Here is a 72,089-nt window from a genome sequence, read left to right on the forward strand (position 1 = left end):
TGTCAAATGAAAGAAATAGAAGAAAATCCTAAGAGAAACGGAGAGATCAAGTGTATGACTAACAAGATGATAAATCTTCGTAAAACCCTAAGAATTCGAGTAAAGTTGGGTAAGAGTAACTCAGCAAGTCAAAAAAATGTCTTGCTCGAAGTCGGTAAATAGAATTTTTACACCAAGTTTGAGAAAAAATGCAGTCATACATATAAAGAAAATGTGGGTCCGATTTGCTAAGTTGAGAATAACAAATTCTCTCCTCAAGATCAAGGGCAACTGAAACATAATTTTCCTCATCTTCCCTATTCCTACATATAAGATGAGCAAGTTGGAATCTTTCTAAAGTTTTCCTATCTATCACAGAAACAACTCCTAACACAGTACTATCTACCCAATCTAAATCCTTAGAGATTTTATAAGGCATTATATTTACTACAGAACGAGACATAGAAATCGGTATGCCTACAAAAGAAAAATAACTACACGTGCGAAGTAAAAGAAGTTGGCCACAACATAAAACAAATCGGTATCGTCTCCATCAAAAGAATCAAACAATCTTTACTATTTTTTACGATATCAAAGGCCAAGAAAGTAGCCAGAAACACAAAATTACTAGTGGCACTTTCATTAGAAGTAATAACACCACTACTCAGGGATAAGAAATATCCAAGGCACATAATAACAAAGATCAAGCAAAAATATCATTCCTTAAAAATCAGATTCCCAACAATAAATTTTCTTAGAAAATAACCCTCTCAAGAGCATCTCTCAGATATCAAAAGCAAACCATAAAACAATCTTTCAAAGTAACAATTGGCAACTATTATTAGCTTGTAAGAAAATCATAAAACCAAGAACAAATGAATGTTCAAAAAAATAAAAGAAAGAAGAAAAAACCAACCTTAAAACAGAAATAGCAAAGAAACAGCGAGTATTACTGGAAAACTTCAGAAGCACCAATGAAGGTGACGAAAGAAGATAATTTTGAGACGAAAACGACATGGTACGATTGGAACAATATGATAAAGAATAAGGGCTTTTTTTTTACTAGGAAGAGGAGAATTTTTTCGTAACAAAAAAAATGAAAAGTTGGAAAGAGAAGAGAAAAATTCAAATATATATGTAAGCAAGGGAAAAAAAGGGTAATTTTATCATGTTTTACTTGCAATAAACAGTTATAAAAAAAACTGAAAAGACGTGCGAATAGTTATAGAAAGACAAAGCGATGGTTTAAAAATCACATCGAGTTGACTGACTACATTTTCTTGAATGACATCGACAGTACCGGTCTCCTCAACATAAAGGAATTCTATTCTATGAATCTTCTCCAGAAAAGTGAAGGCTACAGGCTACAGCCCGACAAAATCCTTTGCTCAAGGCCCAAGTTCACTAAACTCGGCCATGAGCATGGTCATTGTTCATATAATAGCCCAATAAGGAGTGGATCCTCTCCAGTGAAAAAAAAACTGGATGATGTGCAGTGTTTAATCTAACTATTCATTACTCTCTCTCTCTTATTTATTTCTGATCCCACTTATAGAATCAAAGGTGAGAGATCACACTGGATTCTGTCAAGTGTTAAAAAAACTGGAGAGGATCCATTTCCTAGCCCAATAACCTAAGCCATAACCCAAGAAGGCTGGCCCACCCCTAGTGGGCCTCAAGGTGGTCTAAATCCAAATAGATCTGTCCCAAAATTATATGGGTTGAGTCACCCAATCTACTTGGGGCACAAGTACCACGACTTGTGTCTGACTCAATTTACATGGCAAGTATGGGCTTGCCATCCACTGCCTCAAATTTCATTAACATTTTGACCATTATCTTAACATAGGATAACTTCTTAAATACTAAGGAAGAAACCACCCATTATGGCTAGTGGAGAAACTTCAAAGTGATGGTCAAATCATCACCTCCCTCTATAAATACCCCATCAAATTCAAATATTTCTCAATTTCAGTTCACTTAAACTTGTCTCAAACTCTTGCTAACTTAAATATCAGAGTCCCTTGCAGGTACCTCCCACTATCATTCTAACCAAGACGTCGGATCGATTCGTCACACCAATGAACAAGTCAGAATTTACACCCAAAAGAGTCTGAAACTCACGTTTGTGCCTATATCACCTTGGTTTCAAGTATTGTCTCGGAATAAAACTCGAATCCGCAACAAACTAATCTTTTACCTACTATATTAGAAATACACGAAAGTATAAAAAAAAAAAAATTACGAACTTCAACTTCCATAGTCCAAATTCACATGATCTAAGTGATGATTTTAAATAAAAAAATTGATATTTGAATCACACTTTGATCTTCAATAAATTTTTATTAATTAAAGGTCTTTAAAAATTATTTTCGCTAGACATATTGATTATGTTATTGCTTTCAATCAAGTTTTTCGTATGCATGTTTGATAAACAAATTCCTAAAAATAATTATTATAAGACAATTAGGTGTTAAAATTTATTTTTATAAGATAAATTAGCTTTTTTTATAACGATAAAATGATTAATATGTCTGACAAGAGTATTCTTAAAACTTTATAGAAAAAAAATTATTAAAATCTAAAGTATTCAATTTAAAAATTTGAGAATTAATTTGATTATTATTTTTTTTTATATTAATTTGGTTACTAATTTTAATTATTACATATTTGCTTTAGAGAACTTTTAAGATAACCAAAAAAAAAAAAAAAAGGAGAAAAAGAAATGAGGTCTTTCATAATAAGAAACAATTTAATTATCTCCCCAAACCAACAGCCCGCCTCCCCTGAAAAAACCAAAAAAAGAAAACCATCTAGTCGTGATTGTGATTGGCTAAATTATTGAGTGACAGAGCAACATGCAGGGGCCACACCTGAATCACAAGCTTCAGAGAGCATCACATGGCACAACCAGCTACACTAATATAGTAATATAAATACAAATACTTAGCAATTAGCAATTAGCAATTAGCATAATAGCATGCTACTAACCAGTAACTACTAAACTGATAACCGAACACGTCGTGTTGCTTGCGCGTACGTCTTTCATGGTCTCTTTCACAATCACAACAATTTCTACTAACCACACTCCAATTATATTCCACCATCATCGCCAACACACAACCTCAAAAACTTCAACCTACCCCAAGACTGTTTCACGTTCTTCCTCATAAAGCCACGACACAATTATTATCTTAATCTTCCTTCGAAGATTCAGAATCAATCCCCACTTCTGTGTGTTTCACTTACTCTGTAAACCTGGCGAAATTACGCTCCATCAGGTTTGCTCTTTTTTACCAAAATGTCCCCCTCTTCATGCTTATAGTTTTGTTCTTTCTTGTCTTTCTCTTTTGACTCTTATAGGTTATATATAACCATTGTGCCTGACGTTCTTCTTTTTTATTTATTTATTTTCTTCCCTCATGACTATGCAAGATAATTTCAAAGCCTATTTGATCGATGCAGTGTATGTGAATTATGTGAAGCTTTTAGAAATATCTAGATGTATATAAAATATAAAATTCCAAAAGAGAATTTATTCCTTCACCGCAAATTTTGTTTCCTTTTGGTATTCGATGCTGGGTTGCGGAATTTTCTAAACCAATGTTTCGCATATATTTTATTTATCCAAGTGTTTGGTCTTTAACTGGGTAAGGTGTCTATTTTCAGGGACAAATATTCTTGGAGCTTTGGTTTTGAAGGGGCGAACCATATTCAACTCTGGCCAACTCTTCAGCTATATCATCGTCTCCAATCGTAGCAGGACTTGGCCCTTGGTTTTCTTGTTCTTGGTTTTGTTTCTGTTTCGACACACTTCTGTCTCTGCTCCTGCGTCTCCCCACTGATTATGGCTAATCACTGCTACAATCCTTCTTCTTCGATGTGATCTTACATAGAATTAAGCGTTCTCTATCATTGTTTAGCTTTTCAATAGGGCAGAGATGTGAGCTGCAATAGAATTTGTGTACGTGCAAAGGATTTCAAAGCGCAAAACAAGATCAAATAACAGGAATATTAATAACAAGCTTGAAGCTTCATCGTCTAAATAATTAACATGGCCATGTGTAGGTGTGTCGATGTTGTTGATGTTTTGGTTGGGAAGAAGAAGAAAGACAAGGTAAGAACTAGTTGCATAGTGTGTCTAGTTTTGTTTTTGCTAAGGTTCTTGTAAACCATGTGAATTTACCTTGCTTGTGTCTTTCTGTTTTGCTTGATTTTCAGGGTGCTGAACGGTCTTCAAAGAAAGGACACATTAAAACTCTACTTGTTAAAGTAGAAGAAGCTAAGACGTCCTCGGGTTCACCAGCTTGCGATGTGAAGCCACTCACCGGAGATGTTGTAGTTCCTTGTGATATCCCGAAGAATTCAAGGTGCAACATGAGGGTCATGAATCTTGAGAGTCCTCTAAAGACTGAGATTGAGGAAGCTTATGAAGGGGAAGACGAGCGTGAAGATTCGCATTCCCTCAAAAGGGATCTATCTGATATTGATCTCCAAGCTCATGAAGCTGCCGTGTCAAGGGAAGTAAGGTCGGATCGAAGTCCAGCAACGGATAAAGAGACAAAATACAGCGAAAAAAGCGGTGAACTAATGCAAAGTGGGCATGTCAGTGATCCTGGGATTATTGGGAGGGGAGACTTCTGGGATTCTCCCAAGCTCACTCGATCATGCTCAAACCTGGAAAGAAGGGATGTTCTTGGTAATACAATTCATCAATTCCCAGATTCAAAGTCACAATCTTTCGAGAATTTACAGGAACTTACAGCAGGTAAAGTGGCTGCTAATCTTGAAAGCCCCAGGTCTGTGATGACTCACTGCAGTGCTGATAGAGTTATGTTGAGAAGGCATTCCTCAAGCCAAGTTCTTCCTTCTGGAAGTAAGAGACTCTGGTGGAAGATGTTCCTCTGGAGCCATAGGAACATACATAGACCTATTCCAAGCAAATCAACACAGGTGAATCCTGGTGTGGCTGCAACGCACAATCCATACGGGTACTCTTCCGACACCCTTGAACCGAAGCACAAGCAGTCACCAAGAAATGTGGAATCACCCTCACCAAGGTCATCAAATGGTGAATACTTTCGCAAAAGCTATAGTGATAAAAACATTGATCACCAAAGGAGGAGCAGATTCCAGGAGGAGAGTTTCGGTTTTTGGCCACAGAATCAATGGGTAGCCTTCTCAGGAGGATCATCATCCTTCAATAGAGTGGAGGAGTGGGTGCATGATCTTGAAATTCAGCAGGTGCCTCCAGAGGTTGATTTTGATAATGACAATGTGGGAAACATTGAGTTCCCACCTTCTCCTAATGCTGGTAGATCAATGTCAAGAACCGTATCTCAGTTAAGTCACCATACAGATGCAAATCTTTCAAAGGAGATTCTGCATGCCAATAGTTTGGTCCAATCCCTAAATCCAGCCTCAACTGTGGCACATATATCAGGTGTTGGTATAAAAGCGATTCCTGGTATTTCACACTTCTCCAGTCTCCGCTCTGTCAATTTGTCCAACAATTTCATAGGTATACACTTAGATTGAAGAAAGTAACCTCTACTATGAAACCATTTACTGATAATTATATAACCGGCTCCACTGATTGTCTCTTCTCTTCAATTTATTTGCAGTTCAAATTGTGCCTGGACTTCTCCCAAAGGGTATTCATGCACTTAATTTGTCAAGAAACAAGATCAGCACCATTGAGGGGATTAGAGATTTAACCCGGTTACGAGTACTTGACTTGAGTTATAATCGCATCTCAAGAATTGGACAAGGTTAGTTTTTTTATTAAGTTGATGCTCAATGGTGATTTTTCACATCTCAGATTTCATAGTCTTCGTCAAGTATTGTCTAAAATAAAACTCTGCAATGTGTCTTTGTCAGGTTTATCAAATTGCACACTTATCAAAGAGCTATATCTTGCTGGGAATAAGATAAGTGATGTTCAGGGACTACACAGATTACTGAAGCTAACAGTTCTGGATTTGAGCTTCAACAAGATCACAACAACAAAGGCATTAGGGGAACTTGTAGCTAACTACAACTCACTTCAGGCCTTGAATCTGCTTGGAAATCCAGTTCAAAACAACATCAGTGACGAGCAGTTGCGGAAATCAGTTTGCAGTCTTCTTCCAAAGCTTGGATACCTGAACAAGCAAGCCATCAAGCCTCAGAGGGCACGAGAAGTACTCACTGACAGTGTTGCCAAAGCTGCACTTGGTGACAGCAGCCGGAACTACAACCGAAAATCACCGAAGAGAGGCAACCATGGAGGTCCCAGTTCCTCAAATGCCCATAGAAGCAGTACTAGTGTTGTCCAGAAAAGTAAGAGCATGCCAAAGCTCCGAACAAGAAAGCATTAGTTGCCTTTAGAAGGAGCAACTCACGAGTCTCACTGTCTCAGTTTTCAAGACTCAATAAAGTGGATATCAGTATTTCCAAATGCTTGTATTCTGTAATGGCCTGCTTCAACCTGTAATGGTTGTGTTTGCTTAAACATGTTATCATGAGTGTGTGATTCTCAATTTCTACCATAAATGAGACTGTACTTGGTATCAACAGCCTCTCCATTTAGAAGCCTTGATATAATGCATTCTTCATTGTGTTTCACGTGCAACTAAACATCATCACTAGGGTCAGGTTTCATCTGTTATATGAACATTGAATACCAAGGCAAGTGATTAGTAATTAAAAGGAGACATTATCTAGCTTGGTCCATGATTAGTACATAAAAATGGAATATAACACAATGTTTGTGGCATATATTTAAAGGTTAACATCAAACTCGATGCAAAAAGCAGCTATGCAAAGTCAGGAGCAGTTATAATTATTTTGTCGGATATTTAACTGTTAGCCTAAATTCACATAAAACTGTGTTGGAAAAGACAATTTAGATAAAGCATATGGTGATGGAAACTAGAAAGCATATTTGAAAATTAGTATTTACTCCCCAATCAGAGGAGAGCTTTGTAATGCCAATAATTATGAAAGTCTTGAAACAAATGAAACCATGATATTATATTACACGTTAGTAGACAGAATCTTATAGTGTGGTTAGATGAGAGGATGTGGTCGACAAACTAAAATGGTTGCCACCTATGCAATGTTCATGTGTGCAAGCCAAACCATCTAAGACAAGACATTATCAACTTTAATTTCTCCCCAACCTCTTCTTTCATCCTGGGAACTGGTGAATACATGTCAAGCCAATCACCAGAACAGAATGAATTATCCAAAGAGACGTCGTGTTCATCTATAGTATCAGAAAGCCATTTCATTCTAATCTTTGAGTTTTCATCTTAGAGCACCCATCATTCCAAGCAGGAAGATCCTTTCTCAAGCCTGAGTTGAACTTGACTACCATTTATTGAAGTTCCAATGCGATGCTGTTATACAAAATTACAATTTATAGTTAAATCACCTGCCAGTTGCAACTAGTTCCATAAACATTCACTCATAAATCCACAACCTCATTTTTCAGGTTCATTCCAATCCCGGTAAATACAATAACACAACACAACACGGCATCGCCATTCAGAAAACTCAAGTTAATCATTCCATTTCCATAGCCTCAGAACCAGTTCCCATTTCTTGCATCTGAGCGTACTTAAACAACTTCTCATTGAACACCACCTGTGGATCCTTATCAACCAAATTACCACTCTCATCATAAGCATCCTTCAGGAACACAACCCAGTTCATCTCAGTCCCCGCCAAATAAAATGCCCTTGGCTGCTTCAACAGCATATGGTAAGTATGCTTTGTCAAACAAAACTCTTCCTTGAACTCCACAAGGTGGTGAATTGATGCCTTCTTCTCCAATGTCAAGCTCAAAAATTCATGAACCACACCAACCCTAAACTTCTCCGCTTCAATGGTCCACACATCCAACTTCGACCCATCCGAATAAGGCGAAACCAAAGGCAAAGTGTTCAACAAGTTCAGCTTCCTAGTATCCTCCAATTCCAAACCCAAATCCCGACCATACTTCACAGGAAACCTAAACTTCCTCTTAGCACCATCCTCATTAACCACGAATCCCCTCTCAATTGCGGTCACCGCTAACAGAGGATCCCAATTAACCAACTCAAGGACCCTCTTCCCGCCACCACCATCCACAACCCGAAAGTAATTCGGGTATTTCTTCACCCGGTCCCTGAAATCGTCAGGTATGCCGAACAAGGTTCTACAGTGGTGAATTTTGCTTAAAGGAACACGCTTTTGTGACGTCATCATGAGCAATTTTCGTACCTTTGCAACGCGGTCTTGCTCCATGGAATCCATGATTGCTTGCTCCTCCAAGAGAAGGTCTTCCATGAGATCAGTGAACCCTAACCACATCTTGCCGTCGGTGTGGCGGTAGGTCTGGAGGAGGAGCGGGTGGCGGAGGATGAAGCGCGTGACATTGCGGCCGCGAGGGAACCCTAGCTCGCGATGGAGTTTCCCGGCGTCGTCGAGGCGTAGCACGTGCTCCGGTTGGGCGGAGAGGAATTGCTTGGTTTTGTTGATGAATCTGAAGAGCGCGTCGCGTTCGACAATGCGCTCAAGGTGAGGAATGAGGTTGGGTTGGGTCTGAACGAGCTTGGTTCTTGGACTGTCCTTTTTCTTGCGCTTCTTTCGGAGCTTCTTTGGGGTTTTGGTGACGAGGAAGGAGGTGGACAATTGCGAACTGAAAATGGAGAAAATAGGGTTTGGAAGGGTTGGGATTAGGGCTTTGGAGGATTTATTGATGGCGTTGGTACGGAGGAGGAAGAAAAAGCGCGAAGCCATTGAAGCTCTCACGGTTGATGATGAATGAACGGTTATCAGGCAATGTTCTAAAAAATCGAACCGGACCGTACGGTCAAACCGTTTTAACCGGAAACCGATGTCTAGTCCGGTTCGGTTTATAAACAAAACAGTGATGAAGAGAAGAGATAGAGCAAGTAAAAACAAAAGGCGAGGGAGTCACGTTGCTGCTGGAGCAGAAGATAGGCTAAGGCTTTGAGGGAGTGACTTGGCCTGCTTCGCCTGTTGTTCTATTTTTATGGGAAGAAAGAATCAAGAGATGCACTGCCTCTAGAGTTACAATAGTTATATATGGTATTTGGGCCAAAATTTCTTAAGCCCAACGTAATGCAGTAAGCTAGTAATGCTCTTTTCTTTACTTTTTTTTTTTTTTTTATAGTTATGAGAACCGAACCGATCATCAAATCGGTCAAGTTATTCGTTTATTAATTTATTAATTTAATCGATAAATTACTGGTTGAACCAGTGAAATCAGTTCCACATAAATAAAAAAATATAAAATACTAAATTCAGCAAAACAGCAACCTTAAATTCTCTATTTAGTAAGATAGCAACCTTAAATTCACAGAACGAACAGATTTATAATTTCATACTAAACAGATTACTTTAACATCACTTATTTCAACAAGCAGCTATTTCAACAATAGAAATTTCATCTATTCATCCTAAAAATTTCAACAAACATCTTCAAACATATTCAACAACCTTAAATGTTCTATTCAATATCACCTATTTCAACAAGATTCATACTAAAATTCATAATTTCAACAAGCATTAGAAGAACAGAACAGAACAACATATTCATAACAGCTTCATAATTTCAACAAGCATTAGAAGAACAGAGCAGAACAGAGAAAAACAACATATTCAACTAACTTGTTTGACAAAGCCGAGGACGAAGACGACGGCGACGGTGGCGACGCGACGACAACGACAACGAATATGAGAGCCAGGGACGAAGGTGAGACAAAGCAGAGCCACAATTCTGTTCCTTGAGAGTTCAGAATGGGTGTCGCGGTGAGGTCTTCTAAGGTAAGACGAAGAAGACGACGACAAATATGAGAGACAGGGACAAAGGTGAGACGAAGCGGAGCCGCAGTTCTGTTCCTTGAAAGTTTAGAATGGGTGTCGCGATGAGGTCTTCTAAGGTGAGACGAAGAAGACGACGGCGGGCGGCGGGCGGCGGTGGCACGGTGAGTGACAGAGTGAGCTAGTGAGGTGAGGTCGCGAGGTAATGAGGTGAGGGAGAGTGTTAGCCGTTATGGTTAGGGGATTAGGGTTGGGGAAACAGGGATTGGGGGTTGTTATTGGACGTCTGGTTCGTTCGAGTCTTTTTTTTTTAAACCCAAACGACGTCGTTTTGGCAAGCAAATAAAAAAAAAAGACTTCCGAACTGGCCGGTTGAATAAAAACCATCAATTCTCCAGTTTTTATCAGAATCGGTCGGTTCGACCCAATTTTCAACGATTCTATTTCTTATTCAATCATATTGATCAATCGGACCAACTAAAGATCCGATTTATCAGTTTTTTAGTCGAACTAATCGATTCGGTCTGATTCTTACGACTATGCTTTTTCTTTATTCATGAGTTTTTTTTTTCTTTTTCCTCTGTTAATATTTGTGTTGCTACTGAAGTTGAGACTTCTTTTCCTTTGTTAATATTTATTTGTTTTTTTTATTTTTATTATACATTAGATTCTTTTTTAAAATACTAATATAATAAATCCACTTTAAATTATAATATATATATATATATATATATAGTAAAAGGATATAAAATATACAATTTTGTAAATTATTAATTTGCAGCAAATTTTTGTCGATTTTAATAATTGATGATAAATTTTTATGTTGGTATTTTATATTTAGATTTTTTTAATTATTTGACTTCTAGTTTATATTTTGATAAAATTATAAGGCTTTAATTGATATAGTTTGATAGAGTATTTTAAATTTTAAATGATATTTTAAAGTTTATATTAGATTATAATTATATTTTAGTATATTTATTTATTATTTTATTTTAAAATAATTTTGTTAATTAAAGCCATAATTAAATTGATTGAATCAATAAACTAATAATTAAAATAGTTGAATGTGTTGTGACTAGGAAAGGATAAGAATGGATGTCCATTTAATGGGCAACCCATTTTCTACGTTGAAGAGAACAAGTTCTTAGGATGAAAGAAATAAATGTAGTTTGAAAAGTAAACTTCTCTTTGCCTATAAAAGCATGATCTGAGGCAAGAGAATATACACAACAATAATAAAATCAAATACTCTCTCTTTATGTTACAATCAAATACTCTTCTCTTTATATTTCTACTACAGTTCTTTCTCTTCTTTTATTTTATAAGTATTTTAAATTCTATTTTCTATTACTCTTTACATATAATATTAATAGCAATATTAATCATCTTTATTATATTGAGATTGTAACAATAAACAAATGCGATTCTCTCTTTCTTTATTTTTAATACTTCTTTCTATCTTTGTATATATATACACAATACAACATATAATATTATTATATATATATAAATTATTATTGAGCTAATTATTTTAATACTAGAGTCTTCTATTTATACATCTTTATTTTATATATCTCTTTTATTTTACAACACGTTATCAGCACGAGACTCTGATCAAATTTTTAGGAAGACTCAGGTAACAAATTTTCATTATGTCGAAGCTCTCTCATCTTGAATTCAATGCTCTTGATATATCTGGAAACAATTATTTATCATGGATATTAGATGCTGAAATCCATCTTGATTCAATGGATCTTGGAGATACCATTAAGGCTGAAAATAATGCATCCCAGAAGGATAAAGCTAAAGCCATGATTTTTCTCCGTCGTCATCTTGACGAAGGGTTGAAAAATGAATATCTTACATTAAAAGATCCTGCAGATCTTTGGAAAGACCTTGAAGAAAGGTATAATCATCAGAAAATGGTGATACTTCCTCAGGCCCGATATGAATGGACGCATTTGCGTTTACAAGATTTTAAATCTATAAATGAATATAATTCTGCAATGTTTCGGATCACCTCACGAATGAAATTGTGTGGGGAAAAAATAACTGATCATGATATGTTGGAGAAAACTTTCTCAACCTTCCATGCCTCGAATGTGCTCCTGCAGCAGCAGTATCGAGAGAAAGGGTTTAAAAAATATTCTGAGTTAATTTCTTGCCTTCTTGTTGCTGAACGCAACAATGAGTTGTTATTGAAAAATCATGAAGCGCGTCCAGCTGGCGCTGCCCCATTTCCTGAAGTAAATGTGGCAAATTACCCCAGAAGAGGTAAATGGCAAGGTTTTAATAATAAGAAAAATTATGGAAGGAAAAAGAATTATGTTCAAAAGAGAGGATCTCACCAGAAGTGGGACAAAGAAAGGAATATCGGGCAGAATAAATCAACCGAGGAGACGTGTTTCCGTTGTGGTGGAAAGGGCCATTGGTCACGTACCTGTCGTACCCCAAGGCACCTAGTCGATCTTTACCAGGTATCTTTGAAAAAGAACGACAAAGGAAAGGAAACAAATTTTGTTTCAAATGATGCTGAGAACTCCACCACTCATTATGATGTATCTGATTTCTTTGAGGACCCTGAAGGAAATATTGGTCATTTGATCAATGATGGAATAGTTTAACATGTGGGATTGTGAAGTATATATGTAAATAAATAATGTAAAAAACTTATTGTTAAGTTTTATTTTCTATGTATTTAAGTTTCAAATGTGATGTACATAAATAATGAAATATTAATAAATTTTGAAATTATTAAATGTGTCAAATTTTAAAATAAAATTTTGGTATATGACATTATTTTATGTACAGTGTTTCTTAGAAAATAATTCTGATCAAGTATTCAATTTAACTGTGCATACTACTCATTTTATTATTATTTGTTTTTGAAGAGAATGGCAAGGATATGTAATGAAGATGTATGCCTTGCGGATAGTGCAAGCTCGCACACTATTCTCAAAAGTGATATATATTTTACCCATCTTGTGCCAAAAGAGGAATATGTTAACACTATTATTGGCTCAGGCAATGTGATAGAAGGCTCCGGAAGAGCTATAATTTTGTTTCCTGGAGGAACAAAATTTATAATAAATAATGCACTATTATCTACCAAGTCTCTGAGAAACTTGTTGAGTTTCAAAGATATTCGCCGAAATGGATATCATGTTGAGACGATGAATGAGGGAAATCATGAGTATTTATGTATAACAACTCATGATTCAAATAAGAAAGTTATATTAGAAAAATTACCCTCACTTTCATCTGGGTTGTATTATACCAAGATTAGTGCAATTGAATCACATGCCATTGTAAACCAGAAGTTTACTAGCTCAAATGAGTTCATAACTTGGCACGACCGATTGGGTCATCCGGGAACAACCATGATGAGGAGAATCATTGAAAACTCTCATGGACATTCACTAAAGAACCAGAAGATTCTTAAAACTAGTGAATTTTGTTGTGCTGCATGTTCTCAAGGGAAGTTAATTTTAAGGCCATCACCAGTAAAGATTGGATTTGAGTCCCCTGAATTCCTAGAAAGGATTCAAGGTGATATATGTGGACCTATTCATCCACCATGTGGATCTTTTAGATATTTTATGGTCCTGATAGACGCATCTTCGAGATGGTCACATGTGTGCTTATTATCTTCTCGCAACCTGGCGTTTGCGAGATTACTGGCTCAAATTATTCGATTAAAAGCACAATTTCCAGAAAATCCAATTAAAGCAATTCGTCTTGATAATGCTGGTGAATTTACTTCCCAAGCTTTTGATGCTTATTGTATGGCTAATGGAATAAGTGTTGAACATCCAGTAGCTTATGTTCACACACAAAATGGGTTAGCAGAATCACTTATTAAGCGCCTCCAATTAATTGCTAGACCCTTGCTTATGAGAACAAATCTCCCAACCTCGGTTTGGGGGCATGCTATTTTACATGCCGCAGCACTTATTCGTTTGAGGCCAACGAGTTATCATCAATTCTCTCCTATACAATTAGCTTTTGGCCAGCAGCCAAATATTTCCCATTTAAGAATATTTGGCTGTGCAATATATGTTCCCATTGCACCACCTAATCGCACCAAAATGGGACCCCAAAGAAAATTGGGGATATATGTTGGATATGATTCTCCCTCTATAGTGAGGTATCTTGAGATACAAACTGGTGATGTGTTTAAAGCCCGGTTTGCGGATTGTCATTTTGATGAATCAAAATTTCCAACATTAGGGGGAGAGAATAAGCTTCCTGAAAAGGAACTTAATTGGAATGCATCATCGTTGATGCATTTAGATCCTCGATCAGCGCAATGTGAACTAGAAGTTCAAAAGATTATACATTTGCAAAGAATAGCAAATGAATTGCCTGATGCATTTTCCGATACAAAGAGGATAACCAAATCTTATATACCAGCGGAAAATGCCCCAATTCGAATTGATGTCCCAGTAGGACAAGTAGCTACTGAAGCGAATTCACGCCAGAAGCGTGGCAGGGCGGAAAATGTCCCAATTCGAATTGATGTCCCAGTAGGACAAATAGCCACTGAAGCAAATACACGCCAAAAGCGTGGCAGGCCTGTCGGTTCCAAAGACAAAAATCCTCGAAAGAGAAAAGAGGTAAATACGATTCCTGTTGAAAAAGACATAGTAAAGACACCGGCAGTTGTCCAAAATTCTGATATAACGCCAGAAGACGTTCAGGTACCTGAAAATTGTGAAAATGACGAGATCTCGATAAATTATGCCTTTACAGGAGAGAAATGGGACCGAAATAAGACAATTGTCAATGAAATATTTGCATATAATGTGGCATTAGATATCATGCATGAAAGTAAGGATCTTGAGCCAAGATCAGTTGAAGAATGTCGACAAAGAAATGATTGGCCAAAATGGGAAGCAGCCATGAAGGCTGAATTAGACTCACTTGCAAAACGTGAAGTCTTTGGACCTGTAGTCCGTACACCTGAAGATGTAAAACCTGTTGGATATAAGTGGATATTTGTGAGAAAACGAAATGAGAAAAATGAAGTTGTGCGCTATAAAGCCCGACTTGTGGCACAAGGTTTTTCACAAAGGCCTGGTATAGATTATGAAGAAACGTATTCCCCTGTAGTGGATGCGATAACATTGCGTTATTTGGTCAGTTTATCTGCATATCATAAACTGCATATGCATTTAATGGATGTGGTAACAGCCTATTTGTACGGCTCATTAGATCGGGATATCTATATGAAAGTCCCTGAAGGACTAAAAATATCTAAACCATCCAATGAATATTCGCAAGGGTTATACTCAGTCAAATTGCAAAGATCTTTATATGGTCTAAAGCAATCCGGACGAATGTGGTATAATCGTCTTACTGAGTATTTGGCCAAAAACGGATTCAAGAATGATGATATCTGCCCATGTGTTTTCATAAAGAAAACTACATCTGGGTTCATTATAATTGCTGTGTACGTTGATGATTTAAATATCATTGGGACTCCTGAAGAGATTCCAACAATTATAAAAACTCTAAAGGAAGAGTTTGAGATGAAAGATCTTGGAAGAACTAAATTTTGTCTCGGCCTGCAGATCGAGCATATAAAAAGTGGAATCTTTATTCATCAAACAACATACACAGAAAAGATCTTGAAGAGATTTTATATGGATAAGTCACATCCATTAAGTACCCCAATGATCGTAAGATCTTTGGATGTGGAAAAGGATCAATTCTGTCCTAAAGAAGAGAATGAAGATATCCTTGGTCCTGAAGTACCATATCTTAGTGCCATTGGAGCACTAATGTATCTTGCTAATAATACGCGACCTGACATATTATTCGCGGTGAATTTACTAGCAAGGTATAGTTCCTCTCCAACCAGAAGACATTGGAGTGGAATCAAACAAATCTTTCGATATCTTCATGGGACGGTTGATATGGGATTGTTTTATCCCTATGGATCCAAGTCACAACTAGTTGGCTATGCAGATGCCGGATACTTGTCTGATCCACATAAAGGGAGATCTCAAACAGGATACTTATTCACATATGGTGGAACAGCTATATCATGGAGGTCTACGAAACAGACGATTGCTGCAACATCCTCTAATCATGCCGAAATACTGGCGATTCATGAAGCTAGTCGCGAGTATTTTTGGCTGAGGAGTCTGATTCAATATATTCTGTCATCATGTGGACTGATTGATCATAAGATAGCTCCAACTGTCCTGTTTGAAGATAATACAGCATGCATTGCTCAACTTAAGGGTGGATACATCAAAGGTGATAGAACAAAGCATATTTCTCCCAAATTCTTCTTCACTCATGACCTTCAAAATCAAGGGACAATTGATGTCCAACAGATCCGTTCAAGTGACAATCTGGCAGATTTATTTACAAAGTCACTCCCAAAATCCTCCTTTGAAAGATTGGTACATAAGATTGGGATGCGCCGATTTCGAGACATTAAATGATGTCAGCAAGAGGGGGAGACTGTACTCTTTTTCCCTTGGTCAAGTTTTTTTCCCATTGGGTTTTTCTTGACAAGGTTTTTAATGAGGCAGTTCTCATCACAAAGGATTTTGTACTCTTTTTCCTTCACTAAAGTTTTTTTCCCATTGGGTTTTTCTTTAATAAGGTTTTAACGAGGCATAATCCTAAATGGACATCCAAGGGGGAGTGTTGTGACTAGGAAAGGATAAGAATGGATGTCCATTTAATGGGCAACCCATTTTCTACGTTGAAGAGAACAAGTTCTTAGGATGAAAGAAATAAATGTAGTTTGAAAAGTAAACTTCTCTTTGCCTATAAAAGCATGATATGAGGCAAGAGAATATACACAACAATAATAAAATCAAATACTCTCTCTTTATGTTACAATCAAATACTCTTCTCTTTATATTTCTACTACAGTTCTTTCTCTTCTTTTATCTTATAAGTATTTTAAATTCTATTTTCTATTACTCTTTACATATAATATTAATAGCAATATTAATCATCTTTATTATATTGAGATTGTAACAATAAACAAATGCAATTCTCTCTTTCTTTATTTTTAATACTTCTTTCTATCTTTGTATATATATACACAATACAACATATAATATTAATTTATATACTAGCGGCTCAACAGGCACTATCGTGCCTGTTCAGCCGCTTTTCTATTATTTTTTAAAAAAATTAAATTTATTTTTTGCTAATATATTATTTATTTTTTAAATTTATTAAATAAATATTTTTTATTATTTTAATATTGGCATGACTTTATTTATATAATATTTTGTTAAAATTAAAACTATTATAAAAAAATTTTAAAATGTTAAATTATAAAAATATACAGTAAAGAAGTATATATATATATATATATAGTTCAAAAAATAATTATAATAATATTATCCTGATTCAAAAAAATTATATATAAATCAAAATACATATTAATTATTTACAAAAGTTAATTTTTATTTAAATGTCACAGATATTTATATTTGTCTTCATATTTTTTAAGTGGTAGGCCAAAATATGAATCTGAAGAGGTCTTCATTTTCTTATAAGTAATGAAAAAAAAAATGAAGAAATGAGAATGTTTATTTTTTTATTTTTAAATATCAAACTATAAGAATAATTAATAAATAAAATAGGAGAATATAAAAATTGTGTACCTGAAAACAATCTTCGTAATTCATCATATATATCCTTATTAATAATTTTTTGAGTCTTGAAAAACTGTCAGATTTATTGATTATAAAAATAACTATATAAACGCTTCAAGATTATTCAATTAAATTGATTCCTTAATATAGTAGGGACAAATTCAATTAATTATAGATTTGATAAAATAATTTAAAAATAAAAAATTTATTTAAAAATAAATATAAAAATTTTATAAGTTATTTTATTTTTTAATTTTATATTCATAATTTTAATAGATAAAAAATATTTTATTTTTTAAATTTTATATTCAATTTATTAAATTATCTTTAATTTAAATTTTTTTTAAATTATTAATGTATACTTTTATTATATCTTCTTATTGTATCACACACTATTATTTTCTCTTACTATTATTTCTATCGTACACTATTATTGCCTTATTCTCTTTTCTCATTTTCTTCTTCTCCTCACACCTTCTCTTTACCCAATCGTAATTAATTATCACAAAGTACTATTATCGCAACTTTCAATCTTGTCTATCACTTTGATCTATAATCATTTATTATGTTAACTTTTATGAGTCGTTGAAGTGTTGTTAAAGAATTGGTTTTTGTGTCTTCTGAATATCTAAATGTATGAAAACAGTAATTTTTTCTTGATGTGAATTTTAAGTTGTCTTATTATTCTATTAAAAAAATGTACGAAATAAAACATTCAAAATTTTTGCTCAAATTATCAAAATTTGATGTCAGTAATCCTTAAAAATAATATTAAATACATTATTTTAACTAATATAACAAAAATAGTATATTATTGTAAGTTTTTAACTAATAATTATAAAATTAAGTTGCAATTTAATATAGACCCTTAGAATAAAAGACTGTCATTACTTCTTACATTTGACTACTATTATATAAGTTGTATGTTTGTTTTATTCTTAATCATCACTTGATATAACTCATATTTAATAGGTTAAAAAATTCTTTCTTTCTCTCTCTTATATTCTTAACTTCTTCTATAATAAATTTTTTACATTATCTAATACATAAAATGTCACATCCTTACATTTATCTTAAAAGTTAAAAGTTAAAAGTTAAAAGTAAATTATATTAGTATTTTTAATAAAATTAAAATAAAAAAATAAAAAGCTACTGAAAAGAATAATATTAAATTTGAGTTATGCTATGTGTACACCAAAGTCCGCCACCCGTATAAAATACATGCTAGAATACAAATACACATTGAAAATAAATTAAACTATACATGTATTTATTATATACAAATACATTGGTGACTGATTTTGGTGTACAAATAGTATTTTTGATTAAATTTTATGTTCTTTTGTACCAGAATATTACAATTTATTAGATTATTATATTATCTTTGTACTACAGAACAAAAAATAAAATTCTATATCTTCTTATTTTTACTTATTTTACTTTATTTTTATTACAGTTTATTGTATTATTATATTATTTTTGTATTATATAACAAAAAGTGAAATTCTATATCTTCTTGTTGTTATTTATTTTAGTTTATTTTGGCTATCTAAATTAGCCTGTATAATATTGTAAAGGTTGAAACGGTTTTTAACAGAAAATTTAGATATTTATTGTGTTATCAGATTATTTAAAAAAACTAACTCATAGATATTATTATCCTACCATATCTTTAATGTTATATGTCAATCTAATATTTAATAAAAAAAAATATTAACCGACATAGAACTGATTAAAAATTTAAAAAATAATTAGCAAAATATCCTTGAGAGTTTTTTCACTTTATTATTGATACATACATTTTCTTTTCCATCTTTTATATGCCAATCAAATAATCAATACTATATACCAAACAAATAATATTTAATTAATTAATTTTTTTGAAATATAAATTATTTATTTTAATTGAATTATAAACAAATTTGCATATACTTAAATGTCAGAACTCTACATCGTTAATAGTTTAGGAAATAAACATATCAATATTTTAACAAATCATTGGTAGTTACAATTTTTTTTGCGTCTTTTTATGTCAATCAAATAAGAATTTAATTTTGATGTTCTATTAGTATAAAATAGTTTTACACGTACATCTAATCACCATCAAAATTAAACTCATCAAATAATCAGGACTATATGCCAAACAAATAATATTGTGGAATAAAAAATTAGTAAATTTTTTGTTGTATAATTGATTTAATTTAATTTAAAAATAAATATTTATATACTCAAATTTTAATTACAATACTTTATATAATCAATAATTTAGAAAATTAAAAAAATAACATCATTAAATACAAAACAGTTTAAAAAAATGAGATTTAACTAAAAGGTAAATATTGATGCACTTAAAATTTAAAAAAATATTCTACATAATTAATACTTTAAAAAATTTAAAAAATAATTTTATCTTGTACAAAATCGTTTAAAAAAATAAAAAAAAAATTAACAAAATAATTTATAAGAGTTCTTCGGTTCATTTTGATAGGTATATGCATATAAAAAAAATTAAAAAACAAATATCATATAAAAAAATAATTTTTTAAAAATTAAATTGATGAAAGAAAACTTTAGATGTGAAAGATAGATTAAAAATATATAAGAATTAATACAGTTTGGTAAGTAAACTGAAGAGAAAGGAAAATGAAGGTGAAAGTTATGCGTGAAATTAATAACTATAGTAAAACGGTATAAAATTTGCAATTGTAGTGAATGAAAGCGAGGAAAAGATGGAGGCGATACAATCACGATATTGAAGGAAGGAGAATGATGGCAACAGTAATAATACAGAAAAAGTGCACCTAATGGTGAGACGAGAAGCACTAAAAATTGAATAATGAGATTAACTATTGGTATAAAGTACTCACATAAAGAATATACCCAAAATAAAATGATAAGATCAATAAAAAAATTATTTATCACTCCTAATTATTTTTTTTCTCCTTTCATACATGGCGTCTAAAATCAACATTTAGCATAGTCACTATCTAGTTCAGAAAATCACAAAAACTTATCCAAATAATTGTTACATGCAGAGAAGCACATTTAGAATTGGAAAGAGAAATAAGAAAAATTGAAAACGGATAAAATTAATAAACGAATAAATTATTGGAATAAAGAATTAAAAAAGAGGTTAATCCGTATCGACATTATATATTGTTATAGATTTTTATTTGCCTGTTTTAATTGTAGTCAATCGGGCTACTCTTATGTTTGTGGTACCTCCACTTGTGTTTGGCATTGGAGTTGGAATTGAAGTTGTATCAATTAATATGACAACTTGTTTTCTTGTCGAATCATCTCCGAATAAGTTGCACGTCTTCTAGTCAGGTGTTGCTATCTTTGTTCTTCGGTCATTTTCTGTCTTCTTCGCCTAGCAGATTCTGTCCAAGTGGTCGACGTTGACGTGATTGTTGATTTCGTGATAGCAAGATGCAGAGAAGAAAAACCTTTGCGAGACCAAAATTGAAAGTGAAAGAGTAATTTAATTTTGTTGGGAGTTAAGTACGACTGAAGGTGGATCAGTTTTTTATTGAAAGTGGGTCAGTTTTTAAATTGAGTACGTAGTGGTAGCAGTTTTTTATTGGAAGTAAATCAGTTTTAAAACATGTGGTGGGGTTGAAAGTGAATTAGTTTGATAAATTATTTTTTTGATAAAAAAAATAGAGGACGTAGTAACAGTTTGTTATATTGAATTCAGTGTTTAACAAACTTAAAAAAATAGGGGTAAAATAGAGAGAAAAAATTGGATACTAAATTTTTCTATCCCATTATATATTGGTATAATCCATTATATATTGGTATAAATTTGATTAAGGAGTACTCTTCTATATGTAATTTTTTTTTAAATATAAACAATAGACATCAGAAAAATATATAAACTGTGTATTATAATTTAATAAATTGGTATAGATTTAATTAAGAGTACACGTTTATATGTAATTTTTTTTAAGATAAACAATAGACATCAGAAGTATTTAAACCGTGTATTGTAATTTAATTAATTTTGTTATAGAATATCAACAAATTATGTTATTATTTGAAATAAAATGAATTAGTTTTAAATTTTGTCATAGGTAAAAATAATTTAAAAAAAATAAAAAAATTAAATACGTAGTAACAGTTTTTTTTATATTAAAAGTGAAGTGGGTAAAACATTTTCTTGAAAAAAAAAGAAGAAAGAGGGTAAAATGGGAAGAAAGAATTGGATACCAAACTCCTATATCCTCATTATATATTGGTATAGATATCAACAAATTATGTTATTATTTGAAATAAAATGAATTAGTTTTAAATTTTGTCATAGGTAAAAATAATTTAAAAAAAAAATAAAAAAATTAAATACGTAGTAACAGTTTTTTTTATATTAAAAGTGAAGTGGGTAAAACATTTTCTTGAAAAAAAAAAGAAGAAAGAGGGTAAAATGGGAAGAAAGAATTGGATACCAAACTCCTATATCCCCATTATATATTGGTATAGATATAAATTATTATTGAGCTAATTATTTTAATACTAGAGTCTTCTATTTATACATCTTTATTTTATATATCTCTTTTAATTTACAACAGAATGACCGGTTTTTTAAAATTTGCGGTTATGATTTATGAGGGTAGTAGTGCAAGGGTAAAAGTGGAATTTCGAATTGGAAAAAAAGGAGGAAAAAAATATCCGACCTGCCGGATTCGAACCAGCGACCTAAGGATAGCTGAGGTTTTAATCCCACTACAGTCCTCCGCTCTACCAACTGAGCTAAGGTCGGAATTGGTTGTTAAGACACTATGATTTTAATTCATTATAAGTTTATAACACTTAAGTTTCAAAGTTTTAGAATTAGCTGATTAGCTCCATTAACTATGTACCGGGGGAATAAAAGTGTGACTAGAAATATGAAGTCTTTCTACATTGTTCGAGTTATAAATAATGACATCTCTCTTAAGAAAATCTTTTAAATACTTGATGAAATTTAAAAAATGAAAAACTTGACTAATTTTAAAAAATGGGTTGAATCTACCTTTTACATTAGTCTATAAATCATGAACACAATGAAATGTTGCCAGACTCATATATACAAGTTTTCCAGCAACTGAAAGAAGATAAAAAAAAAAGACTAAAATCACAAAAGACTAATTATGTAAGAAAACCGAATTAGTATATGCTTGAACAAGCTTTACCAATTGATCTGGTTATAAACATACCATCTATATCAAATCTATGAAAATCACATGCAATTTCCTTGATAACTGACCTATGATTCTGACTAGACTAATATAATCCAAACCAACTTGGGTTGGTCGAGTGATCAGCTCACTCATCCGCTTAAGCAAGTATCGGGGGTTCGAATCCCACCTTGTGCATGCAACAACCCATTAGCCAGCGGCAGATCCTTAAATGGAGCTTAGATCCGCGGTGGATTAGTCCTTGACCTGTCGGGTTGGGAGATACCGTGGACAAAAAAAAAAAAAAATATACCTGTAATCTGTTTGCAGATTTTCATTTTAGACCAACTCTTTTAAGGATTAATTTCTTTAATTTACTTTCCTGTCAAATATCACTGATGTGCCTCTCTTCATTCACATGTAACTTGTTTCTGTTTAATCCAATCTACCATTGCTGACAAACCAACCAGGAGTTGAGGTAAATCTTGGACTAATGGAGAATATGATTTTATCATTACAACAAGAAGAAGAAGAAAGAACCTATAAAATGAGAGTAGGAAAATAATAATTCTATAATAGTAATAACAGAGAATTAACCACTGAGCACTTTTATACACCAAAGCAGACACAATAAACTTATTCTATGAATTAACTTTCCCAATCTTAATGAACAACATTCATGTGTCTATGTAACTGTGATAAGACATGGAATGAAAAATTAAAATCTACCAAGTATACTGCCTCATCTGCTCTTGCTCCTCTTTTTGGTAATTACATGGCCCTATGCATACACCTTGCGGCTACACAGGAGTTGTGGTTGTATCAGTATCACTGACAAGAATCCACTGTATTTTCCGTCTTCTACCGTCTTTTCCGGCTTCTTTCTGTCCAAAATTTTTCAATCCCCACTTCTGTATGTATGGCGGAGCATTATGAATATAAATGAACATTATGAAAATGAATTTATATGAATATTATGGGTCTGGTTTTTCCATCTCTTCAATGAATCAATTTGCTTGTCTCTTAAAGAACGGTTTCTGGCAGATTAGGAGTCTTTGATGGCTGTCGCTTTCGATTTCTACAACTCGTGCATCCCACTTCAACCGCGCTATTAGAGCTCTCGCCGACTCTACTAAAGGAATTGTGTCGCGAATTATAACCCATCCCTGCATGCATGGACCATTGTCAATGCCATATCAAAAGGCTTGCTCAAGTTTTTTAAAACAAGAAATTTGTCCTTCACCATTCAAAAAGGGTAACAAATAAGTCTTTCTATACAAAAAAATACAGGTAAAGGAATGGTGATAGACAAAGTTGTCTAGTAAGAAATGAATTTGTCATTTTCAAATCCCTTGGAACTACTTTGTCCCCTGTACTACTTTTATTAGGGATGACATTGGTGGATTCCTCTCATTTTATGGTAGTCATGACTCCTTGTTCTATATATTTATACCTCAACACCAAAAAATTTTAATAGAAAATAAATAAATAACTAAATGACGTGAAGGAAAAGGACCATTAATAAGGAGTTAAGACCATAGAGTTAAGCTTACATACCTCAGGGCGAAGTATCCTGTCAATTTCTATAAACATATCAAGCATAGTGCATCTGCGCTGCTGAGAAGTCTCGAGGGATAGAAGTCCGTCTGCATGCACCAAATCGTAGGTTCTAGGGTACGTTGGAAAAGCCTCACACCTAGGAGCAACAAAAGATCATACATATAAGAAAATAGTAACACTTATTCACAAAATCATAATAGTAGTTGATAATTTAATATATCCTTGCACCCAGCCTACCACCAATAATAATTAAGTAGAATTTCTAAATATAACAACTTCTATATGCTTATGCCTATATCCCCCAAGAATTCTCGACTTGCACAGCATCATTAACTATTAAGCTCTTACACCTTTATTAACATATATTTTTTTAACCAATATCGTCGATCTCAATTATGCAAGTCTTTAAGAATACTTTAACCTTAGTGTGAATGTTATGGTGACCACAAAAAGAAAAAGGGGAAATTGAATAGGCATGTATATCAAAGCATCAATGCTTTTTTCACAGAAAAATCAGAAAATACATTGACATTAAAAAACAGAAGGAAAAAGCAGAGAAAAATACCAATCATGCAAGACACCAACATAACCCCTATCGTGAATCAACGGGAGATAGTTTGGCCCAGATATTGGTATGACATTCATGACCCACACAGATTTCCCAGCACGCAGCAATGCAGAATTAAAACCACCAAAATGGGCATTCATGTCTAGAATGTTTCTTAGCATGTTGTAAGGTGGTGGAGGGTCCTCTTCCCCAGGCCTCTTAGGATGATCAGAAAATATTAATGGAGACAAAAGAGACCAATAGTTCTGGACTGTTGTTCTCCAGCTTTCATTGTCCTCCATAATTTCATCGGATTGCAAACCTGAACACAAGTGAATAGGGGCAATAGTAAGATAACCTAGTGAGAAATTTCATTCAGTACATTGTGATAATTAAGAGTGCTATGCCACTATACACAAATGTTCAGGAATGTAACATTAACCATGGATTGCAAGCTCTTCTTTGTTCAAGTTATCCCGAGAAGGCCAGGTTGCCCTCTTATCAATAGAAATCCGTCGGCTGCTGTGTGTTCCTGCTATGCAGTTTTTCAGTTCCCGATAATATGGAGATTCCACATCATAACCTCTACCACATAAAGGAGGGGGAGAACCATTCTTTCTGAAAATATGAACAAATTGGGAATGCTAGGAATCAGGAATACTTGTTAATCTTTATGAAGTAAATTAAAAAAGTAAAATACTTATTCATATATGCATGCCACAGCAGCATTACCTTGAGCTGTAGCAATTTCTTTTACTGGTTTTCTTCCATACAACAGTTTCATCTTGCTGTGAAAGCATTTCCCAGCAAAGATTTTCGGTAAAATCATGTATAACCTTCCACCTTTCTTGATTATCTTTGTTTCGGGCGTTTACAAGCGGTGATGTCCAGACAAAGTAACCATCCAGTTTTAGCAGTCTATCAGCTTCAATCAAGAGAAGGCCATCTAAATGCAATATGAACATTCATAAGACCCATCAGAATCCAATAATTCATTGACCTTAAAGTGCCACAAAATTAGTGAACTAGAAAAACTCAAACTACAGTTTGAAGCTCAGAAAAAGTAAAAGAATCCAGATTCTACACGTTAAAAAAGGGGGATAGTAAAAGCAAATAAAGGAGGCTTGATGAATGAAATCCACAATTATGGGGGAGGAAGAATATGAAAAGATAACTTCATTTTGTTGGATAATCACCGATTATGGAAATAAACATAATAAGATGTCTCTACATATGACCAGATGCTTAAACTATGTTTAGTTTCACATTGGCAGCAACATACTTAATAAGCTGATTGAACTAGGGTGGTCAAAGATGGAAAAAGATTAATATATTTAACTTTAGGTAACTCCCTGTGTATAGTCTTTCTTCCTTAAAGCATATAGTGTTTCTTAATTTTGCATTTCAAAAGAAAAGTTACACCAACTTAAAAGTTCAATGCCTGAGAGCATATGAAAATACAAAGCCAAAGTTTTAAGAGACAGGATGATAGTTATTGCAATAATGGGTTTTATTTCTTGTTTTGTCATTTTTACTCTACTGCCAATGATATCTGTAATCTAACATCTTAATTTAGAAGGGCTTACAAATCCGGAAAATAAAAGCTTCATTCAAACAAATGCTTGAAACATAATTTACAAAACATAGCATAATGTTGGTTTTCAAAAAATACCTTTTTGGTCCCAATCAATTCCACATCTAGCACAATGCAACATATCAAACGAAAGAGATGGAAATGGCAATTGTTTTGAAGTGATAGAAGCAATCATAGCAGGCAGGCCTCTCTCAAGTGTGAGTTGAACTTGACTGCCTGAAGGCTCATAGTCAGCCACGCACATTGTTAAGAGCTGACTTTGAAAGAGGTGTGCTCCAAAACTACCATAGCCACAGCCAATGTCCAGAATGGTTCTAACCTGTAAATTACAGAATGTTATTCAGGAAAGGGATATATTTGTCAAACATTGAGAGCTAGTTTTTATTTACTACAACCATAATCAATCAGAAAATTCGATCACAAATTTGCCCAAATGCAAAGTACAATCCTACAATATGTTCAATAATCGAGTGTGATTCAATGGCACTTAAGAAAAATCTATTCTAGAATAAGGTATATGCTTAGAACAGCCCATAGTATCGTATATATAGTTATCAGGCATGCAGATGATTTTTTCGAGAACATACCCCCAAGACACTTAACAACCTACCATAGTTATATTTTCAATATTTAACATGTACCAACTAAGTGAAACAATAGATGACAGCCACTGCAAAATATAAGGATAGGCATACTCAATTACGCCATTTTCAATAGATAAAAAATAATTATTTACCCCAGCTTGAATGAAGTTAGATTCATTTCTGAGTCCAATCATCTCTGCAATTTGATGTGAGTAATCTTCAACACCATCAAACATAAGAGATGCTGAACGAAAGGAAATTTGCTCTTCATCGAGCATCATCATCCTGTAACCAAAGAAAATACATAATTTTTAACATCAAATGATAGCTGAAAGTATAACAGCTTCAAGGAGAGATGTATTTCGCTTACCTCTTGGTCAAGCTTCCAGAAGAAAGAACCTCCTGTGCAGTGATCTTAACATTAGCAACCCATATAACATCCCTTCCGGTAGGCCACCGAAGAGGAATTTTGTAATTTGTTGGTGAGAGAATCAAACAATTTTGCCTGAGCTCCGGGCCGCATTGCCGATCAAGCTGATCACCATCAGAATTACCCAAACCCATATTATCACTAATATTATAGCAAGGAACATAGTTTTCAAGCTCCGGCGAGCAAAATTCCAACTCTTTCATCTTTGAGGGAGCACTAGATAGTTCCCCAATATCCAACAGGTCTGACACAAGTTTCTCTTGGAGTCTTCTATAACCATGGTAAATTTGACCTCTTGATGTGGTCGAAATCGACACCGTCCACAAAAACGAACCAGCAAGTGCAAGAATAACTAGAAATACTAAACTACACTTCAACAAATGCAGAACCAATTTATGCCGGCTTCTCGCAGTTCCAATGAGTGGATCGGATGAGTAACCGTTCTCATTGGTGCCGAATTTAGAATGAGAATTATCTGAAAATAGCAACTTTAAGGGAGACTTCAGAGGTAAAGAGCTGTGATTTGAGGAACCCTTTTTATCCAAATCTTCCTTATCTACTTTATCTTTGTTATGAGACTCCCAAGAATCATGATTGTGTTCAGGTGTCCGAACCCCTGATACACCTCTATACAGAGGCCTGGACATTCTCTCTGAACAAGAAATTGATGGTTAACTGCAAACGCCTTATGAACACACCCCAGAATCCAACACAGAGGTGCTATTCTAACATCATTCTGATTTGTGTACACAAAATCATTGGGAGAATCCACATCCAGTTGAGCATATACAAACCTAACATAAAAAGAAAAGGAAAAGAAAATAGGTACCTTGTCAGCTTGATGTTGATGGTGTTAGCACAAAGCAAGTAACTATAAACAAGTTGGAGTGAACAAATTCAGTGAGCAAACAAAACAAACTTCATTTTCAGAGAATCAAAAGAGCATTGGAGTGGCGACAAGGTTAGCCATTAATTAATTAATTAATTCACCGCTACCAGATCCATCACGGACCAAACATTGAAATGTATATATACTAACAAAATATTATATAAATAAAAATCAGAACCCAAAAAAAAAAGGTTAAAATTTGGGTGATAATTACAAGTCTGAACTTAGAAAGAATAATGAAGTTGGAAAAAAAAATTTATAGTTGGTAGTAAAAGCAGATAGGTTGGTGAGTAACTAACATAAATCACTTGCAGCTAGTTCCATAACCATTACTCATAAAACCACAAGCTCATTTTTGTTCCAAAAAAAAAAAAATCTATTTTGGAAAAGCAACCTTCATTGTGGTTCCTAATCTAAAACCCAGAAGCCAATCGGAACAATGGAAAGTAATTTCCCGAAAGAGTATATATTCTTTATTTTCAAAAAAGCAAAATAACAATAGTAATAATAAATAATAATTCACCTTCACTAAATGCAGAAAGTGCCATTATAAAAGGGCTACCTCATTTTCGGTACCAAAAATGAGATTTTGACGTATCCCAATTGAAATTCAGAGTGGAAAAAACATAAAAAAGTAAAAGAAACCCAGTTAGATCAATGCTGCAGCTGGAAACAACCCCAGATCAAACTCACTGAAACCAAGCACCAAAGCACAAAAACCCCAAAAAAAAAAAAAGAGCTTTTGAACCAGCAACAAGTACCTAATCCTCGTTGAGGAAGAAAAGGAAGAAGAGAAGAAGAAAGGGAGAAAAAAAATAGGGAATCCCAGTAAAATAGTGAATGAAATTGTGATGGGGTTGTAGGTTGCTCCCAAACGAATCAAAACGACAAGCTTCAATCTCTTTCGTTTCTGTTTTGTGTGTAAATTCTCATTCTAACACTGAGTGTGTTAGTGGATTATTACTAAAACAGTTGCTTACGAAACAAAAACGATAGACTGAAAAGAGGAAGCACGTTTTGTACTGATCCGATCGCGATTCATAACTCTTAGCTCTCAGGCCAAATAATAATATATTTTGGCAAAATAAATAAACAAATGAAATAGATAGAGTAAGAGTTATGAATAAATAAATAAATAAATATTAAATAGGACGCGCTCACAGGGAAAATCTTGAAAATATAAACATTAATAAAACCAATTTGGGTTGGTCGAGTAGTCTTGTCCGCTTAAGCAAGTGTCGATGGTTCGAATCATGCATTGTACATGCAGCAATTTATTGGCCAGCGACAGACCTTTAAATGGAGCTCCGATCTGCGATGTTTGACGGGTTTTTTGGTGACGGGTTTAGTTTAATACCGTAATATTAGAGAGATAAAAAACTAATTAATCTAAATTTATTTTATTTATTATTTATTTATTATAAAATATATTAAATAAAATTAAAAATAATAAATTTTGATAGTTTATTATTAATATTTTTTATTATTAAATAGAATATTTTTAAAATATTATTTTTTATATTTTTAATTAATTTAAAATTAAAATTTGTATTAAAATTAATAAATAAAATAAAATCGATTTTATTATTTTAAAAAAATAATATTATTTTAATAAATAATTAATTAAATTTTATTATTTGTATAATTATCTTAATAAAATTATTCATATAAATTTTTAATGAAATTGAAATTAAGTATTAGAGTGATAATTTTTTTTTAATTTTAAATAACTATTTGTGATTTATGATTCTATAAATACTAATATATTATTTAATGCGACTTCAAAATAAAATTAAACTTAAATCTAGTATTAGAAAATACTAAGGTATTAAATGGAAAATACTACTTTTGTAAAAGGAATAAAAGTTTTAGTAAATTTTTGTAGTATTTGTCACGTAAAAAAATTATAAAATTTGTTAAGGGTGTCGGTTAAGATATTTAATATAATATTACTTTTATTAAGAAACATTAAAGTTAAGTTTTTAAAATACATTTATTAAAAGATATGTATATAATTTTGTACTAGGATAACTTTAATAAGTATCTTAAACATAACTCAAGAATATATTAAAAAAAATAAAACTTTTCATCACTAGTAATCTTAACAAATATATTTAATAAGTATCTTTAGACCGTATTTGTATTGTTTTTTAGAAAAGAATATATAAAGATAATAAATACAAAAATCCATTTAATTATTGAAACAAAAAAAACATAAATTAAAATTATCCAAAAATAACTATGTCTACATTTTTTTTATTTCTGAAATTAAAGACAAAATATTTGTCTTTACCTCTTTATCTCTACATTTTTTGTGTTTCTATCTTTTTTAATTAAAATATAATTAATTTAATAGCCAAAATCATAAAACTATTACTAAACCCTATGCCTAAATGGAATTTTTTCGTTTTATTATATTCACCGATACTAGAGTATTTCTTTTATATGTATATATTTAATTGATTCGTCACCCAATAAAAAAATATTTAATTAATTAATAATTAACTCAAATAATTTAAAGTTATCTTGTTTAATATTTATTTATTATTAAATATTTTCGTTAATTAATCCTGTGCGCCTCAAGCGGCGAAACAGAAGAGAAAAATGGACTAAGAAAATGAAAGATAACAACTTAGGAAGCTGCCTAAAAAAGTGCCTCCAATTAATCATCCAAAACAAAAAGATTTTACTATTATATTCTACCCCACAATATGAAGAAAAAAATTATCAAATCTACGACCCATTTAGTAATTTACGCGTGTTTCTTCTAAATGAAGTATAAAGCCAGCTTGGCTTGTAAACAATAAATGAACGAAGTGTGGAAAGTGTGGATTTTTTGGCTTCTATAAAGTATAAATAATATCCAAAATATTTGGTAACTAAAGAAAATCAGTTAAAAATAGTCATAACTTGTCTTATTTAACATTCATTAATTGTTGCGATAATTAATTAATATTAAATAAGACAAATTCTGACTATTTTTTTTGTCTACCTATCATTACCCAATCAATAAAAAGAGGGTTTCTAGCTGTAAGAGAGAAAGGGTTGCGGAATGGGTAGATCTAAGTGAAGAATGATGGAGAGAGAATTAATATGGTGTGAGGTGATAGACTATTATATCACTATAGAGAGAAAACTCTCAGATTCAACGCATTGTTTGTAACTTTGTGGTATGTGTGACCGTAGAATTTGGCTTAGAGCATGAAAATGTGACATAATGCACTTAGACCCACACTTTAGTGTGTTGGCATGTTATGGTATTTTTTTATAGTTACTTAATTTATTTAAAAAAAAAAAAAGATAAAAGTTAATGTTTCGGAGGATGATATAAAATATAGATCAATAATTTTTAATATTTTAAACTAACATTTGAATTTAAATATTTTTTTTATTTTAGTTAAATAAGATAAGATGACAACGGTCTAAACTAGTTCTATAATCTCTAATTAATATCATCTCTCTTATTTTAATTAAGATAAGATAAGATGAAATAATTACCACCAGCTATATAAAGGAGAGTCAGAGATCATTTTAGGTACTCATTCATTCTATATACCTTCTACCTCTTAAATCTATTTTGACTTGAACGTCAGAGTGTGTTTACAGGTAATACTTTCGCCATTTTAAGAAGACTATCAGACAACTGTCTCGATTCGTAAGTTTTTGATTCATCTCACAATCCATACTAAAAACTTTTAGTACAGTTAATATTTAATTTAAAAATATAAAAATAAATAAATTTTAAATATTTAAAACTTATGATAAAAAATAAGGGAAAAAGTATGAGAAGTCAATAGAATATTTATACAATGTGTATAATGGAGGTTTAGGGAGTATTAGAAATATAACCATTAGTATTACCTTTTCTCATGAGCTGAAGCTTTTAGGATAAGTGGTATCATAACATAGTATTAAAACTCTAGATCCGATGTTCATTTTGTAATTTAATAACCATTATACACATTGTACAAATAATTCATTGTGTCCTTAACGCGAGTCAAAGTAAGGTGGATAATTTTGACACCAAACTTAATTATAACTACCAAAGAATTTGACTAGCGTGTTATCGCTTATCTTATCATCTCAAATATCGTTACTCAATAAATGCAAACAATTTGGGCGCTCTCACGCTTGCATGAGGTCACACGTTGCGTCTCATAAATATAATTACATTTAAGCAGTGGAGTGGGCTAAGGTGGCTATGGTCCCCAAAAAGTCTCATCTTTAAATAATATTAATTTAATTATATGTTAACACTTAATATGTATATGTGTATGTATGTTAGTGTATAGTGTGTTACGAAATTTGTTGCGCTACGAAGTTAGCAATTTTTTTTATTTATAACCATTAAATAGTTATAATAGTAATTTTTAATTATGTAAAATTTTATTCAATAGTATAAAATTATTCATTTTTTTATTAGTTATATACTAGTCAAAATTTAATAAAATTGTTGATTTTCTAAACTTTTTTATAATTTTATATGTATACTGTATCATGATATTATTTTTTTAACTTAAATTAATAAAAAATATATATATAAATAATTATATCTCTTCTTTTTATTTTATCTCAGGTTAAAAGTTAAAACATTGTTTTGTTAATAAAAATTAAATTCTAAATCTTTTAATCATAAAAATTCTAACATTTCTGTAAAGTTTAGCCACTATCTGTGAAAGGCTAAGACCCAATAATTTCGTTTAATAACGTGTTTTAATTTCGTTGGCAAAATAAACACTTTGTAGGTACACTGCTAGGTTGCTTTGACATCTCATCACTTTATTGAGATCTCGTTGTCTATGAAATGATTGCACTTTTGAGGATTAACAGGAGAATGTCATCATTTTCACTATATAATCACGAGACAGATTTTCAAACTTTAAAGCATACAAATTACTGTAGAGAAAATCTAAGGACTCAGCAGATTTTAGTGTTTTTAACCATCAATTAATTATAATAATATTTTTAATAGTATAAGATTATATTTAATGGTGTAGAATCATTCAATTTCTTTTTGATTATTAAATGCTGGCCAGAATTTAACAAAAGTACTGGTCCCTTAGCACTCCTCATTACGGTATATATACTAATGAAAAGTTATCGGAAATATCGGTGTTCCAGTTGTTTTAACCGTTGATCTAAATTATAAAAAAATATATATAATATACATTAATTAAGATCAACGGTTAAAATAATTAAAACACCGATATTTTCGGATACACTTGATAACTTTCCTATACTAATACATAATAATTAACATATTCATTTTGATGACCTGAGCCGTCACACCTAAGGCATACTAGGTAAGAGAATTATTTGGTATATCTAAATTAAAGTTTACATAAAGGACAAGTTATATGAATATAGAATAATAAATTAAAGAAAAGTGGTGTAGAAATTTATTCGAAAAAATTGATAATTATATATAAAAAATGACTTTTTTCTATTACACAATATTAAATAATATTATACTGCAAAAATAGTAAATCGAATCAACTAATTTCAATTTATATATATTTAGTGCATTGTTAATATATTAGTAGTAAGTCAAATCAAATTAATTCAATTTATATATATTTAATATAATAAATTCGATTTATATAAAGTTAATATAAATTAATAGTTTCAATTTACATAGAATTAATATAAAAAACAGACATATATAAGTTTTTTCGTTTTAAGATATTGATATAATATTATTCACTATTTGATTTGTTTGTGTGAATTATCCACACAATGTTAAATGATATTTGAAGAAGTAGCAGCAAGTTATAAATTTTAATCATAAGATTAGAGAACTTTAATTCGTTACGTTGTTACATTTTTCTTGATCTCCACTCTACTTCACATATATACATATCGAGTTAATGTTCAACTACTTTGGTTTCTTTCTTAATAAATTGATACCCCGAAATTGTGTTAAAAAATAAAGTTGTTTAGCAGTTTTAAGAAAGACCACTGCATATATCCTTTTATATAGAATTTTCTCTTGTTTTTGAAAAGTAAAATGATAACATATGATTAAAAGTAGGTGGACCAAAACAGTGACATGTCGGTCAGCATATAGGGATAAACCAAAATGTGTTTGGAATAGTACACACTTTAAATAGCTTTATTATTATGATCTTAGATAAATATTTAATAAAACTACTAAAGAATAAAAAAAATAAGAACATTGTACTTTGTATTTTTTGATTGATTGAATTAAATTGTAAATTATGAAAATAAAATTAAATATATATAGAACATTGACTTATAAAAGATAAAACAAATAAAGATAAGATAAAAATAAATAAAGATAAGATAAAGATGAAATAAGATAATAAAAGCTAAAATTGTAACTGAATTTATGTATTCTGTTGGGTTGAATTTGTGGATTGTGAAATTTTTTTATTGTTGTCGTGAGTTAAAGTGGAAGAGTGGTTTAATACACTCCCGCAAGCTAGTAGATGAAAGATGCCGATAATCCACAGCTTGCATAAATTCCGATAAAATAGTTGAGGAAGACGCATGTGGCGCGGTGATGCAAAAACATAGAAGGAGATGTCGTGTTTAAGGGAGAAAGAGCAAACAACAATCTTCAGAAGAGCGCGATAAAATTGATGTTCAGAGGGCGCGTACAGCGCAATAAGAATGATCTTCAGAGGGCGCGTACAGCGCGATAATAAAGGGCGCGTACAGCGCAATAAAAGAGGGCGCGTAGAACGAGGTTAGAAAGAGGGCGTGTAGAGCACGATAAGAAAGGACGCGTAGAGCGCAATAAAAGAGGGTGCGTAGAGCGCGATTAGAAAGAGGGCGCGTAGAGCGCGATAAGAAAGAGGCGCGTAGAGCGCGATAAGAAAGAGGAGATGCTGAAACAGAGTGTAGACGGGACTGCTGAAATAGAATGCAGATGGAACAGCTGAAAAAAGGCATAGACGGAACTGCAGATAGAGTTGCGGGAAGAAGGCGCAAATGAAACTACGGGAAGGAACTGCTGGAAGAATGCGTAGACAAAACTGTTGGAAAGAAGCTGATAAAGAATAGGGTAACCAAGACTGAGGTAGGGTTTTCATTTGGATGGATGTAACAACAATTGGTTGGATCCTGAGCTATATTGGAAGATTGATTATTCATTGTGCGAGGAGGTTGAAAAAGAAGTATGGTGATTTCTCACCGAAAAGATGATAACTTATATATTCTACTCAAGAAAGATACCATGGATCTGATACCATAATTTGTTTCTCTCATTCTTTTGGAAATTGTTTTTTATTTGAAATCGAGAGACAAGGAAACTTTGAAATAGTTATTGAAGATGAACATGAAAAGCTTAGATTTCTCTAGGGCCCTTGGCGTCTTAGTGTTAAGGAAAGCTCTGCAGCTCTACAGCGAAGAGAAACCTAGCCGAGATTAACATGTTCTTGGAATGGTTTTCGTTGCACTCCAGCTTTCCATGTCGTGTGCCCACAAAGCCAAGGTCCCCATCAAAGACGAAGATGAGACAAATTTTGTCATCTGATGTACTTCATATAAAAGATAATGGCAACAAACAAAAAATAAAGAACGCGACTCGTGAAGTATCTCATCATCAGAGTGAGACTAGCAGTGACGATAAAATCAAGAAATCAAGCAATAATGCTAAAAATGACAAAAAATGCAACTTCGTCGAGATCGGAATCATCAAGTATCGTTATTCCAGAACTACCGAAATTTTTCAAAGCGATAATCGTTTCACTAGGGGTACGAACGTAACTTTTATGATGCAGAAGGAAGTAAACAAAACGGATCTAGAGCGCAACAACAACTGGCTGGCGATACCAGAGAAGCAGATAAACGAGGAGTGCAAGTTCTTGGCACTCAAGGACCGATAATGATGAGGATTTTTGAGGTAAGGGATGAGAACAGTCGCCTAATTGGGACGGATGTGGGACTTATAGAACCCTCTGGCCAACCGTGCGATCAGGTTCTCAATAGGTGGAATATGACCTCTGCCTCTACTTACCATTTTGCTGGCTCTGATACTATAATAAAACTATGAAAGAATAAGAAAAAAAATGAAGAATATTGTACTTTATATTTTTTGATTGATTGAATTGAATTGTAAATTATGAAAGTAAAATTAAATATATATAAAGCATTAACCTATAAAAGATAAAACAAATAAAATTAAGATAATAAAAACTAAAACTATAATTAAATTTATGTATGCTGTTGTTGAATTTGTGAGTTCTAAGACTTTTTTATTGTTGTTATGAACTAAAGTTAAAGTAAAAGAATGGTTTAATATATTTATTTATTCAAATAGTGTTTGGCTTCAATTGAATTTTGAGAGGGATGCATATATATATATATATTGTTTGTGTGATTGTGGCTTTTTGTGAGCGGTCAGTGGCGTAAACGCGGAATTAAACATTATTTCTTGTTTTTCTTGTGGAATTTGTTTTGTATGTCTTGTACTTTTTCAGTTTTTCTACTACGTCTAAATGAAATTAGTTATTGATTTAATTTATTAATGATCTAAATTAATTATTCTTCAACTAACCTCCACTATTTTGCTTCTAAGAGGCGATTTGATTTGAAAGTCTCTTAGGCAATCACCATGACCATGGGTTTGGGATGGAACAATGCCAAAGAAAGTATATAATGAGTAATCTAGTGGCTCAGATCTCAATATAAATAATCTTGTGCAATCTCTTATCAACCGCTGAGATTTAAGGCGTATTGTACACTCTGTGAGGTAAAGTTTACACCCTTCACCCACATTCCACCAAACACCAATAACCGAGGGAGTGAAAGATTTTATTGGGAGTATAAATTTTACTAATTAACCAGATACTCCCTAATTTAAAGTTGAGTAAAGTATCGTTTTTGTCTCCAACGTTTGGGATAAATTCTATTTGTGTCCCTAACGTTTAAATCGTCTTATTTGTATCTCTAACGTTTGTAAAAGTGATTCAATATTATCCTGCCATCAATTACACATCATAAGCACTTTAGTTTGAGTTTTAAAAATCTCTTCTTGAAGTTAGAATACAAATGTTTGGGATAGAATCAATGATCTACTCTGAAAAATAGCTCATCAAATATTGAAACTAATTCCTACAACATTTACATAATTCACTTTTCTAGAGACATAATTGAATCTAAACACAAATAGTAGGTATAATATTAAGATCGAATACATCCAAGTGAGACCTAATTGATAATGAATACATCCAAGTGAGAATAATTGAAAAATATAATCATATTTATTAGTATAATTGATAGTAGGATAACATTGAATTACTTTTATAAACGTTAAGGATACAAATAGGACGATTTAAACGTTAGGGACACAAATAGAACTTACTCCAAAACGTTGGGGACAAAAACGATACTTTACTCTTTAAAATTTGTCTTCATCTTCCCATAAAGTTCTGTATCTCAGGTGCCTTATATTAGTTAGCACTAGCATCAATAGTGGACCTATCTCACGATACAAATTTGCGTGCTCCTCCAAATTAACATGCAAATTTCAGCATTTGCTAATTCCTTTTACCATTGCATTTGTCCTAAATAAATGTCTAGAATTAATTACACATATAAATTAAGAAAATTATTATAAGTTATAAGTATTATAATGTAAGTTTTTTTAACCAAATTGAGTTGATTTAGTGGTTAATTCACTAGTTCGTTTAAGTAAGTATTGAGTGAATGCAGCAACTCAGTGACTAGCGACAAATCTTAAATGGAGCTCTCGAGTTTATTTTAACCTGATTCCGAAGTGATCCAAAAATAAACGGTTAAATAGAGTCGACCCGATATAAAATTAGTATATACAAATTTATAAATTTTATATATTAAAATAATAAAATTTTATTTTTAAAAATTAAATTTAACAAATATTATATCATATTTATATTAAAATAAATTATTTTAAAATAAAATAATATCGTATAATATAAAAAATATTAAGTAAAATATAAAAGTATATAGCATTACTAATTTCACTCTAAAATATATATTTTTATTGTAAAAGACAATTTTAAACTAAGTCAAATAACCAAAAATATAAATCCAACCCAACCCAAAAATAATAACGGAAAAAAAAAATAACAAATTCAAACCCAAAAAAATATGTTTTGGGTTCGATCCGGATTTTGTATCGAACCAAACCTTAAACACTCCTAAACCAAATAATGTAAATTTTCATCGGATACACTTTTATTTTCTAAAATTAGAAAACAATTCATTTGAAAAATTAACATTTTTAAACTAATAATCAGTTAACAAAAAAATTTAAACATTTTTTTTTATCAATTTTGACAAGAGAGATGAAAAAAAAGATAAAATTGACTAAATTTTTAATTAAAAAAATTGGTTTTTAAACTTTTTGGTAATTAAGAGGAGGAATATTCGAAAATATTTCTTGCAACCACACTTTAAAATATTGTGCTCCGAGTATTGCCTATATAGCCATTTGGCAATCCATCTGAAATTCCTTTTAGATATAAAAGATGTCAAGTGAACAAATTATTTTTATAATTTAATTTAATTTTTTTTTTCTTATACATTTTTTTTCTTTTTTTTAACTAATTTATATTATGTCAATAAATAATTATTGAACTAACTTAATTAAATTTAATTATCAAAATCATTTAATCATGTACCATCTCTGATATAAAATATAGATACATTCTTCTCAGATCTTGTCTAAGATACAGTGCACTTTCACCATTGTCCCCACCATCAAATTAAACACTGTATGTAGTGCAGAGTTGCAACAATCTGTACCCTCCATTGATTGTATTCCATTTTGCATGTTGATTTACTTTGAAAAATAATTAGAAAATAAAAGAAAATAATCCCAAACTATATCCTTTCAAAATATGTTCTTGTTTGTGGGACACTTTCTTTGCTGACATTACAATTGATTCCTCTCACTCTTTCAATTTTTTTTCTTTTTGCTTTATATATATAATAATGGTAAGATTTTTTAAATCCGAATATTGCCTTGTCACCTGAGAGTTTATTTATTGATATCATTGTAGGAGCATCAAGTTGCTGTCTGGTTTACTTTTAAGAGAATAAATACCATTCATCATTATTGTTGAACCTGAAATCTTGAGACCCTTACACATTATTGCATCATAGCAATCTTTGAGGCTTGAAGAAGCTCAGCCAAATAATCAAACCTTCTCTAATACCAAATGAAAATCTAAAGTAATTAAGAAACTAATCTCACATTCTATCTAATTGTTAGAAAGAAGAAACTAAATTGGAGAAAGGATTTGTGTATTATTGAGTGTATTTAAGTTGTCTAGAATGATACAACATAGAACGATATTTATAGGTACTAAGAGAATCGAAATAATAAAAACGTAATATCCTATAATAAATATTCAGATATGCTAAATAATGTTAATTGATCCTAATTATATTCTAACATCCCCTTCTGATAACTTGAGTTTGAAACTTATTAAAAACAACGAATAGAACAGTGCAGACAAAACTGTCGGAAGGAAGCGCAGATGGAACTGCCGCTTGTCTGAAGGAAGCGCAGATAAAACTGTCGCTTTTCTGAAGGAAATGTAGACAGAACTGCCACAAAGAAACGCAGACAGAACTGCCTCAAGGAAACACAAACGAAACGTAGATGGAACTGCCACGAGAAAACGCAGACGGAACTGTCGAAAGAGAACGTAGACGGAACTGCTGCAAGAGTGGTCAACTATCAAAAAACTGCTGAAAAGATGGCGAACTGGCAGAAAACTGTTGAAAAGTAACAAAGTGCGAAGAGATGACAAACTATCGGAAGGTGACAAAAAATATATGGTTTCTCCATGAGAATAAGTAAGTAGTGGATGAGCTAATCGGTGAGGTCAGAAAAGCATCAAAGCATTAACAAAAGAGAAGGAAAAAAATGGCACAGAAAAAAAAGTATGAAAAGTATGATGATTTCACCAGAAGAAAATCAACTTATCCTCCTCAAGGAGGATACCATGACTCTGATGCCATGTTAGAAACAAGAGACTAAACTGGAGAAAGGACTTGTATATTATTGAGTGTATTCAAATTGTCTAGAATAATACAACATAGAACGGTATTTATAGGTGCTAAGAGAATCGAAATAATAAAGATGTAATATCCTATAATAAATATTCAGATATGTTAAATAATGCTAATTGATCATAATTGATCCTAATTATACTCTAATACTAATAATAATAATAAGGATTAAGTATTTTTTTTCGTCCCTAAGGTTTGGGGTGAAAATCAAATTTGTCCCCGACCTTTCTTTGTCATTAAATTCATTCTCAACGTTACTAAACGTTTTAAAATCATCATTTTCATAAAAAATAATAATGCTTTAACGATTTTGCCCTTAAAACAAAAATAAAAAATCTTTCCCTCTAACCCCCTTTGTCCTCCTACATCTTCATCATCTCTCTCTGTCTTTCTCTCTCTCCACCACCACCCACCACCACCACCACCACCAATTATCCTTAACTCTTTCCACTTGAATTTCTTACCCAACACAACTCAACACCCAACACAAAACCACACTCAGATCTCAACAAGCCCTAATAAAGAAAGTGAGGGTTTAGGGATGCGACGGAAAGTACAACAAGGAGGAAAGCCATTGCTGCTGCCACTAGCTCACCAGAGAGAGAGAGAGAAGGTATGCGACAAAAGGAGGGGTTATTGACGCGTTCGCCGCTATTGCTGCTAGTTCATCGCGGTTGCCACTAGTTCGTCGTTTCTGCCGTTGGAGCCTACCAAGTGTGAGTGTTATTCCGGTGATACCAAGTTATGCCTGAGACGATCCCGGTATTTAAAGCCATCAAGCTCTTCCACACTCCATCAGACTAATTCCGCCGCCGTTTAACCATTTGTGATTCTCACTTCAAAATTGAATTGCTGTTGTCATTTGTTGTTGTTGTTTAGATGAGAGGGTGACTGACATTGTGATAAATGAAGAATTATGATTGGTGTTAGAGTTAAGAATAGTGGATGGTATGGTAGTGGCAGTGTTAGAGATGAGAAAGAAAGAGAAAAAGAGATGTGCGTTGATATAGGGGACTTGATATAGGGGACAGAGGGTTAGTGGTGAGAGTGAGGAGAGGGGTTTTTTGTTTTTGTTTTAAGGACAAAATCATTAAAACATTATTATTTTTTATGAAAATGATAATTTTAAAACGTTTAGTAACGTTGAGGATGATTTTAATAAGGGAAAGTATGAGAAGCCAATGAAATATTTATACAATGTGTACAATGGATGTTTAGGGAGTACTAGAGATATAATCATTAGTGTTACCTTTTTCCATCAGCTGAAACTTTTGAGATGAGTGGTATCATGACATGATATTAGAGCACTAAATCTGAAAGGTCAAGAGTTCGATCTTTGGTGAATCCCAAAATCAGTTTAAACTTTTGGGAAGATGTTTATTATCGCTAGATAGTATGGGAGATGTTCATTTTGTAACTCAACCCATTGTACACATTGTACAAATAATCTATTATCTCCCTAATAGAATCCTTTTAATAATACAAAAAAATTGAGAACGAATTTGATTTTCATTCTAAACTTTAGAGACGAAAGAAAGTACTTAACCCTAATAATAATAATACATATCTACTTAATTTCTTGCTTTCGACCTAATTTTTATTTGGATGTAACCTCACCATAGATATCATAATTAATCAATATGACTAGTTGCAATATGGTTGGATATAAGTCCACCTGTTACGGTAATTAGTTCTAATTTCGAACCTTTGCAATGCTAATAACTGTCAAACTTCTAGAGATCTGCGATTAATAATTGCAGGCATTTAATTAAAAGCACTAACACACACACAGGTGGGGTGTATTTGTATTTGGAAATAGGAGCATTGACACAAACACAAACACACGGCCTAATGCAATTTCCACAAACTCGGTGGATCTTGGTCCTTAATTTGACCACACTAGTGTGTGCCTATGAATTCATAATGTTGCTGAAATCAATAAAATAATATATAGTTGCGAGAAAAGAATTAATTGGAGAATGGAGTGCAATTAATATATATAAAATTGGAAATAGTAGAAGGTCAAATTAAAACATTTCATGTGATGTGAGGTCGGCGCATCTAGAACTCTATCTTGGTTTTTCTTCAATATATAATAATGTTTGACTAATGTCTATAGCCTTTATTTTGTAGATCTATAGTGTATACGATTCGCATTCATACTTCAAACATCTATAACTACAAAATTATATTATATATCAGTGGGATAGATCCAATACCAAATATACAACGAAGTGCGCGGTTCAAATCTCAATACGATCCAAGAAGGGCACGTATTTAATGTATATCACTATGTGTTGAATAGAATTATTGTATTATAAGTGGGTAACTTCTTGATATAGCTATTATAACCCAATCAAAATGTCATAAATTGATTTTATGTGTTATAATTTGGTATCGTATATCATAATATTTTGATATGATATTATTCTTCTTTAATGTAAATAATTTCTAAAGCGTAACTATTAATATTTTGTCTTACATATAAAAGAGATAAAACACTTTATCAAAGGTATATTATACTTTTATATATTAACTAACTTAAACATGAAAAGTCCTTTACAGATATCCTCTTCTTTGTTCTTTCTGCACCAAGAGGCGTTCCTTTTCGAATAGGAAGCTCGGAATTAAGACAAAAAGTTCGGAGTTGACTATCAAGAGGACGAACTATACCTAATCAATCCACGCAAGAACAATTGGCGCCTACCGTGGGGTCTAAGAAATAAAACCCTCTTTTTCCTTTTCTAGACCCCAAAATTTTCTTATCCACTCATGGCTGATCAATCTCCTCCAACATCCTCCGAACTTCTTCGGATGGTAACTGAGTTGCAGTAGGCTAATCAGCGTATGGCGGAAGAAAATTAAAGAATGGCAAACTAAATCACCGAATTGACCAATGTTCGAATTGAAAATAATGACAATCATAATGAATGGCCAGAAGATGAGGAACACGAGTCTGATCCAACACATGTTTCTAAAACTCAATAGCACGAAGAAGGTCGACAAGCCGATGAAGATGATGAATTGGACAATGTCGTTGGTCCATTCACTACTAATGTCATGAACTTTCAAATGCCCAAAAGGTTCATGCTGCCAACGACCTTAACTTCCTATGATGGGTTGAGCGACCCGAAGAAGCACATCAAGAAATTTCGATCTATCATGATAGTAAACAGTGCTTCTGACCCTGTTTTATGTCGTTATTTTTCTACTTTTTTAGACGGTCCTACACTTGATTGGTTTTGTTCTTTGCTTGCAGATTCTATTTCTCGTTTTCAAGAATTGGCGAAACTTTTTGAAGACCAATTCGCTGCGTCTTCTATTTATTTACATAATTCTAATTATCTGAACACAATCAAACAAGGTCAAAATAAAATCCTGAAAGACTATATTACTCATTTTACAAAGGTAGCAATTACTATACCAAATCTTCACCCTGAGGTGCATTTACATGCCATCAAAAGCGGACTTCGGCCATAAAAATTTCAAAAAGCAATCACAGTAGCAAAGCCAAAAATACTCACCGAGTTCCGTGATTAGGCCAAAGGTCAAATGGAGATTGATGAGCTCCGTCAAGCTCGAAAATCAGAAAAAATCCACAGTAACAAGGGCGAGGATAAAACTCGGCAAAGCAAGAAGACCTTTAGGCTAACTCCCCGTTATGATTCATATACATAGTTCAACACAAAGAGAGACAGCATAATCAAAGAGATCCTAAATGCAAATCTCATCAAACCTCCCCGAAAGGCCAGTAATTATCAGGACATGAAGAACGTGGATAAATTCAAATATTGCACCTTCCACCAAAAAGCATGGATACACTACTGACGAGTGTGTGATCGCCAAAGATTTGTTAGAGCGATTAGCTCGGCAAGACCATTTGGACAAATACATCAGCGGCCATATTCAAAAGCGTACAACACACTCTACAGACAATTCTTCTGCAGGACAATATTCCCAATACAAGGAGAAGACGACTAATAATTATCCTGACCAACCACGAGAAGTCATTAACTGCATATCTGGTGGATTCGCAGGTGGGGGGACTTCGAATTCCGCCTGGAAACGAACCTACCGAGCTATGCTCTCGGTGGAGGGTAGTTTCAACGAGTCCCAGAAACTACCTTATTTCCCACAAATGACGTTCCAGCCATCAGACTTCAACACCATAACAACCAATCTAGATGATCCCGTTGTCATTTCTATCCAATTGGGAGACCTATTAGTACGAAAAGTATTGCTTGATCATGGAAGCAGCGTAGATGTCTTATTTTACTCCACATTCCAAAAAATGAAGCTGAGCAATAACATACTCCAACCATCCGCTAGAGATCTGGTAGGGTTCTCAGGTGAACATGTCCCGGTATTGGGATTTGTGTGGTTATAAACCACACTGGGTGAGCATCCTTTAGCTAAAACTTCTAATGTTCAATATCTGGTTGTTGATTTTTTCAGTCCTTATAATTTAATATTTGACCGACCTTTCTTAAATAAGTTTGGTGCTATAGTATCTACAATTTATCTCTATGTTAAGTTCCTTGTGCAGGACGACCTAACAGCAACAATTCACAGCGACCATCGTGAAGCTCGTCAGTGCTACAACATCAGCCTCAAGTCGCAAACTCCAAACCGAGCTATATGTGCACAAGTAAACACGGTCCAGAACTCTGGCGAGCATCCAGTACCAGCTGACCTAGATCCAAGAGCTGAGTTCCTCGAAAGGCCAACACCCATGGAGGAGTTACAAAAAGTTTACTTCACTAACGACTCAAACAAATTTACCTATGTAGGTACCACTCTAAGCGCGGAAGAGAAGGACACACTACAACACTTCTTACAGCAACATGCCGACCTATTTGCTTGGACTCCCGCTGATATGTCTAGTATTGATCCCTCAATAATTTCTCACAAGTTAGCACTCAATGCATCTGTCTGACCTATAGTTCAGAAGAAACACAACCTTGGCATTGAGAAGAAACAAGCTTCCTTGGTGGAAACTAAAAAGCTCATCAATGCCAGCTTCATACAAGAAATAAGGTTCATGACTTGGTTAGCCAACATCGTAATGGTAAAAAAAAACAATGATAAATGGCGCATGTGTGTTGATTTCACTGATCTTAACAAATCATGCCCAAAAGATGCTTATCATTTACCATCTATTGATTCTTTAGTTGATAATGCTTCAGGTTATGCAACATTAAGCTTTATGGACGCATATTCTGGTTATAACCAGATTCTAATGCATCCTTCTGATCAAAATAAAATTGTCTTTATTACTAAATATGGTAATTATCTCTACAAGGTTATGCCTTTTAGACTTAATAATGCAGGAGCAACCTATCAGCGTCTCATGGATAAGATATTTGCAAACCAAATTGGACGGAACATGGAGGTTTACGTTGATGATATGGTGGCAAAGACAAAGCTCGGCAACCAGCATGTTGATGATCTCACTAAAATTTTTAACCAAATTAGACGCTATAACATGCGACTCAATCTGAAAAAAATGTGCTTTCGGTGTACAGGAAGGCAAATTTTTAGGATTTTTACTTACAAGACGAGGTATAGAAGCCAATCCTGACAAGTGCCGCACTATACTGGACATGAAAAGCCCACAGACAATCAAAGAAGTCCAACGTTTAATAGAGAGACTTGTTGCCTTATCTAGATTCTTGCCATGCTTATCATCTAAATCTTTCTGTTTTTTCCAAACATTGAAAAAGAAAAACAATTTTAACTGGATTGATGAGTGTGAAAAAGCTTTTTTAAATCTCAAGGATATTCTTTCAAAACCCCCAATTTTACAAAAACCTTTTCAGGGGGAAGAACTTTATCTCTACCTATCCGTTACTGACTGGGCTATAAGCTCTATTCTTGTTACAGAAAGAGAAAAAGTACAACAGCTTATTTATTTTGCAAACAATTTATTATAGCATCCGAGCTTCGCTATCCGAAGATAGAGAAGCTAGCTCTTGCTTTGGTATTCTCAGCTAGATGTCTCCAACCATATTTCCAAATCCATGTCATCAATAGCCGAACTGACTAACCACTACGGCAAGTCCTCAATAAACCGGAACTAGCTGGCCGACTTATAAAATACTCAGTTGAGCTTTTCGAATTTGACATTAGATATCAAAGCAGAGGGCCAATCAAATCACACTACTTAGCAGATTTTGTTGCCGAATTCACTTCTCCAAATTTGGAAGCACATTCCATGGTGTGGACCCTTTATATGGATGGAGCATCCAATCCTCAAGGACGTAGCGCTGCAGTCCTCCTTGAAGATGGTAACAGATTTGTCTTTGAACACTCTTTACATCTTTCTTTCAAAACAAGTAACAACCAGACAGAGTACAAAGCTCTGATTGCGGGCTTAAGGTTAGCTACTGACCTACATAACTCAAAACTAAAGGTATATTGCGACTCTCTACTAGTCGTACAATAGGTAAACGATCTCTTTCAAGTCAAAGATCCTGTATTAGCAGAATACTTGGCTATTGTAAAATCTTTCATCACCAATTTTTCTAAGTTTGAAATCTATCACATACCTAGGGAAAATAATCACTGAGCTAACATTTTATCCAAGCTCGTAAGCACACAATCATATACTTCTTCTCTTTATCAATCTACGTTGCTTACACCAAGCATCAATCTAACAGAAGTTTTAAGTGTAACTCAGGAGGAAGATTGGCAGTAGCCCTATGTCCAGTATCTCAGTACTGGAAACATCCCACACAGTGTTAATAATGCTCGGAAATTCCGATGTCAAGCGTCTTTCTTTACATTATTCAATAATTGTCTATATAGACGAGGTTTTTCTCGACCTTTGTTAAAATGTCTTTCCAGTCCCGAGGCTGACCTAGCTATAGCAGAAGCTCATGAAGGTATTTGTAGAACACACATCAGAGCTCGAAGCTTATCTTCCATAATACTTCGTGCTGAATTCTTCTGGCCAACCTTACAGCAAGTTGCAATGCTAAAGTGAAAGCTTGTCCTAATTGTCAAAAACACTCTCTGATTACACATATTCCAACTGAGGTATTGCACTTTTCCGAAGTAAGTTGGCCATTCTATCAATGGGGGCTTGATATCATCGGCCCTTCCCCTTTAGCACCAGGCCAAGTAAAATTTTTAATAGTTGCTATCGATTATTTTTAAAAATGGATTGAGGCTCAACCCTTAGCTAAGATAACATCTCAACAAATGATCTCTTTTGTTTGGAAGCATATCATATGTAGATTTGGTATACCTCGACACATTATCGCTGACAATGATCGCCACTTTGCCGATAAAAAATTTACCTCTTTTTTGCAGAACTTAAAAATAACACAACACTTTTCTTCAGTGGAACACCCACAAACAAATGTCTTAACAGAAGCAGCGAACAAGGTTATTCTACATGCTTTACGCAAAAAGCTAGATGATGCTAAAGGATTGTGGACCGAGCTAATACCAGAAATTATATGGGGCTACAACACAACTATTCACTCAACAACCAAGGAAACACCTTTTTGACTGGTGTATGGGTCTGAAGACATGATCCCTCTGGAGATCTCTCAGTCATCCTTTCGAACTCAATTCATTGATCATCAATTTCAAGATACGGCTCGGCAGATTGATTTGGACACCATCGAAGAAATCCGAGGTATAGCAACCCTACATCACCGAGCTATGCAACAACATATAGCTTGGCGATACAACCAAAAGGGCAAACACCGATCTTTTCAAGTAAACGATTTGGTACTCAGAAAAACTGAACAAGCAAGGCGACCTCTGGCACATGAAAAGTTAGCCGCAAATTGGGAAGGTCATTTCCGAGATATTGAAATCTTAGAAAATAGTGCATACTGTTTGCAATCTTTAAATGGTATAACTCTACCTAATACATAGAATATATCCTCTTTAAAGCTTTATTATAGTTAAAAATCAGGATAGGTTGATACTCTTTTTCCTACTCACAAGATTTTTTTCAAAAAAGGGTTTTGCTTGGAAAGGTTTTAGCGAGGCTAGCTTACTTGTACTTTTGTACGCAAAAGTGAATAATATTATCATCATATTTGCTTTATCAGTTTATATTTTTCCTCTCTATATCGATTTATATCTCTCCGAGATATAAAAAAAAAAACAAATAATGACTTACGTCATACAAATTTTATCACAAATCCATGCTTAACGCACATTTCAATCTAATCCATTAATGCCAAACATTCTTGGAATCAAACTTCTTCTATTGTCAATGATAGTTATCAATCAATCAATCAGTTCTATACCTGCTAATCTATCAGGAACACTCAGATACTCGTGCAATGTTCCTCGTACAACCAACATTACCAATCCATTCCAAATTCCCAAAAAGCAAACATTCCAAACATACAACATGTACAAAGAGTTCATATCACCAAAACAGTTAGCAAAAGGCCAATCAAACTTGGCACAATATAAATAGTTCTTATCATCCTAAAACTGATGATAAACAAGATCAATCCAAACCACCAATTCAAAATATAAAATAAGAAAAGTCATACACCTTGTCCCAAATTTTTGTCTCCTTCTTCAACTTCTTCTTCATTATCAACCAAAGCTCCTTCACGAACTATTTTACCAGGCTCCATTTGAGAAAAATTTCGGCCTGGTACTAAAAACTTGGTTTGCATCACAGCACGCTCAAAACCTTCTACGAAAGTATCCAAAATATCAGATTTCTTACCTTTTTTCATATCCTTCAATTTCACAGTAACCTCGATAACTTGATCTTTCATAGTAGACAAATCATCATCTTTCTTCTTCAGCAACTCAAACTCATTCTCATAATTACTCTTTACAACCTTTAACTCTTTTTCTTTTTCTGTAAGTTTGGCCTCTAACTCCACAACAAGATTTTTCTTCAGATCTAACTCTTCCTTCAGCTTGTTTGCCTCTTCGGCTAAGCCCAACAGTTTCTTATGTTTCACTTTCTGACTCCGACCTAAGCTGGCTAAGCGCAAACCGAGCACCTAATTGTCAAAAAAAAAAAAAAAACACCAATTAGGCACCACCATGTTACTAATATACAAACATCACAAATCCATACTTGCATATACTAATTAATGGCTATATCCCCAACTTCATTAGCCAAGGCCATATCGGCCGACGATTGGCATACCTCATCCGTAACGACCATAAACGGGAAATCCTTACCCCAAATCAAAGAACCATCAATATCCTCGACAAACCCGTGAAGCCTCTTTTGATTATCCACAAAAGCAGTAATTTCCTTCAATGGTATATCTTTACCTTTCTCAGACAAATCATCGGCTATGAAGCACGGATTCTTCTATGGTGCCGGCGTATCCGTGTCGGACACGAATCCGACACCGACACTCGACGGATACTTCAAACGAGCGTATCGGTGGCGTTTCTTCTTGCGGTGCAGAATTTTGGTGAAGCTGTCATGAATCCGAACGAGTCCGACCCGATTTTGTGGTTTTATGTCCCAATTAACCGATTTTTTTTTATTTTAAAATATTTTAAAATAAAAACAATTCAAAATTTAAATTAAAAAATAAAAACAGTCCAGATTTGAGTGATGTTTCGTATTTATCTTTAGATGAACCAAACATAGAAGCTGTGGTATTTGCAGATGATGGACTTGGAGGAGAAGAAATTGATACATTTTCTGTTAGTGAGATGGCAAGAGTAGATTAAATTTTTTTTATTTTTTTAATAATTGCATAATTTTTAGACTTTTTTATGCAACTATATTTTCTCTTATATTTACAATATGATATTTTATTAATTTAATATATTATTTAAATTTTAATTCACAACGTATCCTAAACGTGTCGTATCCAATTTTTTATAAAAAGAACGTGTCGGCGTATCCGTGTCGTGTCATGTCCGTATCGCGTGTCGTATCGGTGCTTCCTAGATCATCGGATACATCAACATTGATGAAATCCGACTTTCTTTTCTTAAAAATAACCTTTTTTCGTCTTTAGTGAGGTTGGTTCACCTTGCCTTCTACACCTCCTTTATCGAAGTTTGATGATGAACCCTCCTTTTTCAAATTCTTTCTCTTAAACCGAGCTCTCAGGCTTGTAGCCAAGATTCCTGGATACTTTTCACCTGACAAAACAAACAAAACAAAATCAACGAAATTATCCAAAATACATGATCCCTAGCTACTTCTTGTATTTCTATAAATTCTTACCCAAATAATCTATTACAGATTGCTTATTGTCTTCCCAGGGAAGCAAATAAACACCGATATCAAGTTTCTGCTATCCACAACTTCTACCAAATATTCAATTACACACTCATTTTTCATACTAATTTTCTCAAAGCCCAAAATGTGTTGGAGTTGGGAACACCAAAACAAGGAAAAATTTTCAACCAGATTTTCATCCAAATAAAATGGAAACATATTCTCAGCATTCTTCACATTTAAAAACATTTTTTTGAATGAAGATTATACAATTTAAAGACAGAAAATCTAAGAGTACTGTTTAAAATTACCCAACCTCCCTTCCAAATCCCTTTCGCCTGAAACAAGGAAAAGAACAACTCTAGTGAAGATTTTAGATCCAAAAAATTCAACAAAAATTCAAAACACTGCAAGAATGCCCAACCATTTGGGTACAGTTGTGACGGCACACAATTTAATTGCTTTAATATATTACATTAAAAATGGTAAATGGAAGCTTAACGCACATTTCTTCAAGAACACAGCTATGCATGTAGAAAAAACTCAAAATCACTTCTCCTATGGAACACACGATCCGCCTTAGAACATGACAACAACTCGACACGCACTTCAGAACCTACCCTCACAATCTTCGTCACATCTATCTCACTAACACTCTCTTTATCTACAAACAGTGACCCCCGTATCTTCACATCCTCACTAACCTACTTATATGTACAATCTTCTACCACTGACTATACCTTTTTCCCCTTCTCATTATCCATCTCTATCTCAAACATAAAAGAAGAGTAGAAGAAGCAAACAAAATCAAGAAAACAAACGAAAGCACTTACCCCTTTTACTCATGTCTTTATCAGTATTCTTTCCAACATGTTTTGATGAAAGGGAAGTGAAATTCATAAAACCTATTTGGATTCCAAAATAAAATTACATGCCAACTAAAAAATCGCTCCAATTCCATTTCAGAAATCACCACCGTTACATTCTTTCACAACAAACGGTCCAGATGCCATAGGTAAGTGCGAAAGGTAAAACACCCTCTTTAATGATGTCATCAATTTTCTCTCACTATTTATTAATTTCTCTATTTAATTCATTAATTATTTATTGACTTCTTTTATATTTAATTTTAATAAAGTATGTTGAATTGGGGGCTCTATACCTATAACACTCACTGAGTTATAACTCATCTCTTAAAAAGCTCAACTTGCTTTATCAAAATATCAACAGGCTAAACTTGGGGACTATGATATAGCTATTATAACCCAATCAAAATGCCATAAATCGGCTTCGTGCGTTATAACTCGTTCAAACATTATAACTCGGCCCGCATACCAAAACGTATATCATAACGTCCTAATATGATATTACTCTTCTTTAATGCAAATGATTTCTAAAGTGTAACTAACTGTTAAGGAGGTAAGACACCTTATCAAAAGCATATTATACTTTTATACATTGATTGATTTAAGCATTGGAATGTCTTTTGCAAGTATCCTCCCCTTTGTTCTTTCTGCACCAAGATGCATCTCTTTCCAGGCAAAAAACTCGAAATTAAGACAAAAAACTCGGAATTGACTGTCAAGAGGACGAGTTATACCTAATCAATCCACGTAAGAACACTTCTAAAAAATAAATTATGTGCATATTAATTTTTTGAGTTTTGACAGTCAAATAATCAGCGATACTTAAAAAAATAAAATAAAAAAATGAAAAAGAATCAATAACGATCAAAATTCACCGAACTCTTTTAAATTGTGAGCCTAAATATTTTCACGTTACAATTAATCTTGGTTGTACAATATTAATAATGGAAGAACCTTTAATATATTGTTAACTTTAATTAACTATAGACAAAATATAAATTGTAATGTGAAAATAAAATTTATGGTGCTCTTCAAACCTGCGAGCGTAACTTGTGTGTGTCGAAAACTTACCCACCATATGCAGCTATGCAAACATAATAATTTTATGTGATTTGAAACCTGAAATTGAAATAAAAGAAAAATTAAAAATATTATAATAAATTATATATATTTTGTTTAAATTGATACCGGTCTCATTTGTAATTTTTTTTTTAAATTTAATAAATGACAAGCAATTAAAAACTCTCCCAAAGAAAAAAGAATGAACAAGGACTAAATAAAAAAGATGCAGAAGTTAGAAGAACAGATAACTTGTAGTTAAAGTAAACTGAACTATTATTAGAAAAATGATAGCAACTACACCTCAATTACATAGAGAGAGTTAGAATAAATGACCATTTGTATCCATGAAAGATAAAAACGCTGACATTTATACCCATGAAAGTTCGAAACTAATCTTGTACCCATGATAGATGCTGTCCGTATGACAAAAATGCCCTGACTTGGATCTGAGCTTGGTTCGTGGGTTTCCGAACCTACGTGGTATTCCCACCCCCTCCAAAGCCATATCTGAGCCAACCATTCACCATCATCATCTTCATCTTCTTCACCATCATCCCCATCTATCACTGTCTCTTTCCAGCCACCATAACCTCCATCACCATCACCTCAGCACCGCCACAGCCACCTCCCTTCACCACAACCTCCGGCGACAACCCACACCGCCACACCCCTTTCTCTTCTTCTTCCCCTCTTCTCACCTCCGCTGAGCCCAGAAACCACAGCGCCAGCTCCTCTTCTCCACCAAATCCCAGAGCGGCAGCGGCCACCTTCTCCATTCCTGGGTCTCCTCTCGTCTGCCACCAAACAGCCGCGACACCCAACCTTCTCTGCAGCGGCGTTCCAACCCGTCACCACTCCCCTGTCCGAACCCTAGCTCCGCCAACCATCACCGTCGGCCTCTACGAGCCACCGCAAACCTCTTCCCTTTTCTCTCCTTTGCGTGTTCTCTGTCTTCCTCAGCCACACCTGTAACACCCTAAGTTCTTATACTATCGTGGAGGTTTTTAAAATAAGGTGCCACACTTGATCCAAGAAAAAGAATGACTTAATCGTTACGCGAGGCAGGAGTAAATACGTGTAGAGCGGAAAACGAGTAGCGCTAAAACGTTGGAATTTGAATTAGAGTGAAATAAACATCTTAACCATGAGTACGTTTCAAAATACTTATAGGGAACTAAAACAGGAAAAGAAGCTAACTACGTCCTAAACTAATCTCGTCGAAGGGGCTCCCCTACTTGCATCCTATCCTATCCTTGATCAGGAGTCTTTAGTTATTCACGAATCGAGGTACCAGGGGTCTCCCTCCAACACCCTTTCGCGCAGTGAAGACCTGGTTCTGTTGCGTGGGATGAACCAAAACTCGACGGGGTGCCGAAATAGGGGAGTAGGGCACGTATTCCACCTTTGGGCTTCCACAAGGGTTCAACTTCTCCTCTGGGTCCTCCTCCATGGTGTCTTCCTTCTGGCCAGGGTTGTCGGATTTCTCTTCTTCGGTCTCGGGGTCGGACTCAAGGTGTACCACCTTGGATGACCGCTTCCTAGATGTTGAAGCGTCCCTATCTAGGAAGGTTATGACGGGCAGCTGGGGTTCTTCTTCCACGAGTTCTCGACCTAAGTAGATAGTTTAGAGCACGGTAGTAGTGGTCGCAATTACCCACGCGTGCTTCGAGGGGTCATACTCAGAAGTTACCCTCGAGGGGGCACTACGTCGTCTCTATCCGCTGTGCCATGTTCCTCTGGAGATAGTATGGGAAAAGAAAGGGAGTGAGAACCTAACGTCTCAGTAGGAGTGCTATGTAACACCTCCATATCCATCTCCAGCCCACGTGCGGGATTTTAAAAACAAGCGTATAACATGGCATGTAATATACATCTTCTTTTTTTTGTAAAACATGTGTGTAAAAGAAAGGGGAAACATATAGAAAAATAGAAGGATAACATCAACATAATCATAATTAAATCTAAAGAAAACATAGAACTCAAGCTTTCATTCGTGCCTTCTTTCTTTCTTAATTTATAACTTATATGGAGGGTATTAAGCTCAAACCGGTATAAGTGGGAGTCCCCTTCCCTTACCGAAGGTTCTTATCCCAAACATTTTGGCGATCACCTTCCCTTACCGAAGGATCATCTCGATCGATCACCTTCCCTTACCGAAGGATCATATCGATATCTTGTCTTTGAGGGTCACCTTCCCTTACCGAAGGATCATTCCCTCAGTTTAATTTACAATCAAGGTTATTTAGACATACACAAGAATGGAGTCATATAAAAAGATATCTTATTATATAAAATTGATGGGATAGTCCCCTTCCCTTACCGAAGGTTTTTATCCCAAACGTTTTTCGATCACCTTCCCTTACCGAAGGATCATCTCGATTATCTTGTCTTTGGGGGTCACCTTCCCTTACCGAAGGATCATTCCCTCAGTTCTTTAACAAGTACGGTTATTTAGGCTTATACAAGAATGAACCATGCGAGAGGAGATGTAACACCCTAAGTTTTATACTATCGTGGGGGGTCTTTAAAATAAGGTGCCACACTTGATTAAGCAAAGAAATGACTAAATCGTTACGCAAGGAAGGAGTAAATGCGCGTAGAGCGGAAAATGGGTAGCACTAAAACGTTGGAATTTTAATAAAAAATGAGATAGTATCTTAACCGTGAGTATGAAATACTTATAGTAAACTAAAACAAGAAAGGAAACTAATACGTCCTAAACTAATCTCGTCGAAGAGGCTCCCATACTTGCATCCTATCCCATCCTTGATCAGGACTCTTCAGTTATTTATGAATCGAGGTACCAGGGGTCTCCCTCCAACACCCTTTCGCGCAGTGAAGACCTGGTTCCGTTGCGTGGGATGAACCAAAACTCGACGGGGTTCCGAAATGGGGGAGTAGGGCACGTATTCCACCTTTGGGCCTCCACAAGGGTTCAACTTCTCCTCTGGGTCCTCCTCCATGGTGTCTTCCTTCTGGTCAGGGTTGTCGAATTTCTCTTTTTCGGTCTCGGGGTCGGACTCAAGGTGTACCACCTTGGATGACCGCTTCCTAGATGTTGAAGCGTCCCTATCTAGGAAGGTTATGACGGGCAGCTGGGGTTCTTCTTCCACGAGTTCTTGACCTAAGTAGATAGTTTGGAGCACGGTAGTAGTGGTCGCAACTACCCACGCGTGCTTCGAGGGGTCATACTCAGAAGCTACCCTCGAAGGGCACTGCGTCGTCTCTATCCGCTGTGCCATGTTCCTCTGGAGATAGTATGGGAAAAGAAAGGGAGTGAGAACCTAACGTCTCAGTAGGAGTGCTATGTAACACCTCCATATCCATCTCCAGCCCACGTGCGGGATTTTAAAAACAAGCGTATAACATGGCATGTAATATGCATCTTCTTTTTTGTAAAACATGTGTGTAAAAGAAAGGGAAAACATATAGGAAAATAGAAGGATAACATCAACATAATCATAATTAAATCTAAGGAAAACATAGAACTCAAGCTTTCATTCGTGCCTTCTTCTTTCTTAATTTATAACTTATATGGAGGGTATTGAGCTCAAACCGGTATAAGTGGGAGTCCCCTTCCCTTACCGAAGGTTCTTATCCCAAACGTTTTGGCGATCACCTTCCCTTACCGAAGGATCATCTCGATCGATCACCTTCCCTTACCGAAGGATCATATCGATATCTTGTCTTTGGGGGTCACCTTCCCTTACCGAAGGATCATTCCCTCAGTTTAATTTACAATCAAGGTTATTTAGACATACACAAGAAGGGAGTCATATAAAAAGATATATTATTATATAAAATTGATGGGATAGTCTCCTTCCCTTACCGAAGGTTCTTATCCCAAACGTTTTTCGATCACCTTCCCTTACCGAAGGATCATCTCGATCGATCACCCTCCCTTACCGAGGGATCATCTTGATATCTTGTCTTTGGGGGTCACCTTCCCTTACCGAAGGATCATTCCCTCAGTTCTTTAACAAGTACGGTTATTTAGGCATATACAAGAATGAACCATGCGAGAGGAGAGGCATATATCATGATAAAATAAGCATGTTTGAATAAGATTTTATACGAAAGTAGGTACTTTCGTCCCTAGAGGGGGTATAAAATAAATGTACATTATAAAAAAATAGGATATTAATTAGCTGAATAAAACAATTATAAAAAAACATATACTCTTGACCCTAAGAAGATATTAATGATATAACGTAAAAAGTATAATCTAAGTGCATATAGTAAGAAGTGAGTATTTGAAATACTTGGATTAGATATTATAAAAAGTATGTACCCTTGATCTTTAAAATAAAGGAGCAATAATGATATAAGGGGTCATTTAGTTGCATATAATAAAATAGGGTTCCTTGAACAAGATATAAAAAGGAGCATGTACTCTTAATATTAAAGGAATAATAATAATGTAACGGTAGCAAAGGTCATGTAAGGGCACATAGTGAAATTAGGGAATGTTAAATAATTTAATAAAATGTTATAAAGGGGCATGTACTCTCAACATAAAAGGAATAATAATAAGGTAACGGTATCAAAGGTCATATAAGGGCACATAGTAAAATTAGGGAATGTTAAATAATTTAATAAAACGTTATAAAGGGGCATGTACTCTCAACATAAAAGGAATAGTGATTAAAGGGTCATGTAAATGCACATAGAAAAGATATGGGATACATATTAATGGATTTCAAAAGGGTATAATTGACAAAATAGATAATCATGCTCAATGTAGATGAGAGATAAGCAAAGAATAATTCATGCCATAAAATACATGAAAGGTGATAGCCATGCATGGATGGAAGAAAACAAAATAAAGCATACTACATGCCAACATAAGTAAGAAAGGCATAATTCCCTACCTTCTTTTCTAACGCTTCTTTGAGCTTGCCTCTTGTGTTTGCCCACAGAATGTTATTTCTTTGTAGAGAGAGAAGGGAGAGGATAAGTGTTTGAGAGAAGTGATTTTCTACCTATGTGTGCTCCCCTATTTATATACATTTGGGGATGGGGTGGTTGGGATATTTTAAATTTCAAACTGAGGGTGGTTACCAGGTTCCTATCCAAAATTTCAAAATTCTAAACTTATCTCCTAACTGATTTTCAAACTTCAAATTTAATTTTGTTTCTAGAAGGGGTGGTTGTTACATTATCACCCCCATAAGAAAAGAATTTGTCCCCAAATTTCATGTCTGAACTTGGTCGATAAGGGTCGTTTAAATAACTTAGGGTCCTACTGAAATTTCCTTACTGTTGGGGAGAAAGGAGATCCTCACCACAATTGTTACTTGTAAATAAGTCCGGGAGCTTCTGTCTCATGTCTGCCTCTTTTTTCCATGTGTATTCTCTGGAATTGCCGCTACCCCATGCTACCTTTACCAGTCGTATCGTCTTGCTCCTTAGTTGCTTCGTACTTCTGTCTACAATCTCTATGGCTGGTAGTTCAAAAGTCAGGTCGTCCTTGGGTGTTACATCCTCTTGCTGCAACACATGGCTTGGATCGTGCTGGTATTTTCGGAGTTGGGACACATGGAACACGTCATGTAGTCTTGATAGATTTGGTGGTAGGACAAGATGGTATGCCGACTTTCCTATACGCCAGAGGATTTGGAATGGACCCAGGTACAGGGGGCTTAGTTTTTGTACCTTAAGAGCCCTCCCTACCCCGGTAGTGGGGGTGATTTTTAGGAATACGTGATCGACTTCCTGAAATTCGAGGGGTTTCCTTCGTTGATCTGCATAACTCTTTTGTCGACTTTGGGCGGTACGCATTCCTTCTCTTATCCTCTTGATATCTTCCGTGGTCTGTCTTACTAACTCCGGTCCTAAGTAGCCTTTCTCTTCTGGTCCGTACCAGCATAAAGGAGATTGGCATCTTTGCCCGTACAGTGCCTCATATGGTGCCATCCTGATGCTACCATGATAACTGTTGTTATAAGCAAACTCGATCAGTGGTAGGTGACTCTCCCACTTTCCTGGTCTGTCCAGGACACAAGCTCGTAACATGTCTTCCAACGTCTGGATGGTCCTCTTCGTTTGTCCATCTGTTTGCGGGTGGTATGATGTGCTCAGGCACAATTTTGTCCCGAATGCCTTCTGCAGTGTGTTCCAAAACCTCGAGGTAAATCTTGGGTCTCTGTCCGAGACTATGGTTGTTGTAACCTCACGATCTCTTTGATATATAGCGTGGCTAGTCTTTCCAATGAGTCGGTCACCTTGACTGGTAGAAAGTGGGCAGTCTTTGTAAGTCGGTCCACGATGACCCATATAGCGTCACGCCCTGTTTGAGTACGAGGTAGTCCCATGACGAAATCCATCAATATGTCCTCCCATTTCCACTCTGGGATGCCAAGGGGTTGCAATACCCCTGATGGTTTCTGATGTTTAATTTTTACCTTCTGACAAACCAGACATTTATTCACGACCGTAGCTAAATCCCTTTTCATCCCTGGCCACTAGAACATCATGGTACATCTTTGTCATGCCAGGATGAATGGTAAAATCTCCTTTGTGGGCTTCTTCCGCAATCTTGCTTTGAAGATCGCCTTCCTTTGGGACACATATTCGACCTTGGTATCTCCACACCTTGTCCTCTCCTTCGGTGAAGCCTTTCAATTTTCCTTCTTGACAAGGCTCAGGGTTTCTTGAAAATCGGGATCGGAATTCTGCGCCTTAGTTATTTGTTCTTTGAATTGACTTGCCACTGTTAGGTGGTTCAGACGTATGATTTTTGGAGCGAGGGTGACTTGTAGGTTCATGTCTCTGAAATTCTTTATCAACTCTGCCTCTTTTATCATTAGCCATGATGCCTTGAGTACCTTCCGACTCAGAGCGTCGGCCACCAAGTTAGCCTTTCCTGGGTGGTAATTTAGAACAAAGTCATAATCTTTAAGAAACTCCATCCACCTCCTTTGTCGCATGTTGAGTTCCTTCTGGTCGAACAGGTACTTTAAGCTCTTATGATCGGAGAATACTCAACTCCGTACAAATGATGCCTCCATGTCTTCAGCGCAAATACTATCGCGGCTAGTTCAAGGTCGTGAGTTGGATAGTTAGCTTCGTGGGTCTTCAGTTGTCTTGACACATACGCCACTACCTTTTTGCATTGCATTAGTACGCAACCCAATCCTTGTCCTGAGGCGTCGCAGTAAACTTCGAAGGCCATGTCGGGGTTAGGTAAGGCTAGTACTGGGGCGGATGTCAAGCGACACTTTAACTCTTGGAAGCTTCTTTCGCAGTCTGGCGTCCAAGCAAACGGGGTATCCTTCCTGGTTAAACGGGTTAATGGCAGGGCTAGTTGAGAAAACCCTCTTATGAACCTTCTATAGTAGCCCGTCAATCCTAAAAAAACTCCTTATTTCTGTGACTGACGTCGGCCTTTCCCAGTTTAGTACCGAGTCTATCTTACTGGGATCCACTGATATTCCGTTGCCGGAAACCATGTGTCCAAGAAATTGTACCTCCTTCATCCAAAACTCACACTTGGATAGTTTTGCGTACAACTTTTTTTTTCTCGAAGGGTTCCCAGTATTACACGCAAGTGCTCCCGGTGTTCTTCTTCTGTCTTGGAGAAAATCAAAATATCATCTATGAATACCACCACGAAACTGTCGAGGTAAGGTCGAAAAATTCTATTCATGTAGTCCATAAAGACGGCGGGGCATTGGTCAACCCAAAAGACATTACTGTGAACTCGTAGTGTCCATATCTCGTTCGAAATGCTGTCTTTGGAATGTCTTCCTCTCTTACCCTTATTTGATGATACTCTGATCTCAGGTCGATTTTTGAGAACACTGTTGCACCTTGTAGTTGGTCCATTAAGTCATCTATTCTTGGGAGGGGATACTTATTCTTCACCGTGATTTTGTTGAGTTTGCCTATAGTCCACACAGAGACGCATGCTACCGTCCTTTTTCTTCACAAACAATACTGGAGCTCCCCAGGGAGAGACGCTTGGTCTGATGCATCCTTTTTGCAGCAGCTCCTCTAGTTGGTTCTTCAGTTCAGTGAGCTCCACTGGAGCCATCCGGTAAGGGGCTCTGGAGATTGGCCCTGTCCCAGGTATCAATTCTATGGAGAACTCAACCTCTCGTGTTGGGGGAAACGAGGGTATATCTTCGGGAAAGACATCTGAAAAGTCGTGTACTACTGGTATCTCACAGAACTCCTGATGGGAGTCTGCTTTTACCGAATTTAGCAAGGCATATTCTTGCCTCGTACTGGTGTCTTCGGAGGATCTTGGAAGGTCACGTGTGTCTCGTATGGATTGAGAAGGGAAGATGGCTTTTCTCTCAAAACAATCTAACAAGACTCGGTTTTCGTTGAGCCAGTCCATTCCTAGGATGATGTCTAATCCTACTAAAGGGAGGCACACTAGGTTAGCAAGGTATGATCTACCTGAAATGAGGATGCACACCCTCTGACAGACCTGCTGAGGGCAAAGACTCGTCCTTGACGTTGGGGGTGCATCGGCAGAGGGTGGGGGAACTGCTAGACATTCCCCTTTTTATGGATAACCATAGGAAGAGGCATCATTAGTCATATCTCCTAGGATCGACTTTGCTCTGATACCAATAATGTAACACCCTAAGTTTTATACTATCGTGGGGGGTCTTTAAAATAAGGTGCCACACTTGATTAAGCAAAGAAATGACTAAATCGTTACGCAAGGAAGGAGTAAATGCGCGTAGAGCGGAAAATGGGTAGCACTAAAACGTTGGAATTTTAATAAAAAATGAGATAGTATCTTAACCGTGAGTATGAAATACTTATAGTAAACTAAAACAAGAAAGGAAACTAATACGTCCTAAACTAATCTCGTCGAAGAGGCTCCCATACTTGCATCCTATCCCATCCTTGATCAGGACTCTTCAGTTATTTATGAATCGAGGTACCAGGGGTCTCCCTCCAACACCCTTTCGCGCAGTGAAGACCTGGTTCCGTTGCGTGGGATGAACCAAAACTCGACGGGGTTCCGAAATGGGGGAGTAGGGCACGTATTCCACCTTTGGGCCTCCACAAGGGTTCAACTTCTCCTCTGGGTCCTCCTCCATGGTGTCTTCCTTCTGGTCAGGGTTGTCGAATTTCTCTTTTTCGGTCTCGGGGTCGGACTCAAGGTGTACCACCTTGGATGACCGCTTCCTAGATGTTGAAGCGTCCCTATCTAGGAAGGTTATGACGGGCAGCTGGGGTTCTTCTTCCACGAGTTCTTGACCTAAGTAGATAGTTTGGAGCACGGTAGTAGTGGTCGCAACTACCCACGCGTGCTTCGAGGGGTCATACTCAGAAGCTACCCTCGAAGGGCACTGCGTCGTCTCTATCCGCTGTGCCATGTTCCTCTGGAGATAGTATGGGAAAAGAAAGGGAGTGAGAACCTAACGTCTCAGTAGGAGTGCTATGTAACACCTCCATATCCATCTCCAGCCCACGTGCGGGATTTTAAAAACAAGCGTATAACATGGCATGTAATATGCATCTTCTTTTTTGTAAAACATGTGTGTAAAAGAAAGGGAAAACATATAGGAAAATAGAAGGATAACATCAACATAATCATAATTAAATCTAAGGAAAACATAGAACTCAAGCTTTCATTCGTGCCTTCTTCTTTCTTAATTTATAACTTATATGGAGGGTATTGAGCTCAAACCGGTATAAGTGGGAGTCCCCTTCCCTTACCGAAGGTTCTTATCCCAAACGTTTTGGCGATCACCTTCCCTTACCGAAGGATCATCTCGATCGATCACCTTCCCTTACCGAAGGATCATATCGATATCTTGTCTTTGGGGGTCACCTTCCCTTACCGAAGGATCATTCCCTCAGTTTAATTTACAATCAAGGTTATTTAGACATACACAAGAAGGGAGTCATATAAAAAGATATATTATTATATAAAATTGATGGGATAGTCTCCTTCCCTTACCGAAGGTTCTTATCCCAAACGTTTTTCGATCACCTTCCCTTACCGAAGGATCATCTCGATCGATCACCCTCCCTTACCGAGGGATCATCTTGATATCTTGTCTTTGGGGGTCACCTTCCCTTACCGAAGGATCATTCCCTCAGTTCTTTAACAAGTACGGTTATTTAGGCATATACAAGAATGAACCATGCGAGAGGAGAGGCATATATCATGATAAAATAAGCATGTTTGAATAAGATTTTATACGAAAGTAGGTACTCTCGTCCCTAGAGGGGTATAAAATAGATGTACATTATAAAAAATAGGATATTAATTAGCTGAATAAAACAATTATAAGAAAACATATACTTTTGACCCTAAGAGAATATTAATGATATAATGTAAAAAGTATAATCTAAGTGCATATAGTAAGAAAGTGAATGTTTGAAATATTTGGATTAGATATTATAAAAAGTATGTACCCTTGATCTTTAAAATAAAGGAACAATAATGATATAAGGGGTTATTTAGTTGCATATAATAAAATAGGGTTCCTTGAACAAGATATAAAAATGAGCATGTACTCTCGATATTAAAGGAATAATAATAATGTAACGGTAGCAAAGGTCATGTAAGGGCACATTGTAAAATTAGGGAATGTTAAATAATTTAATAAAATGTTATAAAGGGACATGTACTCTCAACATAAAAGGAATAATAATAAGGTAACGGTATCAAAGGTCATATAAGGGCACATAGTAAAATTAGGGAATGTTAAATAATTTAATAAAATGTTATAAAGGGGCATGTACTCTCAACATAAAAGAAATAATAATAAGGTAATGGTATCAAAGGTCACGTAAGGGCACATAGTAAAATTAGGGAATGTTAAATAATTAAATAAAATGTTATAAAGGGGCATGTACTCTCAACATAAAAGGAATAATAATAAGGTAATGGTATCAAAGGTCACGTAAGGGCACATAGTAAAATTAGGGAATGTTAAATAATTAAATAAAATGTTATAAAGGGGCATGTACTCTCAACATAAAAGAAATAATAATAAGGTAATGGTATCAAAGGTCACGTAAGGGCACATAGTAAAATTAGGGAATGTTAAATAATTAAATAAAATGTTATAAAGGGGCATGTACTCTCAACATAAAAGGAATAATAATAAGGTAATGGTATCAAAGGTCACGTAAGGGCACATAGTAAAATTAGGGAATGTTAAATAATTAAATAAAATGTTATAAAGGGGCATGTACTCTCAACATAAAAGGAATAATAATTAAAGGGTCATGTAAATACACATAGAAAAGATATGGGATACATATTAATGGATTTCTAGAGGGTATAATTGACAAAATAGATAATCATGCTTAATGTAGATGAGAGATAAGCAAAGAATAATTCATGCCATAAAATACATGAAAGGTGATAGCCATGCATGGATGGAAGAAAACAAAATAAAGCATATTACATGCCAACATAAGTAAGAAAGGCATAATTCCCTACCTTCGTTTCTAACGCTTCTTTGAGCTTGCCTCTTGTGTTTGCCCACAGAATGTTATTTCTTTGTAGAGAGAGAAAGGAGAGGATAAGTGTTTGAGAGAAGTGATTTTCTACCTATGGGTGCTCCCCTATTTATATACATTTGGGATGGGGTGGTTGGGATATTTTAAATTTCAAACTGAGGGTGGTTACCAGGTTCCTATCCAAAATTTCAAAATTCTAAACTTATCTCTTAACTGATTTTCAAACTTCAAATTTAATTTTGTTTCTAGAAGGGGCGGTTGTTACATTATCACCCCCATAAGAAAAGAATTTGTCCCCAAATTCCATGTCTGAACTTGGTCGATAAGGGTCGTTTAACTAACTTAGGGGTCCTACTGAAATTTCCTTACTGTTGGGGAGAAAAGGAGATTCTCACCACGATTGTTACCTGTAAATAAGTTCGGGAGCTTCTGTCTCATGTCTGCCTCTTTTTCTCATGTGTAGTCTCTAGAATTACCGCTACCCCCTGCCACCTTTACCAGTCGTATCGTCTTGCTCCTTAGTTGCTTCGTACTTCTGTCTACAATCTCTATGGCTGGTAGTTCAAAAGTCAGGTCGTCCTTGAGTGTTACATCCTCTTGCTGCAACACATGGCTTGGATCGTGCTGGTATTTTCGGAGTTGGGACACATGAAACACGTCATGTAGTCTTGATAGATTTGGTGGTAGGGCAAGATGGTATGCCGACTTTCCTATACGCCAGAGGATTTGGAATGGACCCAGGTACCGGGGGCTTAGTTTTTGTACCTTAAGAGCCCTCCCTACCTCGGTGGTGGGGGTGATTTTTAGGAATACGTGATCGCCTTCCTGAAATTCGAGGGGTTTCCTTCGTTGATCTGCATAACTCTTTTGTCGACTTTGGGCGGTGCGCATTCTTTCTCTTATCCTCTTGATATCTTCCGTGGTCTGTCTTACTAACTCTGGTCCTAAGTAGCCTTTCTCTTCTGGCCCATACCAGCATAAAGGAGATTGGCATCTTTGCCCATACAGTGCCTCATATGGTGCCATCCCGATGCTACCATGGTAACTGTTGTTATAAGCAAACTCGATCAGTGGTAGGTGACTCTCCCACTTTCCTGGTCTGTCTAGGACACAAGCTCGTAACATGTCTTCCAACGTCTGGATGGTCCTCTCCGTTTGTCCATCTGTTTGCGGGTGGTATGACGTGCTTAGGCACAATTTCGTCCCGAATGCCTTCTGCAATGCGTTCCAAAACCTCGAGGTGAATCTTGGGTCTCTATCCGAGACTATGGTCGTTGGTACCCCATGTAACCTCACGATCTCTCTGATATATAGCGTGGCTAGTCTTTCTAATGAGTCGGTCGCCTTAACTGGTAGAAAATGGGCAGTCTTTGTAAGCCGGTCCACGATGACCCATATAGCGTCACGCCCTGCTTGAGTACGGGGTAGTCCCATGACGAAATCCATCGATATGTCTTCCCATTTCCACTTCGGGATGCCAAGGGGTTGCAATACCCCTGATGGTTTCTGATGTTTGATTTTTACCTTCTGACAAACCAGGCATTTATTCACGATCGTGGCTAAATCCTTTTTCATCCCTGGCCACCAGAACATCTTCTTCAAATCGTGGTACATCTTCGTCATGCCAGGATGAATGGTAAAATCTCTTCTGTGGGCTTCTTCCGCAATCTTGCTTTGAAGGTCTCCTTCCCTTGGGACACAGATTCGACCTTGGTATCTCCATACCTTGTCCTCTCCTTCGGTGAAGCCCTTCAATCTTCTTTCTTTGACAAGGCGCAGGGTTTCTTGAAAGTTGGGGTCGGAACTCTGTGCCTTAGTTATTTGTTCTTTGAATTGACTTTCCACTGTTAGGTGGTTCAGACGTATGCTTTTTGGAGCGAGGGTGACTTGTAAGTTCATGTCTCTGAAATTCCTTATCAACTCTGCCTCTTTTATCATCAGCCATGATGCCTTGAGTACCTTCCGACTCAGAGCGTCAGCCACAAAGTTAGCCTTTCCTGGGTGGTAATTTAGAACAAAGTCATAATCTTTAAGAAACTCCATCCACCTCCTTTGTCGCATGTTGAGTTCCTTCTGGTCGAACAGGTACTTTAAGCTCTTATGATCGGAGAATACTTGAAACCCTAACTTCGTACAAATGATGCCTCCATGTCTTCAGCGCAAATACTATCGCGGCTAGTTCGAGGTCGTGAGTTGGATAGTTGGCTTCGTGGGTCTTCAGTTGTCTTGACGCATACGCCACTACCTTTTTGCATTACATTAGTACGCAACCCAATCCTTGTCCTAAGGCGTCGCAGTAAACTTCGAAGGCTATGTCGGGGTTAGGTAAGGCTAGTACTGGGGCGGATGTCAAGCGACACTTTAACTCTTGGAAGCTTCTTTCGCAGTCTGGCGTCTAAGCAAACGGGGTATCCTTCCTGGTTAAACGGGTTAACGGCAGGGCTAGTTGAGAAAACCCTCTTATGAACCTTCTATAGTAGCCCGCCAATGCTAAAAAAACTCCTTATTTCTGTGACTGACGTCGGCCTTTCCCAGTTTAGTATCGAGTCTATCTTACTGGGATCCACTGATATTCCGTTGCCGGAAACCATGTGTCCAAGAAATTGTACCTCCTTCATCCAAAACTTACACTTGGATAGTTTTGCGTACAACTTTTTCTCTCGAAGGGTTCCCAGTATTACACGCAAGTGCTCCCTGTGTTCTTCTTCTGTCTTGGAGAAAATCAAAATATCATCTATGAATACCACCACTAAACTGTCGAGGTAAGGTCGAAAAATTCTATTCATGTAGTCCATAAAGACGGCGGGGGCATTGGTCAACCCAAAAGACATTACTGTGAACTCGTAGTGTCCGTATCTCGTTCGAAATGCTGTCTTTGGAATGTCTTCCTCTCTTACCCTTATTTGATGATACTCTGATCTCAGGTCGATTTTTGAGAACACTGTTGCACCTTGTAGTTGGTCCATTAAGTCATCTATTCTTGGGAGGGGATACTTGTTCTTCACCGTGATTTTGTTGAGTTACCTATAGTCCACGCAGAGACGCATGCTGCCGTCCTTTTTCTTCACAAACAATACTGGAGCTCCCCAGGGAGAGACGCTTGGTCTGATGAATCCTTTTTGCAGCAGCTCCTCTAGTTGGTTCTTCAATTCAGTGAGCTCCACTGGAGCCATCCGGTAAGGGGCTCTGGAGATTGGCCGTGTCCCAGGTATCAATTCTATGGAGAACTCAACCTCTCGTGTTGGGGGAAACGAGGGTATATCTTCGGGAAAGACATCTGAAAAGTCGTGTACTACTGGTATCTCACAGAACTCCTGATGGGAGTCTGCTTTTACCGAATTTAGCAAGGCATATTCTTGCCTCGTACTGGTGTCTTCAGAGGATCTTGGAAGGTCACATGTGTCTTGTATGGATTGAGAAGGGAAGATGGCTTTTCTCTCAAAACAATCTAACAAGACTCGGTTTTCGTTGAGCTAGTCCATTCCTAGGATGATGTCTAATCCTACTAAAGGGAGGCACACTAGGTTAGCAAGGTATGATCTACCTGAAATGAGGATGCACACCCTCTGACAGACCTGCTGAGGGCAAAGACTCGTCCTTGACGTTGGGGTGCATCGGCAGAGGGTGGGGGAACTGCTGGACATTCCCTTTTTATGGATAACCATAGGAAGAGGCTTCATTAGTCATATCTCCTAGGATCGACTTTGCTCTGATACCAATAATGTAACACCCTAAGTTCTTATACTATCGTGGAGGTTTTTAAAATAAGGTGCCACACTTGATCCAAGAAAAAGAATGACTTAATCGTTACGCGAGGCAGGAGTAAATACGTGTAGAGCGGAAAACGAGTAGCGCTAAAACGTTGGAATTTGAATTAGAGTGAAATAAACATCTTAACCATGACTACGTTTCAAAATACTTATAGGGAACTAAAACAGGAAAAGAAGCTAACTACGTCCTAAACTAATCTCGTCGAAGGGGCTCCCCTACTTGCATCCTATCCTATCCTTGATCAGGAGTCTTTAGTTATTCACGAATCGAGGTACCAGGGGTCTCCCTCCAACACCCTTTCGCACAGTGAAGACCTGGTTCCGTTGCGTGGGATGAACCAAAACTCGACGGGGTGCCGAAATAGGGGAGTAGGGCACGTATTCCACCTTTGGGCTTCCACAAGGGTTCAACTTCTCCTCTGGGTCCTCCTCCATGGTGTCTTCCTTCTGGCCAGGGTTGTCGGATTTCTCTTCTTTGGTCTCGGGGTCGGACTCAAGGTGTACCACCTTGGATGACCGCTTCCTAGATGTTGAAGCGTCCCTATCTAGGAAGGTTATGACGGGCAGCTGGGGTTCTTCTTCCACGAGTTCTCGACCTAAGTAGATAGTTTAGAGCACGGTAGTAGTGGTCGCAACTACCCACGCGTGCTTCGAGGGGTCATACTCAGAAGTTACCCTCGAGGGGGCACTGCGTCGTCTCTATCCGCTGTGTCATGTTCCTCTGGAGATAGTATGGGAAAAGAAAGGGAGTGAGAACCTAACGTCTCAGTAGGAGTGCTATGTAACACCTCCATATCCATCTCCAGCCCACGTGCGGGATTTTAAAAACAAGCGTATAACATGGCATGTAATATACATCTTCTTTTTTTTGTAAAACATGTGTGTAAAAGAAAGGGGAAACATATAGAAAAATAGAAGGATAACATCAACATAATCATAATTAAATCTAAGGAAAACATAGAACTCAAGCTTTCATTCGTGCCTTCTTTCTTTCTTAATTTATAACTTATATGGAGGGTATTGAGCTCAAACCGGTATAAGTGGGAGTCCCCTTCCCTTACCGAAGGTTCTTATCCCAAAAGTTTTGGCGATCACCTTTCCTTACCGAAGGATCATCTCGATCGATCACCTTCCCTTACCGAAGGATCATATCGATATCTTGTCTTTGGGGGTCACCTTCCCTTACCGAAGGATCATTCCCTCAGTTTAATTTACAATCAAGGTTATTTAGACATACACAAGAATGGAGTCATATAAAAAGATATCTTATTGTATAAAATTGATGGGATAGTCCCCTTCCCTTACCGAAGGTTCTTATCCCAAACGTTTTTCGATCACCTTCCCTTACCGAAGGATCATCTCGATTATCTTGTCTTTGGGGGTCACCTTCCCTTACCGAAGGATCATTCCCTCAGTTCTTTAACAAGTACGGTTATGTAGGCTTATACAAGAATGAACCATGCGAGAGGAGAGGCATATATCATGATAAAATAAGCATGTTTGAATAAGATTTTATACGAAAGTAGGTACTCTCGTCCCTATAGGGGTATAAAATAGATGTACATTATAAAAAATAGGATATTAATTAGCTGAATAAAACAATTATAAGAAAACATATACTTTTGACCTAAGAGGATATTAATGATATAATGTAAAAAGTATAATCTAAGTGCATATAGTAAGAAAGTGAATGTTTGAAATATTTGGATTAGATATTATAAAAAGTATGTACCCTTGATCTTTAAAATAAAGGAACAATAATGATATAAGGGGTTATTTAGTTGCATATAATAAAATAGGGTTCCTTGAACAAGATATAAAAAGGAGCATGTACTCTCGATATTAAAGGAATAATAATAATGTAACGGTAGCAAAGGTCATGTAAGGGCACATTGTAAAATTAGGGAATGTTAAATAATTTAATAAAATGTTATAAAGGGGCATGTACTCTCAACATAAAAGGAATAATAATAAGGTAACGATATCAAAGGTCATATAAGGGCACATAGTAAAATTAGGGAATGTTAAATAATTTAATAAAATGTTATAAAGGGGCATGTACTCTCAACATAAAAGAAATAATAATAAGGTAATGGTATCAAAGGTCACGTAAGGGCACATAGTAAAATTAGGGAATGTTAAATAATTAAATAAAATGTTATAAAGGGGCATGTACTCTCAACATAAAAGGAATAATAATAAGGTAATGGTATCAAAGGTCACGTAAGGGCACATAGTAAAATTAGGGAATGTTAAATAATTAAATAAAATGTTATAAAGGAATAATAATTAAAGGGTCATGTAAATACACATAGAAAAGATATGGGATACATATTAATGGATTTCCAGAGGGTATAATTGACAAAATAGATAATCATGCTTAATGTAGATGAGAGATAAGCAAAGAATAATTCATGCCATAAAATACATGAAAGGTGATAGCCATGCATGGATGGAAGAAAACAAAATAAAGCATATTACATGCCAACATAAGTAAGAAAGGCATAATTCCCTACCTTCGTTTCTAACGCTTCTTTGAGCTTGCCTCTTGTGTTTGCCCACAGAATGTTATTTCTTTGTAGAGAGAGAAAGGAGAGGATAAGTGTTTGAGAGAAGTGATTTTCTACCTATGGGTGCTCCCCTATTTATATACATTTGGGATGGGGTGGTTGGGATATTTTAAATTTCAAACTGAGGGTGGTTACCAGGTTCCTATCCAAAATTTCAAAATTCTAAACTTATCTCTTAACTGATTTTCAAACTTCAAATTTTATTTTTTTTCTAAAAGGGGCGGTTGTTACAACACCAACGAACCGGCCACCTTCTCCTCCCTCTCTCTCACTGGCCGAACCGCTGCGCCGTCGACGAGCCACAGTGACACCGACGATGAGCCTCCCCCTTTCTTCTTCCTTCTATGTCATCCCGTCTCACCATCACGAACCAGCCTAGCACCGTTGTGATTCCAACCCCGTTTTCCGTTCTCCCATGGAACGACCAGAACAGGGTGCAGCCCCTGTGTCTTCCATCCCCTGTTTCATGGCTGCGTTCACTCTCCGCTGCTGCAATTGAAGCAGTGCCACTACCAGGCTGCCGCTTCTGCCCCGGCCAATTCAGCCATCATCTTCCCTTCACCTGTTCATTCTCTGCTTCCCAGGTTCCCATTTTCATTTGTTGAGTTCTGTTTCTTTCATTGTATTGCTTTTAGTTCATTTTGCTTAATTTGGTTAGTTAGAAATGCATGTTAGTTGCTTAGGTTGTTAGATAATCTGAGCTGGATAGTGGATTTAGGTTTGTTTTGATTCATGCTGCTGTTTGAAAATTTTGGCTTGTCTGATGCTGCTGGGAGCTTTGGGAGAGGTAGGGTTCGGACAGGAGAGTGGTGACGGGTTGGAACGCCGTAAGGACGCTGCGGAGAAGGTTGGGTTTCGCAGCTGTTTGGTGAAGAGGAGGAGTTGGCGCTGTGGTTTTTGGGCTCAGCGGAGGTGAGAAAAGGGGAAGAAGAAGAGAAAGGGGCGCGGCGGTGTGGGTTGTCGCCGAAGGTTGTGGTGAAGGGAGGTGGCTGTGGCGGTGCTGAGGTGATGGTGATGGAGGTTATGGTGGCTGGGAAGAGACAGTGATGGATAGGGATGATGGTGAAGAAGATGAAGATGATGATGGTGAATGGTTGGCTCAGATATGGCTTTTTGGGGGGGGGGGGGTGGGAGTGCCACGTAGGTTCGAAAACCCACGAACCAAGCTCATATCCAAGTCAGGGCACTTTTGTCACACGGACAGCATCTATCATGGGTACAAGATTAGTTTCAAGCTTTCATGGGTACAAATGTCAGCGTTTTCATCTCTCATGGGTACAAATGGTCATTTATTCGAGAGAGTTATTTATAGACTAGTGCACCAAGTAAAAGTCATAGACTCTCACAGCTGCTATAAGAAAACTAACTATTTTAACACTTGAGTCTTGATTTTCTTGTTCTGTTTAGCTACTTAACTAAGTTGGTACTATTCCTTACAATTTGATTCTAAGTTCTAACTCCTATATAATTTACCTAAAGAGCAATATTATATTGCTAGTAAATATTATTATTTTGACCAGTAATAATTTATATTCATATTTATACATGTTTTGCACACAATAAACATATAATTTGTACTTATATTTATTAGAATTTTATACACATAAATCAATATAGTTTATACTTATATTTTTCAGAATTTACACATATGAATTAATAAAATTTATTTGTTAAAGACAATTTAGTATTTATGTTACTTAAATCATGATAAAAAATACTAAAAATTGATAGCCCAAAAATTTTTGACTAAGCATAATTTTGAAACTAACAGCGCATACATTTAACTACGTTTCAGTCTTAATCTGGAACATAGAACATTTAATCTTATGTGGAATTGTGGATGAGATTCAATATATGTAAGAGATGCAAGTAAGCAAAGTTGTAAGCAAAGAAAGTAGGTCTAGATTGGTTTTAAAATCTATGGAAGTGACAAAATAATTTAGGTATCATAGTCATGAATGTCCCAAAATATTTATCTAC

The 72,089-nt window shown here is 35.3% G+C and overlaps 3 protein-coding genes and 1 non-coding gene across 5 annotated transcripts; 1 reads left to right on the forward strand and 3 right to left on the reverse strand.

The window, feature by feature from the left end:
* Positions 1–3,955: 3,955 nt before the first annotated feature.
* Positions 3,956–6,534, forward strand: LOC107606154 (Outer arm dynein light chain 1 protein). The gene is made up of 4 exons (XM_016308145.3): positions 3,956–4,096; positions 4,201–5,500; positions 5,604–5,750; positions 5,860–6,534. Exons 1-4 carry the CDS (start codon positions 4,034–4,036, stop codon positions 6,336–6,338), a joined length of 1,989 nt encoding a protein of 662 aa, XP_016163631.1. The 5' UTR covers positions 3,956–4,033; the 3' UTR covers positions 6,339–6,534.
* LOC107606155 (Ubiquitin carboxyl-terminal hydrolase family protein) lies at positions 3,963–9,207 on the reverse strand. The gene is made up of 2 exons (XM_016308148.3): positions 7,143–9,207; positions 3,963–6,622 (listed from the first exon to the last, which is right to left on the reverse strand). The coding sequence occupies exon 1, from the start codon at positions 8,743–8,745 to the stop codon at positions 7,528–7,530; it is 1,218 nt and encodes a 405-aa protein (XP_016163634.1). The 5' UTR covers positions 8,746–9,207; the 3' UTR covers positions 3,963–6,622; positions 7,143–7,527.
* A 12,886-nt stretch (positions 9,208–22,093) lies between these two features.
* Positions 22,094–22,185, reverse strand: TRNAY-GUA (transfer RNA tyrosine (anticodon GUA)). The gene is given in 2 exon segments: positions 22,094–22,129; positions 22,149–22,185. It is a non-coding gene; the product is annotated as a tRNA-Tyr (tRNA).
* Positions 22,186–23,073: 888 nt separating this feature from the next.
* LOC107606156 (putative pectin methyltransferase QUA2) lies at positions 23,074–29,293 on the reverse strand. 2 transcript variants are annotated; one of them, XM_088492610.1, is made up of 9 exons: positions 28,710–29,293; positions 27,238–28,091; positions 27,020–27,152; positions 26,362–26,602; positions 25,422–25,635; positions 25,132–25,307; positions 24,708–25,011; positions 24,140–24,278; positions 23,074–23,748 (listed from the first exon to the last, which is right to left on the reverse strand). In XM_088492610.1, the coding sequence occupies exons 2-9, from the start codon at positions 27,942–27,944 to the stop codon at positions 23,590–23,592; spliced, it is 2,073 nt and encodes a 690-aa protein (XP_088348736.1). In that variant the 5' UTR covers positions 27,945–28,091; positions 28,710–29,293; the 3' UTR covers positions 23,074–23,589. The 2 variants fall into 2 exon arrangements, with proteins under 2 accessions (XP_088348736.1, XP_016163636.1); XM_016308150.3 differs by having other exon boundaries at positions 28,948–29,272.
* Between the last annotated feature and the right edge of the window lie 42,796 nt (positions 29,294–72,089).

Source organism: Arachis ipaensis, chromosome B7, assembly GCF_059453495.1.
Source record: "Arachis ipaensis isolate K30076 ecotype BB chromosome B7, ASM5945349v1, whole genome shotgun sequence".
NCBI lineage: Eukaryota > Viridiplantae > Streptophyta > Magnoliopsida > Fabales > Fabaceae > Arachis > Arachis ipaensis.

What these genes read in the sequence shown, in the direction of transcription:
- LOC107606156 (XM_088492610.1), bottom strand. Translation starts at nt 27,944, where the DNA reads ATGTCCAGGCCTCTGTATAGAGGTGTATCAGGGGTTCGGACACCTGAA. An exon ending in AGAAATTGCTACAGCTCAAG is followed by an intron (nt 25,308 to 25,421) that starts GTAATGCTGCTG and finishes TCATATTTTCAG; the next exon opens with AAAGAATGGTTCTCCCCCTC. An exon ending in AGAAGAGCTTGCAATCCATG is followed by an intron (nt 25,012 to 25,131) that starts GTTAATGTTACA and finishes ACTTGTGTTCAG; the next exon opens with GTTTGCAATCCGATGAAATT.
- LOC107606155 (XM_016308148.3), bottom strand. Translation starts at nt 8,745, where the DNA reads ATGGCTTCGCGCTTTTTCTTCCTCCTCCGTACCAACGCCATCAATAAA.
- LOC107606154 (XM_016308145.3), top strand. Translation starts at nt 4,034, where the DNA reads ATGGCCATGTGTAGGTGTGTCGATGTTGTTGATGTTTTGGTTGGGAAG. An exon ending in GGAAGAAGAAGAAAGACAAG is followed by an intron (nt 4,097 to 4,200) that starts GTAAGAACTAGT and finishes CTTGATTTTCAG; the next exon opens with GGTGCTGAACGGTCTTCAAA. An exon ending in CATCTCAAGAATTGGACAAG is followed by an intron (nt 5,751 to 5,859) that starts GTTAGTTTTTTT and finishes TGTCTTTGTCAG; the next exon opens with GTTTATCAAATTGCACACTT.